This window comes from Acanthaster planci, linkage group LG21 (genome assembly GCF_054643075.1).
Source record: "Acanthaster planci isolate LZ-2023a linkage group LG21, COTS_SCS, whole genome shotgun sequence".
In the NCBI taxonomy this organism is placed as follows: Eukaryota; Metazoa; Echinodermata; class Asteroidea; order Valvatida; family Acanthasteridae; genus Acanthaster; species Acanthaster planci.
Genome location: NC_141797.1, coordinates 1,497,932 through 1,561,857, shown reverse-complemented (window position 1 = coordinate 1,561,857; position 63,926 = coordinate 1,497,932). Strand labels below are relative to the sequence as shown.

The 63,926-nt window shown below is 38.8% G+C and overlaps 3 protein-coding genes across 3 annotated transcripts; all 3 read left to right on the top strand.

Moving 5' to 3' along the window:
- Positions 1-28,777: 28,777 nt before the first annotated feature.
- On the top strand, positions 28,778-36,839 carry LOC110983121 (uncharacterized). The gene is made up of 5 exons (XM_022242088.2): positions 28,778-28,937; positions 33,179-33,299; positions 34,041-34,166; positions 34,829-34,921; positions 35,507-36,839. Exons 1-5 carry the CDS (start codon positions 28,869-28,871, stop codon positions 35,677-35,679), a joined length of 582 nt encoding a protein of 193 aa, XP_022097780.1. The 5' UTR covers positions 28,778-28,868; the 3' UTR covers positions 35,680-36,839.
- A 4,155-nt stretch (positions 36,840-40,994) lies between these two features.
- Positions 40,995-47,593, top strand: LOC147795668 (uncharacterized). Its single transcript, XM_087131066.1, has 5 exons — positions 40,995-41,315; positions 42,995-43,115; positions 43,750-43,859; positions 44,248-44,340; positions 45,842-47,593. The coding sequence occupies exons 1-4, from the start codon at positions 41,247-41,249 to the stop codon at positions 44,299-44,301; spliced, it is 354 nt and encodes a 117-aa protein (XP_086987192.1). The 5' UTR covers positions 40,995-41,246; the 3' UTR covers positions 44,302-44,340; positions 45,842-47,593.
- Positions 47,594-52,381: 4,788 nt separating this feature from the next.
- Positions 52,382-59,295, top strand: LOC110983122 (uncharacterized). The gene is made up of 5 exons (XM_022242089.2): positions 52,382-52,545; positions 55,537-55,657; positions 56,324-56,449; positions 57,070-57,162; positions 57,729-59,295. Exons 1-5 carry the CDS (start codon positions 52,477-52,479, stop codon positions 57,899-57,901), a joined length of 582 nt encoding a protein of 193 aa, XP_022097781.1. The 5' UTR covers positions 52,382-52,476; the 3' UTR covers positions 57,902-59,295.
- Positions 59,296-63,926: the final 4,631 nt, after the last annotated feature.

Here is a 63,926-nt window from a genome sequence, read left to right as displayed (position 1 = left end):
TCTTGCAGATTTGTTATGTAAGATTTAACTGTAGATCATAAAGGTTATTTGAAAAAAAAACCCTTTAATAGATGTAAATTTTGTAGAATTAGAGGTGTTTCTATAGTTCATCGATGACCTGAAACAAGTAGTCCAGGCTAGTGAGCGGACGCTATGTGGGGATACCGTTGTGCACAATGGTAGCATTAACAAAACAGATGTCAAGAATTGCAAACGCGTTTCCACCATTCCAGGGATCTATGATGATGCGTGTAGTACTGACACATTTGTGATGCTTCCGCCCATGTACTTTTTATAATCGTTGACGACGGGAGGTCTTTGGATTTTACGACGTCCGGTGGAACTTATTTTGCAACGAATGTCTTTAGCGTCACTTTTGCAGTCGCCATAATTAATCAGAACTGTTACACTTTTTTGGCATCCTGCCTGTCACAATGTGAGAAGTTTATAAATCATGTTTATATTACATTAACATCACAAGTTGGGAAATGTGTGAAAACCGTGGTTATATAAATATTGGTAGAAAGAAAAATTATTGGGCTAAGAGTTACTTTCAGATTTGAATTTGTCCCCACACACCTACTGCAGAGTGTAGATGGCTATTCAAAACCAAATTTGTCAGAGAATACATAGTGGCAAGGAATGTTATGCAAATTAATCATGCTTGAGTAACTTTAGTCCAAGGCTGTGTGTGTGCTATTAGGCACTACCAATGCAGCCTTAGTGGTGTATGGAAGGGTAGTCCACCTGTGTGGTGAGGTACATGTCCTGCATGTACTGTACATAGGGCGTGGCCCTGAAGAAAAGCCAGTTTGGAAATCAAACTGTAAGTTAATTTTACTTGGTTTCTATTTATGTTTATGCTTATTTTGTATAAGATAATTGTAAGCTCATTTAAAAGATGTGTTTAAATGGCCAAAAATTATTGAAGGTTATTTGGATTCTTTTTCAAAGGGTTTTCCCTGAGGGGAACTTAAAACCTTGCTGGTTCTGAGTGAACCATTTGTTCGGAGTGAACCACCTTCATTCTGAGGGAGTCATTTGTTCTGAGTGAACAACCGTCACTCCGAAGGGATCATTATATTTGTTCTGAGTGAACAAACATCTTTATGAATAAACGAGCACCGGTATCGCTCCACAGTTCTTAGTGAACTAGCCACCCCACCCAGCTCGAGGTGAAACAGTACAGAGAGGTTTAAGGCCGACCATCAGGCCCGCAGGGAGAACCATCCTTCGACCTTCCTGGAAGATCAGCCCAGGCGCTGATGTTCATCCGTGCACCCACCTGGAGACAGCTTTACTCCAAGGAGCTGGCAGACATATTGTAGAGAACTGCATGGTACACGGGCGTGGGCATTCTTCCACCCATGCAAACTGTTGACTGTTATGAAGGTGGCCTGGTGGGGCTTGAATAATTAATTAATTAGTGGTAAAGATTTGTTTATTTATTTTCACGAAATGGCCGTAGGGGGGATATAATTAGGTATTTACACATTTTACTAATTCGATTAGAAACTGGTTTTGGGTACAAGTGTTTTTTATTTGGTAGGGGGGGTTGGTAGAATAAATGTTCCTTGTCTAATGGGAAAAAAAAAAAACAAACGGTTGATCGATTTTGAAGTATGATTGTTTGACCTCCAAAAACTTGTGTACCTACTACCATACTGGTTAGTTATTTTTTGGTCCACTGAGGGGAAAGTCGGACCCCTGGTGTGACACTGCCAAACAACACATAGTTGCCCCGCTTTAGATAAAAACTGGAGTGGATAATGTCGGTTCGTGGGGACTTTCTTAGGGTTTGCACTGTCTGGAATGCCATGCGTGGTATAGCGCACAGTTCCACGGGCTCCAAAGCCTAGCTGGGACAACTTGTGCACAAGGGCGGGGCTAGTGTAGCATTTTTCCATGAAAACAAGATGTCCCTTGTCTTCCAGTCCTTTCAGTAGGTCGATGACAACTTGGCCTGATGCTGTAAGGTTGAGTGGTTGGTTGGCTTCAGCGTACGCAACAGAGTGGGAAATGATTTGGTCTGATGGAGCCTTGGATCCAGTAAACACCTTCCAGTCACTTTCTTCTTATGAGGACGAGTAGGACGTTTCATCGGAGGATATTTTGGAGCCACTATCTGCTAAAATTTCGTCAATGATGTCCGAAGCCGCTTCCATCTCGCCTCTTGTGGTTTTTGTAAGGACGCAAGAAGCGCGTTTCCAAGCCATCTCGTCCAATCAGAGCGCTCGAGACAATGTCAAATGAGTGAGGGCGCTATTTACATTCCCGTTGCCGGCATTTTGGTCTATGTGCCAATGAGGAACGTTGGTAAAAAAGTGACACTGAAATCGTGTACCATAATGGCTCGTTGGTAAAGAAGCTCGTTGGTTTGAAGTCTGCGAAGATTGAAAACATTTCCGACGACCGTTCAGCGTCGATGGGGGAAAAGTTCTGCCTTGAGAGGAGAGTGGCAGCTAACAGGTATGTATTGAAGAGCACTAGTGCCAGGACGCATCCTTGTTTCTGTCCCACAGTCACATCAAACGCAGGAGACTTGTCACCTCCAACGGAGACATCAGCAGTCATACCATCGTGGAAGTTGCGGATCATGGAAAAAAAATTCAGTGGACAGCCGAATTTCTGAAGACCAGCCCAGAGCATGTTGCAACAGGTGCTACTGCTCGTTTTCTTGGCCCATAGATGCCTTTGATCGCATTATAGAGCTCATACATGTTGTTTTCATCAGCGAGTTGCTGAATTTCCTGTGCTTTTCGGAGCCACCAGTCGTCCTTGATTTCTCGAAGCCTTTTCTGTGTAATCGACAGGGCATATCTAAATGTACGAAGCATTGTTCTCGAAGCTGGGCGGTTGACATGGGCTTGAAAAGCATCTCTTTTGGCATCAAGAAGAGGAACAATCTCTGTCTAGCGCTCGTGGAACCAATCAGGATCCCTTCTCGTAGAGTATCCGAACACTTCTTCAGATGCAGTTCGTAGAATTGATAGCATTGAGGACCACAGGTCTACAATATCAAACTTCTGGCCCTTATTCACGTGAGTTGTTTGAGATCAGCATCCTGTTTTTCCTGAAAACGGCGGTGTACACCAGCATCTGAAAGAAGAGCCAAGTTAATCTAAGGCTTTGGGGCCTGCTTGCGGAAAAGTGGGCGAATAACAGCCTTCATTATAATCCGGACGAGCCGGTGGTCTGTCCAGCAGCTGCCACCTCTCATAGCCATAGTGATGTGGACATCTTTGATATCTCGACGACTAACAATGGCATAGTCCAGAAGATGCCAGCTCTTGGAGCGTGAGTGTTGCCATGAACTTTTCCACATGGTGGGCAGCTGGAAAAGGGAGTTATTAACGAACAGCTGATGATCTGCCCAAAAGTTCAAAAGCCGGAGCCCGTTGGCATTCATCTTCCCAGTCCCGTGCTTGCCGATAATTTTGCTCTGGATTCCCTGGTTGGAGCCGACCAGGGAATTGAAAAAACATTAAAAACTGAATTATTACTAATAAGAGAGCACCGTTATTGGAAATCTTTGAGGTCATTTTTGTGTTATTTTCCATGCTTCTGCATGTCATAATGGACAAAGAGTCATCTTCGTAACAAGTCAGTTTACTTGTTTGTTTTTATTAAGCAGAAGTATGGTTTCTCATCTTGCTTCATTGAACCAACCCCGAACCAAGTATTCTCAGGATCGGGGGTTCCATTCAAGTTTTATCGGACATTATTTTGTCAGTAGGTATCGCACCATGGGCGGTTAGTTTGAAGTGAAGCCCAAATTACTTTGTAAGCTCGCCGAAAACGGAAGCTTGGAACAATGACAAAACAAGACAGGAACCAAGGAGGTTCTGTTAGGAAAGGGAAAGGTATTCTTAAATAAGACAACCCTCGTTGGTTCTTCTAAAGGCAAATGTCGGTCCTCCTTAGAGCTCAACCCTCCAGACCAGTGAGGCACTCGTCAGTCCTCAGGATTTAAGGGATAATGAGTTGGACAGGGGTAAAAGTAAGGGGGACTTCTTAAGGGGATTGGATTCCTTAAGGTAAGGGGGTAAAGGTAGGGAATTCCTTCTGGGAAGGAGATTCCAAAGACGACAAAATATCAACAAAACATACAAAGTTAACTAAGCGATTTGGCATGCATAATTTAAAACATAAGCTAGAAACTCACAATTCTGTGGCCTCAGTCACCCCTACTGAAGTGTACCGAAGCGTAGTCGCCCAGCTCTCCCGCCTGCTCCTGGGTCAACACAACGCGCGTGCTTTATATACGAGTCTCCAAAAATAGCACGCACAATAAGACGTATGGCGCGCCAAGTAGAACAGAACTATGGAGTGCCAAAGAATCGTTTCGTTACACTATCTTCAAAGAATTGAGGCATGGTTTGCTCCTCCTCTGATTTAACAGATGTAAGTCCAGGCATCTGCAAGGGAAGGTTTCTCCAAACCCCGACGGTCTCCAGTAACGTAACCAGAATTTAATCCTCAAAGAGTGTTTTTCTGCCATCTCACATTCAAAGCGCAGATTTCACCACCCAACAGAACTCAACGTTGATACCTTTTTTAAACTTAGAATGCACGTTAAGCACTCTTTATTATTACAAGAGTGGTGTTTGAATTCAATCAGACAAAAGGTTTTGCTGTAATGGTTCTTTGAAGTTCAAGGGTACATCAACCCGTGTGCATTGAGCCACGCAGTCCTGGGAAAATTACTTTGGTTGGTTTCAAAATGACCGTTGAGTGTTTTTCCAATATTTCCCACCCAAAGGTTCACCTTTTCCGTGTTGTAAGCACGTCCGTTGCTTTTCCAATAAGGGACAGAAAGAGCGTCATCAGGAATATTTAAAGGCAGGAATTAGCACTTGCCCATGCCAGGAAGTTTGTCGTTTTATACCCAAGAAGTACCAGATAAATGCCAGAAAGCTTTCAATTTTCAAAATGTGAAAATGTTGCTCATCAACGTGGCCAAGGTCGTGCTGTGCTTTTTTGTCTCATGCTAAGGACCTGGGGGCGTTTAACTCCTGTCTTTGATGTCTGTGATGCCGTCATAATCAGGAAAAATGGCTGGCAAAACATGTTGTGACACCACCCTAATAGGAATTTGTGTGGAGAAATGTCACAACTAAATAAGACGAGGGTTACTTAAAAATGATCTGATTTGTTGCAAATTATCATAATTATGTCTTATCTCGCTCGAATTTCAATTTCAGAAGAGGACAATGTACACTGCATCGAAATTGGAACTCAATTTTGTGACCGTGGAGAGAGGGTCTCACCTGCACAGTTAATATATGACCCCACATTGGTCAAAATGTTGTGTAATCTTTTACCAAGTAGATTTGCAGTGTACAGACATAAATCAATACATGGCATAAATGACTTTCAGTTTAGTTTCATATTATATTTAACCTTCTTTTCGAAGTATCTTCTGAACGATATTCCATAATCGTTTTTTTTTCAATAATTTGGGTAGGCAGAGCAAATTTGTATGTTGCCATGAAAATTATACACCATGGTGGCGTAATCAGAAAATGGAGGTTCTATTTGCATTTACTCAGAACCAACCTACATGAAAATTTCTTATAAATAAAAATGTGTACCAGGATATCGTGTCCTTTTGCATCTATTAATACACCGTTAGTCTGTACTCATAATTAGGGCTGAAGATGAAACCGTCTCCAACGCAGCTGCAAGAGCCACCAGCTTGCACATGGTAGTCATTCTCAAAATCTGTGAAGTCAAGTCTTTGAAATAAAAAATAATGGCCAGGTGTAATCGAAAGAGAAATCACTGTGAATGGAAAACTCGTTGTTGAATGACTTTGTATACCTTAGAAAAATTCGAAACCATCATATAGGCTCATGGTAGTCTTACCTGCATAATTTTGTAATCCACGCTCTGTTTAATTTGTTGGTGCACCTTATGGTTTTAATTGCAGGTCCAAACCGTGTAAAAGATTATTCGGTTCTTTAAATTGATGTTACAGGATTGTTTGACTGCGAGGGAAAGCCAACGCAGTATGCATAACACCGCCTTAGTCGCCACTTGAAAAGACTGACAGACGACGCTATAAAAATTGGGGCAGGGTAACAATTTGCACAGTAGTTATACCATACCTGCAGAGACTGGCTAGTAAATGACAACTACTGCCTTCAGTGACTTTACTAATAAGTCTTCTTAGTTAGCATTTGTTAATATTGCCCCTAAATCCCAGGGACGGATGCTCTCGATTGTGGTTCCAGAAGTGCAGTGTACATATTGTCCATTTTTAGATGACATTTTTACCACCCCTTCCGAAAGCACACATTCAGAAATGGTTGTAATCAAACCTGTTGTGAAACTTTGCTGGTACTGGGAATTGAAAAAGCACTTTAACAAAGCATCCACACAGAAGAGACTGTTTTGGAATCTATATTCAGAAATTTGATGGGTAGAAAGTAGAAAAAGCAAAACGAAATCAGACGAGAGAAGACCGTGGTTGTGGACAACCACGGAGCTGCATCGGTTTAAAGGGCTTTCAAAATCTCATAGAACGAACTTACTAAATAATGGCCAAAAATGAAAATAACGCATTGGAAAGTTTGCAATCCATGTCATCTCCAATATAATATGATACGACCATCAGATGAAATCAATTTCAATCTCGAAACCTTCCCTTTCTAGCTATCTGCAAAGTTCAACCCAATGGGACACGTACCTCATTAGACATTGAGCTTTAAAAAATCCACCTTGAAAGTCAGGTGATCTGTAACCCGATCATCACATCAGGTCAATTTGGGTCTAAAACCCTTCCCCGTCGAGCTGTATACAAGGTTTCAATTCAATCGGACGTGTACTTCATGAGATACAGCACTATAAAGCGTGCCCCTCTAATGTCAAGTGACTTGTCACGCTATGACAGTACAATCACATCAGTTCAATTTGTATACACAACGTTTCAGACAAACCGGAGATGCACTTCACGAAACTTGGCACCAGATGACGTCATCATCACACCAGGTCAGTCGTAGTCTAAAACCCTTTCCCTTTGGACTATATACAAAGTTTCAATTCAACTGGACACACTTCATGAGATAAAGCACTATAAAGCGTACCCCTTTGATGTCACGTGACTTGTCACCTTATGATATCATACTCACATAAGGTCAATCTGGGTCAAAAAACCCTTCCCTTTCGAGGTATACACGAAGTTTCAGTCAAATCGGACATGTACTTCTTGAGATATAACACTTAAGAAAGTGTCCCTTTAATATCAGTGGCTTTTCCCAAGATGACGTCATAATTACATGAGGTCCATTCTGGTCTCAAACCCTTCCCCTTTGAGCTATACAAGTTTCAATCAAATCGGGGATGTACTTCAAGAGATATAGCATGTTAAAGAGTGAATTTTTAATGTCACGTGACTTGCCAGCAGTCACATCATTATAAGAACTAGTACAGGAACGATTTCTAGCTTGTAGCTTTATTATGTGCCCCTAACACGAACTCAGTGAAACGATAACAGTGCAAAAGCTGTCTTCCTTTTGAAAAACATGTAAAAGACCTATAAATTGGAAAAAAATCAGTATTCAAAATTTAAAAACAAATCACGTGATTACGTCATCAAGACAATTATGGTGTTGAACTATCCTTATTTAATTGTCAGAAGCTTTGCTAAGTATGTAAACAATAAGATCTTCAAAAATAGCAATATTCAAGTAAGACGATCAATTAGTAGAAAGACGTGTACAAAACCTATGGGAAATATTAAATATTCAAAATTAAGAAAAAGAAATCACGTGATGACGTCATCATAACACTTTTCTTCTAAGACCTACCTGACATGAGGTCTACCAAGTTTGTAATCACTCAGGTAAATATAAATACCAAAGTCCCCGTCACAAAAAGAGTCTGAAAAGGGAAACGCAATAGCTAACGAGAGGTCAGCTGTCTGTTGGCCAACAAAAACAGAGGGATTTTTCGCATCCCTTTCTTAATATCCCTTTCCAATATACTGAACGAACCTGATGGTGAAACCAAGGTTTCAACCCAATCAGGCATGTACTTCAGGAAATAACGTGTCTTAATGATAAAATAAAATGTAATTTGACTCCTCATCTGATGACGTCATCATTACATCCGCTACATTTTTGTCTAGAACACTTCCTTTCCTTGTTGTTTACAACATTTGAAATCAATGGAATATATACGGATATGTACTGCAGGAGATATAGGGTTTTAAACAGTGCACCTTTAATGTCACGTGGCTTGTCTTCTGATGACGTCATCATCACATGAGGTCAAAATTCCTCTAAAGCTTTCCTTTTCAAGATATCTGTAAGATTTGAACCTGCTCAGACATGTACCTCAGTAAATATAGGGCCTTAAAGAGTTTTAAGAGACCTTCAATGTCACCTGATATGATCATCTGATGACGTCATGATCACACGAGGTATATTTTGTCTAAAACACTTACCTTTTTAAATACCGGCCAAGTTTCAACCAAATCGGACATGCACTTCGGGAGCTATAGTACTTTAGAGGATGCACTTTTAATGATTCGTCTGCTGATGACATTGTCATCACGTGAGGTTAATTTCCATTTATAAACCTTCCCTTCCTAACTACCTGCAAGGTTTCAACCCGATCAGACATGTACAATACAAAATACAATAAAAAACATTATCGTTATCGCAGAAAAGGCGTATATTAGACATTTCAAACATCTGTTCGTTTTGACGTTCCATACAATGCGATTTACTCTCCGCACCACGTGCTTGGCAATTTCACAGGTCCCGATTACATGCCCTACGGACTGTGCGCCGTCTATGTTACAGGCAGATATTGGGCGTCCACGCCCACATTAGCGAATGCACAGTATGCAAATGGAATTTTCAAGTTGGCAATTTATACTGTAAGGGGGTTTGTCGGCGGCGGTTCATGTTTGTGAAAATAAACACAAGTTATGCACTTTATGTAGCTGACTCCGATCTTTTAGCTCTCATCTCATGGACAATTCACGCTTATACTTCTTAGGGTTGATTTTTTACCGAGTTTTGAAGAATAAAAGAAGTTTTCATTGTAACTTCTGCTCTGATGACTTCATCAGCCCAAAACCTTACACACATGTTGACTGGGTAAAGATGATGATCTACATCGATTTTCAGGCACGGCCATTTCAAAGCGATTGCCATAACGTTAAAACGATTTTAAGTTCGGTTGTATACGATTTCTGAGCTCCAATCATGACGGAGTCAAAGAATCCAAGATGGCCGATCCCTGTCACGATTTATGTCACGAAAATGCCTCGATAAACTTGATTTCCCTTGACATTAACAATGTTTTTGTGTGAATATTGGCAATTTACTAAAAAAATAATCAGATATCTTTATTCCCGTTGTTCAGTTTTACTATTTAAAAAGCATAACCATTAATTTTAAATTGACATTTAAGCCACCACAATTTTTACAATTGTAAACTTGATGTTGTGGAAAAGTTTCACATGGTTACATATACAAATTTCCGAAGGGTCGTTTCACTGAGGTGAAATGATTTATCCCTCTTTAATTTACAAAACTGTTAAGGCACCGTAGTGCTTGCATCTGGAAATATCTATTTTGGTGTTTAAATACTGCACTACTTTTGCACCCGATCCGACTACCCAGCGTTACTTATAAGTAGGGCTGCACACCAAATATGCCATGCTATGAGAAGGTCGGTATCATAGGATCATATCATGGACTACGTTCGCCGCACTCGTAAACTAGACGAGTTTTAGCGTATGCACCGCAGCAGTAGCTTTCTTTTGTGTTTCAAATGGGGGCGCTTTTCACGCCATGTTTACAAGTGTGGCAAACGTAGTCCTGCTATGATCCTATGATACCAACCTGCTTATAGCATGGCGTATTTGGTGTGCAACCCCACTTAATGGTGGGTAATTGGATCGGGTGACGTTTGCCTGTTGGTTTTGAAAACCACAGCTGATGATTTCCGGTGAGGCAGAAAGTTTGAATTTGAATTTTATGTGGTCATCGTGTGGAAGGATGTTACGCCGGCCTGACTCTTGTATATCTATCGATATGGGACTGAGGTGTACACTACCAGTACATAATTACAACATGATTTACAGATGTCCATGTAGTGGGATTTAATAGTCGAACATGCCCACCAGCGATAGCATGGCAAATAATGAATGCTGCATGCAAGGTCGTGGAACTCGATTAAGCTAGAATTGATATAATGATACGTAAATATTTAGCGTGTCATTTTATATGAGACTGGAAGGTTTAGTACAAAATAAATAAATAAACAAACAAACACCCCAACAAACAAATAAATAAATAAATAAAGTATTGAGAAAAATACTGATTTTGTACGTGTACGGGTATCCATTTTATCCAGTTGCGAGTCGAGTAGACTAATGTAGTTTTCTCCAGTACTGAAAATCACGTATGGGCCAATTATTTACCGGTATTCGAGTTGTACTCGAGTACGAGTACTTCAATACCGCTTGTAGCCTGTAATAACTTGCTGTTAGCATTTCTCTTTTGGTGTTGGTGTCACCTTTTTCTTTAAGAGTATGTTAACCGGTCACCATTGGATTATCTCAGAGAAGCATCCATCTTGTCTGCCTTCACCTGGAAAAGTCACTGCTAGGTGAGGAGAGAAGACTACTGCTTGTCCTTCCACGAAAAAACATTTTTCAATTGATTTAAGCGATTTTTGAGGCAGGACTGTCGGCGCCACCTTTCTGTTCTTAAATTGGTTTACACACCGACATCGGTAACGGTAATACCGCTAGAGTGACTGCAGATACAACACACTGTGGGAAGCAGGGGCGTAATTCCCGGGGGATGGGTTTCTGTCCCACACCTTTTGAGGTGGGGGATGGGCTATTGGATTTTCTGCCCCATTTTGTGTGATGAGCAAACACATTAAAGCAGAGTGTGAAGAATTTTCAGATTTTCCCAACGACTAAAATGTTTGCAATATCATTTAAAAGGGAACACAATTTAGAAAGCTATGAATATAACGTTCAGATATAAGATTTTACCTGAATTTGATTTGAATTTGCCTGATTTAGAAAGCTATGAATATAACGTTCAGATATAAGATTTTGCCTGAATTTGATACCCATTACAAATGCACATTTTTATCCAGAACAATGCCCCCTGTAAAGTTTATATGGTGTGGCCTCCCCCTCCCCGATTTTCAAATTACTATTCCCGGGCAAATCATTCCCCAACCTTTCCCCAATTCCCGATTTCCAACACAGATTTATGCCACTGGTGGGAAGGTAAGTCAAGGGGGCCAGGAAGATAAAGTGATGGTCAGCTTTCTAAACCTGGAAACTCGGGGCGTTCTTTTTGTCTATGCATAAACCTAAAGAAATCCTGATGATTCTTTGACGACCCTCAGAATGCAACACACTGTAAAGCCAACGCCCATTACAAATGCGTCTTTGTGTAAGCTGTAAAAATGTAGCCGTTTTAAATTAAACATCTTTTAATATTAACACCCAAACGCATTTGTTTCAAACGTAAATACCATATTGTTTTTAGCTAACATCACAACACGTTCATAAGGTTTCACCAAAAGGGCGTTTAAAACAAATTTAATACATTCATACTTGTTTTTACAGTGTAATCCTATAAATCGGCGGGATTTCCTTCGACGTCGCCGCTCTCTGCTCTGCCTTGCGTTAGTTTGTGACTGCTTCGCCCTTTTGCATTGTAGAAAACCAGTCATTGCCTCAAATCTACTACTGCCCTTACAAACACTCTACTTCAGGGCATGTACATCCTGTCGACGATTATCCAATAATGCATAGTCGCCGCATAAGCAACTAATTTCGCCACTTCGATGTTACACCATTATGCTAAGACAACACACTTCAAAACCACATAAAGCAATGAAAGAGATTGGGAACAATAAACCGGCTAGTTTGACTGTCATCCGAAACCTTGTATCCCTCTCACATTGATAAATTGTTGGCCCTGGATGAGTAAATAGTAATAATGCTGTCGCCTCCCTGATACCAAGGAAAATGCTACGTACACATATAATGTGGAACAACTGCCTTTGAAGTTGACAGAAAACAATGGAAAACCAGAAATACGAGGTTGAATCTTTGCAAGTTTGATTGCCGTTAATAAAAATAATGATTGTCTGAATTTGGTAAGAATCTCTCAAACTACTCTTCATAATGTATCTCCATTCCATTAAAAGTTCTTCTTTGGTGAAGAGATAGTTGTTTCTTTTTCGTCTTTTGAGGACCATGCTGAAGACGAATGGGTTGAATTATGACGCCAACGACATTTTCCAGCACCCAAAGGTAGGCAAAACAGTGCCATTTTACAGCAGGTGTGTAAAAATACCAATTACGATGGCGAAGTGCTTTGTCTAATTGTATTTAAATCATTAAAGATGTTTATCACTGGGCATTACTAGTTTCCACATGTTTCTGCTTAATCAAATTGCATTGTAGAAACGAAACGAATCTGCACAAATTTCTCACCAAAACTATTTATCCAAGCACGTAATCTGCTCAATAAGCCCTAGGACGGTGCTTCTTCTGTCCATTTTTTTTTTTTTTTTTTTTTTTTTTTGTTTTTGATTTCGTTTCTTTTCTACTTTCTGCCCATCAAATTTCTGATTGTATAGGTTTCTATACAGTCTCTTCTCTGTGGGTGCTTTGTGCGTTTTCAATTCCTAGGACCAGTAATGTTTCACAACGGTTTTGATTACAACCATTTCTGAATGTGTGCTTTCGGAAAGGTTCGTAAAAAGTCATCTAAAGTATGGTTTGACTTTAACAGAAGTCAGAACGCTGCTCAAGTTTGTAAGTTATATAAAGTCACTCAACAACGCTTTTTCCATTCACGGTGATTTCTTTTCTGGGTACAACAAGCCAATTTTTTCCCTTTCAAAGACTTTACTTCCAAGATTTTGAAAATGACTACTGTGTGGAAGCTGGTTGTTCTTGGAGCCACGTTTGTCACGGTTTCATCTTTGGCTTTAACGGTGAGTGCAAACAAAGTATGTGTATTAAATTTTCGTCTCATATTAAAATTGGCTGCTTAGGTTTTGTTTCGAAGCATTGGTCCATTATTTCATAAGTACTGTTAGTAATATATCAGTGTATCAATCATCTCTGATTGATAGAGGTTCCCCGAGCATTTTCTCTTAGTATATGTACACGAAGTAGTGAGTGCAGTGTTCTTTTTTGAGCAAATTGAAATCACCCTTCAAAATCTGTGACTGTTGAAAAAAAATCAAACTCGGATATTTACGCATTCAATCGGGACATGCACCTGTGCCATCCCTTATTCCTTTTAAATTGCAAGCAATCCGTTTCACTTAATACGCAGGCAAATTTGTGTGTCTTTGAAGCTATGCCTGGTCAAAAGTGAAATTTATCTGTGTGTGAACGCGAGTAACATTAACTTATGGAACTCACTCCCGGATCATCTAAGACAAGAACATGACATCAAGCAATTTCAGCATCATCTCAAAACATTCTTCTTCTCACAAGCTTTTTCACTATGAATGCACAATTGAATTTTTCATTTTTCCACCTAGACCGGCGCCTCTGAATGCTTTGCAGATATAGTGCGCCTTATAAATGCTTTATTATTATTATTATTAAGTGTTTAATTGCATTGTCAGATGTGTGAATGTTCATAATGGTTCAGCTAAACCGATTTACGTTTACTGAAATCCAAACATTCTTTGCCATCTCTTAAATAGCGAACTGAATGATACCACTGATCAATTTAAGTGCCATTCAAAGGGATTGTAGGGTCTATAGCTCGCTGTTATGCAGGCCGTCAGTGATTGAAGGTGGTGGGTCCAGCAGATTTAAAAATGGCGCCCGTGCATCCAAAGTGTTTATCGTCGGGACATTAAGCGCCTGTTTAGAGCGGTTTGAAAGGGGAATTCCATTATTTTCTGCAAATAATCTTTAGTACCCATGAATTTAAAACTAAAATGGTTAATTTAAGCTGATAATGTATATTTTGTGGATGAACAGGGTCCTTGGAATATAACTTGATTTTCACACCAGAAACAAGCACCGCGTTTAATCAATACGTGCAGTTGTAGCGCAGGGCGTACATGCGCAGTATGCACACACCTGTGCGCGCGCACTACGATCTTGTTCAACGTCGCTTGTACGCCTGCTGTTTGTTTGTTGTTGCAAATAGAGTTGCAACAATCCGTTTAGGTTGGTGCATAGGCTATAACGTGCGAAGACATTTCAGGATCTCGGATGGGTGATAATTTTCTTTTAAAAAAGGGCTGACAGCAGTATTTCAACCAATTTGTTGTTCCCGTGTAAAGTTGCAGCAGTTGGCTTGCCACTTTTCATGTCACTGCCTTTGATCTGAACACGTGTGTGTCATCTTACCCTCTATAAACGTGTCAAATGTTTCAAATGTGTTACGGGTTGGCGTTAAATTTACCTTTAAAACTTAAACGCTTTGGTTTGACAGTGTACAGGCCTATGATATGTGTATTCCTCTAAAACCCTTGTGAGCGGACACCTGGAGATGAACAGCTCATTGCAACCGTACCTAGATGCCTCGAAAGATTGATGACTCATCGAGGCAATGATACAACAAGAGAAAACTTAATAAACTTGCAGAAAGAAAAATGAAAAAGCAAAAAGGTGTTCAGAGCAAAAATTATGAAATTAATTTCCCCAATATTGAAAATTATTCTGTTAGTATTTTGGTATCACGAACATCGCTATCGGTGGTGTCATGGTGTCACTACCCTGTAAACATTTTAGATGTCCATTTCTGGGAAAAGTCATCCTTTCAAAATCACCCGTCAACCTATGACCGTGTGCACTTTTTGTATGAATCAGGAACCCAATCTTGAAGTTCTTCCATCCAAGGAGCAGCAGCTGCTGAAACTGTACAGTGAGGAATTGGCTGACATGACCCCGCAAGAAATCGCCAAGTTTCTCCTTGACGACTTAAAGTCCGATGAAGTTATTTTTACCCATTTTCTTTTCAACTCGTAAATGATTTCAGACTTTACAAGCTACAAAAGCAAGTTTCTGTTACGCCCCAACTATGCACGTCTCCACCTACACTCGCTTGTCGCCCAGCACTGGCACATTAAGCTTTGTAAGCTAAGCTTGGTCTTAATGCGGTCTTTAAAAATTTCTTCCAGCTTTTAAACAAAGCTGCTTTCTCAGAGATCTCATTTACAAGACATGCATGTAACAGTTTGTCTTGCACTTTACCTTATAATACATTTTAACAAAAGGTTGGTTGACCACTTAAGTAATCTTTCACTTTTCTACTTAACGTTGCTTAAATCGGAGGGGGTTGCGTATTTCTATTAAATAGAGAGGACCGTTAACCCTTTTTGCATTTCTTTTACCCTTAACTGATTTCAGACACAATCTACCTGCTAGTCTTTCTGGTTCTGCTTCACTTTGGGTGCAATCATTTCATACCCGCGGGGCAGCCTGGCGCCCCCTTTTTTGTGAATGCATGGCGAATCGCATCCGAGCTGCAACAGACATATAATAGAAAATCCCAGGCATTGTTATCTTTAAGTTCGCATTCCCACATTGCATATTTGACAGCAGCCATAGACGTTAATTCTCTTCTTGATAATTTCCGGCTGGTGCTTTAGAAGTCATGGACAAAGGAGTTTCAGGTTCATGCAAGTTAGGTCATCACTCAGCCGAGTGCTGCGGTGAAATGTCTTTCAAGGTCCTATTAAGACGCATCAATCTCACAGGTAATGATCGTCTTAAATATTCTACCCAGTTCATCGGAGTAACTTGGTGATGTAAAGAATTGAGAATAGGGAGGCAAAGAGTCTAACGTTTGAAACTCGGTTGAGTCCAAACTAAGAAAAATAAAATGTTTTGTATGTTGAAATCCTCTCCATACGGATGTAGACAATTTAGCGCATACTTGGCCCTTCTTTTGGCTTGACTTGCTATTTAATGTAAACAAAAGACGGTCAGCCAATGCCAGTTTTCATCATAAGAATGTCAGTCTCCTCATACTTTATCTCCATTGGTTGAAATGGTGATGTCCATTATTTTTTTTTCGTATTTTTTAAATTGCTTTGGCCCTGGATACCAGAAGCAAAATAACTTGCCAAATCAGAGGACTCAAATATTTTTGGCCGTTTGCTGTTTTTAATGGGTTCCATATATTTCGTCACGGTTGAAGCTTTTAAAACAAAGATAATTAGTTTGACGCATTAATTAAGTAGCAGGTGGCTATTGCTTCTTTGTTGTTGTTCAAGAGGTAAAGAATTTTTTATCTTCATTTCCATTCAAGCATGCGTTTTTGTCGAGCTTCTTACACAAGATTATGCCCTTCATCTCAAAATAACCGTCCTTGGTAGAACAATTCTCGACAAATCGGTGTCAGGTAAGACTTGGATGAAGGTTGGATTGTTAGATTCCTTGTTCTGGCTTTTTTGTTTGATGAAACAAATTTAACGATTTAACGTCAAGGACGTCATTGCTCAATTAATCAAATTAGACTTGTACCATATTGGGAAAAGCTTTCTTCTTTGGATGACAAAAGTGGCCATCTGTTTTTCTACTATCAGAATAGTAGAAAGGCGTTTAACGTCTTGTGACATGCAATTCTTGACGTTTCTTCTTTTCTGCTACCTCAAAAGCAGAATGACCATTTTATTGTAATTCATTTCTCCACTTTTCTGCTTTTTTCCTATTACTAAAGTAGTTTTACTTTTCCTCTTTTTGATGGCGGTCGAAAAGTGGCCATCTGCTTTTACCTGTCAAACAAGCAGGAAAGTGGATTGAACGTTTTAACGCCAACCGTGAATTCAACTTTTCTGCTTTTGTGATATCGGAAAAGTAGATTTTACATAGGTGGCCGAAAAGTGGCCAACTGCTTTTCTGTCCTCATTGGGCAGTGCATGGGGTCATGAACCTGTAGGTTACCACCATTTCCGTTCTGGGGAGTGAAGACGTATAGAAACCAACGGTTAACTATGTTTTCTGCGGACCAATCCCATACGGCAGTATCAGTGTCCCTGTGAGGCAGAGAAAACAGCATCTCAAAGGAAATACAGTTTTAAAACTTTCATCCAATAGACACACAACCATGCTTAGGCCAAGGAAAACGTGAATCTTTCATCATAAATGATAGGGTGGACTGTAATTATTGGTGTATATGTCCTCAATCCCGAAGAAAGGATATGGTCATAACCTGAGGTTCACGACCTCGATTACCGTCCTTGGAAAGCAGAAAAGCCGATGCCCACTTTTTGGCCGCCTTCGTAAAATTGCTCCACCTGTATGAAAAAAGCAACAAATTAGAATTCACGGTTGTTGTCAGAACGTTCGATCCTCATTTCTGCCTGCTCGAAAGGAGAAAAACAAATTGCCGCTTTTCGGCGGCCTGCAAATGAAGACAAAGTAAAATCTATCTGCTTTTCTTGAAGAAAAAAAGCAGAAAAATAGAAAAATGCACAGTTAGTAGTTTCAGGTTATGCTGGGGAGGTGCAAGTTATCAATTTTTCTCAAAAGCAATCAGAGCTTGTCAATGTTTATCTCAAACTATGACTATACTTTGAATAGTTATCAAAATAGCGCAGTTATTTCAATAGCTGATTTTAGGTACCAACAAAACATACATAAGCTAGACCTCTTCGAGTGTTTAAGACAAAAGCGTTCACCAGGCTCACTGATTTCTGATTTAAAAAAATGATTTGTCTCCAAACTGCAGCTCTTGAACCACCGTCAATCTGTGTAGACGCCCCGAGAGTGAAACTGGCTAAACTCTGCCTGGAGTTCCGTGACGTCCAATTTATAGGCGGCTTTCACGCATGCCTTGCATTGGAAGTCCGTGTCCTTTTTAAGACTGTATTTGAAGTTACCTTGGGATGCATTGACATCTAAAGAGACTGATCCAACTAAGCAGCCGTTTACAAAAATATGTTGATTGCAATTAATCCAGCAGAATTAAATTAGACTTACCTGCATGCTTTCCTGCTAGAAGCTATTAGAGTGCACATGTACATGGCATAAAGCGTGTATGCTATTTAATTATATTAGATTAGTTTATTAGTTTGTTAAATGATACATTGCACAAAGCTAAATCGTTTGGAAGAAAATTGTGGGTTCATGCTAGCGTTTGGATAAATATAATTTTTTTAATCAATGATTTTCAGCACAAAAAACAACTTTAAACAAAGTAGTATTTGGAGCTACGTTTTGGAGATTCATCTTGTGACAATGAAAGAAACGAGTGTTAACCAGCTTTGTGAAAAATACACGTCACTGGCCTGAAAAAACTATATTCAAGCTAAATAAACCTCTCCTGTTCGAAGCAATTCCATCCGGTATCTAAGGTTCATTTAGCAAAGTCAAAGATATTTCACCGCTTGCTATCTTTTTTTAAAATCAGAGTGCAGATTTGTCGCATTCGAGCCTTGTAGCGTAACTAGGGTTAAACGTCAGAGAGCACCAGGGGGCATCATATGAAAGTTAGCTGCTGCCGCATTTGAACAGAGACAATGTACAGATTTCAATTCGGAATGGGGGCACAGGCATCTTCTCAGGGTACGTGTCTCCTGGTAGTTACGCCACTGATTCAAGCCAGTGGGTTAGTGTCACAACTTCCCCAGGCTTAAAGCACATAAATTTAGGATCAGTTATTGTGCCTACAACTTCGTGGACAATTTATAACTTATGTTCAGTTTTCTTCTCAAGCTATTTACGTGTTATTTAATATTTGCATTTTCTTTTTAAAAAATTACAAATACTGCTTATTATTTACAAGATTATTCGATGTTAATTTAGAATGAATGGCCTTAAGGTGGATTAAATTTCCACTGGCTGATTTAAGGAATCATATTGGTCGTTTAATACGTTATTGCCTATAAATTATATTCAAATTGGACCGAGTCACTAATACTGCTATTTATTAATTCAAACCAGATCTCAAGACGAAGTCATACTCTTACCCAAGAAACTTATAAAAAAATAATCTAAAGGTCTCTTAATCGAGTGTATAAGGAAGTAAAGAAGGTAATCCTAATCTATGAGAAATGAATGAATGAATACTTTGGTAATTAGTTAATAGATATACGATAAATAATCCTAATCTTGCTGGCCAAACAAATATGATGGGGCCCATCGTTGTTTGTGTTAAAGTCAGTTTTCGTTTTTGTTTGATGTGCTTGTGATGAAAGCCTCCCTCGTGGCTTTTCAAATGTCCCCGTACCTTATAGAAGACTCACACTAAAATCAAACAAGTAATTTTCATTGTCCAAGGATCATTATGTTGCTTCATTAAGAAGAGTAAGGATGTTTAGATGATAATACATCTGCCATTCAGTGTTCAAAGTAACACAGACTGTACAACAAAATAACCTGACGCCGCGCACCTCCGAGGAAGGCGAGGGCGCCCTCCTCCTCGAGGTGCGACGCGTCGGACGGCACGCCGGAGAGCCCCTGAGCGGCTAGGGATGAGTCCGTTGGGACCGAAGTATACCGTCCCCCAAGAAAGTTGGTCTTCGTCGGGGTGATGGCTAATCTGATTGGTCGAAACTTAGTGACGTAACCCGGACAGACCTGACTTGAAATAAACTTCTCCTGGACACCTGACTTATATATAACAATTACTAAGCGGCTGGTTTATTCATCAATACACTCAACCAATATACCAGCAGAAGGTGCTATTGACAGGGAGACCGACTGATTATACGTGACCGGACTTCGCCCAGAGCAGCAAACACCACAATTAATTGTGGGCATCCAGTGCCGAATCAGGGACTTTAGCAAATCTACGGAGCTTATTGTCGTTGATGTGCTACACTCAATTCACGTCACGAGATAGCAATCCGCCCTTGCATCGACCGCAAACTCCTATCAGGAACTATACCGCACCACCAATTAGCCCCTCTACCTACCGAGCCCCTCAACAACACACGCACCACTCGGGACTTAGGCACAGTCACACTAGGCTAGGTGACTAAACCCTGGCACAGGATTCTTGGCCCTCACCTTAGGATCAGCCCTTGATCAGGACGACTATGCGTTGGCTAAGCGCGCCTTTTATAGCTTTTGCGCTGCTGTGACCGCGCACGCGCTCACGTGACCAAGCAGTGACTTTTGCTGCCCTATCGCACTACGCATAAGGCGGAGCCTATGCACTGCACTCGCTTGACACAGCTATACGCGCCTAACGTCTGCCTCTGTTACAGGGAAGAGCACCATCTACAACTTCGCACCGCGCTAGTGACTAGCGCCCTCTGTCAAGTCACAATAATAATAGTAAGCTCGGTCTGCTGGAAGAGATGTCGGTTATTGCTCCTGGAGCCCACTCTCAGCCCAAAACCTGGTCATCGGTATTTTTATTAATATCTGCAAGCTTGCGAAGGCATATTTTGTGAAGCTTCTGATGGCGATCGATGTTAGAGTGGCGTATTTTTAATTTAAAAAACCACGGGCTTGCATCACATGGCCTCATGGTTTAAACTATGGAAGGGTTAAGGTAAATAAGGCATCTGGCCCCGACGGAATGAGTAACAAAGTCCTCAAGTTCCGTAGTCAACAGCTAGCCCCATCTGTAAGATTTTTCAAATCGGTCTGGATTCTGGCAATATTCCAAGACTATGGAAAACATCAATAATTGTACCAATTCCAAAGGGGATTAACATTCAGGAGCCAAATAATTTACGTCCAGTGGCACTAACATTAAATTTTGTGAAACACTTCGAGAGGTTACTCCTGGATAAAGTGTTGAATGAAACACTTGATAATTATGTTAGATCCAAATAAAATCGTGGTGTCAAAGATGCTACCCTCGTTTATCTACAAAAATTGCTTGAACATCTTGACCACCCGAAGTCTTACACAAGGTTACTTTTGTTGATTTCTCAAGTGCCTCCAATATTACGATGGCTCGTCATTGTTTGGTTCGTGTGTTGTTGGGCATGAATGTTAACCCAAGGTTGATTCTTTGTATCCAACATTTTCTTAGCTACAAGCTGCAATCCTTACCATTGACATAGTGGCGTGTGAAGAGGATCCTGAAAGACAATGTAGCGCACCACTTGTTTAAGTAGCATGCATCTACCTGAAAGTTCTTCACGCGTGACCTGTGAAGCACTAACTAGAAACCATAAAAAGGAGAATATACGTGAAAGTTGGACTGCTGTCAAATTTGGGAATGGGAACTTAAAGATATAAAATGCTTTGAAGTTTGTAATGTACGTCTGTTGGAGCCCAATGCGATTTACCTGCAGGACTAGGTCATGCACACAAAAGGGGCGATAGGTTGCCCAGCATGAATGAGAGCATAGCCCCACAAGTTTAGGTTAATTGTAGAAAGTACTAGGTAAAATTATGTTTTTAATCATTTAAGGGGGAAAACGCAACAACAGTTAAAGGTCCTCTGTAACAAAATGGAAATGTTCAACCCCTCTCCCGGGTTATTCAGTTCTGCTTCTGAACCCGCACTCTAGAACTTTTTCGTATCGAAGCTTTGGAAATTAGAACTCCTGGTCACCAAGATTAATTCAAAAATGAAAGTTTATATTAGTGGTTAGACAAGCCTCTGTAGAATGCTTTATTAGGTACAGTGTAGACTGTTTACAAGCCAGCTATTGCTGATTGAGACTGCAATAAAATTAAGCTTAGTTTGCAAAGTTCAAAGTGTGGGTACTGGGCCACAAGCGAGTGTGGGTGGAACTGTAATCCCTTGGGGCTTACAAAAATCAGCTATTGTAGCTGAGAGAGTCTGAGATCAATTACCAGTTAAAAAGTAACTAGGTAAACATAACTTTACCGGAATTAAAGTCGACAAGGAGAAGTTGGCGATTTTTTGTAGGGTCATTGTTTATAAACTCACCTGAGAGCCAATGGTCACATGAAAAGAATCAATATAGTTTGCTGGATAAATTGGAGATTACGCCATCATAACACATGCTGATTTTGGATCATTGTTTGTATATTTTTGTCAGAAGTGTTGCAAAACATCAGGAACATGGCAGTTATTGCACGCGTTAATGTGAAGTGGGATGCATGACTATTGTAATAATATATAATATAATTTTTAGACAAATGAGGTGCATATCGGGTTGAGGGCATTCATGTTCACATCTTTCAAATTGTCGGAGGAAACAGAGTTGATCGCCACCCTGATGTAAAATACTACTAACAGCAGTAATGAAGTACTGGACCAATGTTTAGAAAAAAGAAATAAACAAACCGCCCCCGCCACCACCCATTTTAAGATGTGACAGTGGTTTAATATGCTTTGTTAGTCAGTACTCACAATTCTGGCCGAAGATGAAACTGGCGCAAACGCAGCTGCAAGAGCCACCAGCCTCCACATGGTAGTCATTCTCAAAATCTGGGAAGTCAAGTCTCTGAATGGAAATGGACCAAATGGCCAGGTATACTCGAAAGAGAAAACCACCGTGAACGAAAATCTCGTTGTTGAGTGACTTTATATGCCTTCCAAACTTTAGAGACATTCTGACTTTTGTTACAGAAAAACTATAGGCTAATGGAATTTATCAATACAATTTGATTAGCTGGTGCAGTTTTGGTTTCAATAGCAGGTCCCAAACATACAAAAGTTTTACTTGGTTCTTTTTAATTGATGTTACAGGATTTGTTTGGACTGCTGGGGAAAGCCGATGCAGTCTGCATTGCTTGGCCTTGGGCAACACTTGAAAAGACAGACAGACAGACAACATCATAAAAGTTGGGGCAGGCTAATAGTTAACGCAGTCATGATACCATACCTGCAGAAACTGGCTAGAAAAGGACGACTACTGCCTTCAATGACTTTATTAATTAATTTTCGTAGTTAGCATTCGTTACGCCTGCCCCAAAATCCCAGGGACAGATGCTCTCAAATATGGTTCCAGAAGAGCAGTGTACATATTGTCTATGTTTATAGCATTTTTTTACGAATCATTCCGAAGGCACACATTCAGAAATAGGTGTAATTAAAACCGTTGGGAACTTGCTGGTACTGGGAATTGAGAGTGCACCTTCACGAAGCACCCACACAGAGGAGACTGTATAGGAACCTATATTCAGAAATCTGAAATCAAAAGAAACAAACAAGTGGAAAGAAGAAACGCCGTCTAACGGCTTATTGAGCAGATTACGTGGTTGGATAATTAGTTTGGGTGAGAAATATGTGCAGATTCGTTTCGTTTGTACAATGCTGTCTGATTTAGTAGAAATCTGTGGAAACCAGTCATGCACAGAGACGAACATCTTTATCATTCCAATTCAAATAGACAATCACTTCACCATTGCGCTTTGTATTTTTATACGCCCGCTGGAAATCACACTGTTTTCCCTACCTTTGAGAGCCAGAAAATGTTGTTGGCGTCAAAAAACCAACTTGCTCTTTTTCAGCATGGTTCTCAAAAGAAAAAAACTAAATAATTGCCTCCACAGAAATGAAGGCTTTGAATGGAATAAAATGACACAGTAAATAGTCGTGTGAGAAAGTCTAAGCAAATTCAGACAAACATTAATTTTCGAAATGAAAATAACACTTTATTAATGATTTAGTGTTATTTTGTAATAACACTAAATTATAAATAATTTTATCTCTAAACGATTGGGACATGTTTTTACCCCTGCTCAGATTTTAACTAATAAACTCAACTCTGTCCAGTGAAGAGACCAGGCATTCTTAAGGAATCGTCTCGCTGAAAAAAGTAAAAATTGTTCCTTTTATTCAAGTGTTTCCAAAGTAGCACGGACAGTATCTACTCGGTGAGGCTTACTTTGTAGCTTACTGGTGAGAAATTAAATTAGTAAGTTGGACACAATTACAAATCAGAAACAAATAGAATTTGAGATCATTCAGAAAAAGTGAGATTTCCATGATTGTATGCTACGTTTTATTTCCTACTTACACGCAGTTTTTAAAGACTCAACCTCATATTTCTGGTTTTTCATCGTTTTTGTCAACGTAAAAGGCAGTTGTTCCACATTGTTGTGTACTTTTGCGTTCCCTTCGGTATCAGGCAGGCGATAGCATTCTTATTATTTATTCACTCAGGGTCAACAATTTACTAACAATAAACCAGCTGGTTTATTGTGGGTTTTTATTTATTTATTTTTTTTTTGTTCTTTGAAGCTCAAGGGTACATGCGTACCACCCTGTGTGCATTGGGCCACACGGTGAAAAAGTACAAATTTCCTGTCTTGGGAAAATTGCTGTTGATTTCAAAATGACGGCTGGGTATTTTTCTAAATTTTCCAACCAAACACTTCATCGTTGCCGTGTTCAAGCACGCCCGCTCGCTTTCCGCAAAGGGACGGATGGCACAACTCAGGAAGAGCTAAAGACAGGAAGAAACGCTCGCCCATGCCAGCCAATTTGTTGCCTGGAAGACTGGAAGCTTAATACCTTGGTTTCTTGGCGCTGTTGTTAACGTATTTCCATGGGCGTTACCACGATGACAATCACGTAGAATTACCACAGATGTATAAGCCACATACCACCATTCTTGCGCGTATAACTAGGATTTTGAAAAGTATGGGCAAATAATAGGCGAGATGATGAATGGCAGCGCACACTCACTGTCTGCATTTATTTACATGAGCTCCAAAATACGTTCACTTTATTGAACTTTGGTACTGTTTTGCCTTCTTGTCAAGTGTCAATCTAGGTCAATCTACATAGGTGAGTTTAAGTAAATACAGGATTTTTTTAACAATCGGAAACAAAATTGCTTCATACAATTTTAAGGTTGGAATTCTTCAACTGTGCGTAAATTCCCTATACCGAGGGGTAAATTTGCCCATGGTTTTTATTTTAGTAGGGCACCGCGCAGATCATAGAGTACCCCTGTAGATTCAAATAGGATCTGGTGGTCTATGCGTGTCTTTGAGAATCACTTATGGGTGATAATACAGTGGGTGGTGCCCCTTGCATTGGTGAGTTAATACGCGCATCAAGAAACAACGTGTTTGTACAACGGAATTCATTTTAAAAAAGAAAAATTGTACCTGCAATTCCCTTAATCAGCGCACAATGGTCACTGAAGCCACCAGTGGCCATTTTACAATTCCAAATACAGAGCAAAAAAAGCGTTCTTGCCACTGTTAACCAAATTTGTTTAGGGAATGACCAGTTGCAGTGCCAGCAAGCCAACCATCGCTTTTGTATTCGGCACGATGAAATTGCCACCTGTGGGTTCAGTCGGCGGAAAGGCACTGCAAGTCCGTATATTTTATTAAGACATCTGCAGTTTGCAACAAACGTTGCAAGTTTTAATTCCAGTGTTTCGTTTGCAATCAGTGGTGATTTTAGAAAATGCAAATTTAAAAACTGATCAATTTCGCTTTTTCTCTTTTGAAGATTTTCCCCGAGTGTGTGGCTGTGGCAGCATGTCACATTTTTTGTGCCTCTGTTTGCAAAGTGCATGGAATGTTTGTTGTAGCTTTTTTGTTCTAAAACCCAATATCCTTAACCCCTATATTGTGTTTAGTCATGTTCAAATTTAAAACAAAACGAAGAGTTCTGGCTTTCAAATAGGAAAATATGCAATTGCCATGTGCTTATTGCCATGTTTTCATAAATGATCCTCTTGCGTTAGCCTAATCCAAATTTACAGTTGTGAGGTTTTCGTCTTAATTGTTAAACTTACATCTTGTTAAGGAGAAACGACAGAAAATCCATTGGATTCAAATAAAATAATCTACTCCTCTCAGTCGTTTTTACTGTTGTCTATTTTACAAAGCGTTGCACTGCTATTTAATCGGCGAGATGAATTTTATCCATTGACCAGCGTTGGCCAGCCAGGTATATCTGCATAGTAACTGATAATTCAAGAGTTTAACACCACATACAAGCAAGTTTGGCGAGTGGCTAACGTAGCAACCACAAACCGCTGTCTCTTTAATTGAAGGCCATGTTTTCAGCCTTGGAATTGCAAACTCACTTTTCGAAATCCCTCTTTCACCGTGGGAAATTATTTTAAATAATTAGTAAGTTTCTAAACAATATATTTGTTCAGTAAAGTTATTCATGAATTTTCTTCTTTTCAGTTATACTAGAAGAATGTTTAATAACGGGAAGATTTAACACTGATATTAAACTGAAAGTAGCCTATATAAGCTAACTCCGAATTTTAAAAAGAAATGAAGACAGAAGAGTAAAAGAAAAACTTTAATGGAGGTGTCTACTTGTCTCTAAATTCGTTTCTCTGGTCGTGTTCATGAGTGGATAATGTATTTAATGAATATACGACAAAACTTATATAAAACGGACGAAACTAGTTCATGGTGTCGCCCCCGTCCCTGCTTTTCGAATTCCCATGGCAGGGCAAGTCTTCCTACATCCTTTCCCAATCCCATCAATTTCCAACACAGATTTACGCCACTCGTGGGAAAGCAAGTCAAGGGAGCAAGGGAGATGAAGTGATTGACAGCTTTTGCTAACAAACTGGAAACTCGGAACGTTCTGTTTGTCTCTACATAAACCAAAGCAAATCCTGATGTTTCTTTGACCACCCTCAGAATGCGACACCGTGTACAACCAACGCCCAATATAAACGCGTCTTTGCCTTGGTTGTAAATCTGTAAACGTTTGAAATTAAACAACTTTGATATTAATAACTAAACGTGTTTGTTTTAAAACATAACACCTAACACTGCAAAGCGTTCATAATGTTTGAACAAGAGGGCATTTAAAACGGCGTTAAAAAACATTTATACATTTTTCGTTTTACAGTGTAGTCCCAGAACTCGCTAGGATTTCCTTCCACGTCATCGGTCTCTTTTTTGCCTCGCTATAGTTTGTGACTGCTTCACCCTTTCGCATATGTACAACCATTTACTGCCAGAAATCCACTGTTGCCCCTACAGACACTCTACTTTAGGGCAAGTACCTCTCGACTACATTTAACAAATGGTTCAGTGCCTCGACCCTGTCATGTGCTGACCACATTCTAGTTCGATCAGTAAAGTGGTTCGGAACACACTTCTGGTCTGGTCCAGCTGTTGATCCCATAGCATTGCCCTTGTGCTGTGTTCACTCTTTCCGACTGCAACCTGCATGCCGCATAAGTAACTAATTTCGCCACTTCAGTGTTACACCATTTTGCTAAGACAACACACTTCTCCTTGTTTCACAACCAAAATAAAGCAATGAGAGAGATTGGGAACAATAAACCAGCCAGTTTGACTGTCATCCAAAACCTTGTATCCAGCTCACTTTAATAAATGATTGACCCTGACTGAAACAATAGTAGTAATGCTATCGCCTGGCTGATACCAAACTTTAAAGTTGACAAAAAACAATGGAAACCAGAAATACAAGGTTGAATCTTTACAAGCTGCGTATAAAGTAGGAAATAAAATGTAGCATATAATGATGGAAATCGCACTTTTCTGAATTATCTAAAATGTTATTTGTTTCAGATTTGTATTTGTGTCCAATTTACTTATTTCATTTCTGGTCAGTAAACTACAAATTAAGCCTCACCGAGTAGATACTGTCCGTACTACTTCATTGTTCCCTTTTAAGACCAAAGTGCAAGCACTTGAATAAAAAGAACAATAATGTTTACAGCAAGACGATTCCTTAAAAGAATTAATTGGTTAAAATTGTGGAAGGGGTAAAAACATGTCCCAATCCTTTAGTGTTAAAATTAAAATTTAGAACAAGTGTTATTTTCATTTTTAAAGTTAATGATTGTCCGAATTGGCGTAGACTCTCTCAAACTACTATTTACTATATATTTTCATTCCATTCCAAGCCTTCTCTGGTGAGGAGATAGTTATTTCGTTTTAGTCTTTTGAGAACCATGCTGAAAAGGAGAAAATTGTATTTTTGACGCCAACGACACTTTCTGGCTCCCAAAGGTACGGAAAAGAGTGCTGATTTCCAGCGGGTGTATAAAAATACCTAGTGCAATGGTGAAGTGCTTTGTCTATTTGCACTGAAATCATTAAAGATGTTCGTCTCTGTGCATGACTAGTTTCCACATATTTCTACTAAATCAGACAGCATTGTACAAACGAAACGAATCTGCACATATTTCTCACCCAAACTAATTATCCAACCACGTAATCTGCTCAATAAGCCACTAGACGGTGTTTCTTCTTTCCACTTGTTTGTTTCTTTTGATTTCAATTTTCTACTTTGTGCCCATCAGATTTCTGAATATAGGTTCCTATACAGTCTCTTCTGTGTGGGTGCTTCGTGAAGGTGCACTCTCAATTTCCAGTACCAGCAGGTTCCCAACGATTTTGATTACAACCGTTTCTGAATGTGTGCTTTCGGAAGGGTTCGTAAAAATGCCATCTAAAAACAAAGACGATATGTACATTGCACTTCTGGAACCACATTCGAGAGCATCCGTCCCTGGGATCTCGGGACAGCATTAACGAATGCTAACTAAGAAGATTTATTAATAAAGTTATTGAAGGCAGTAGTTGTCATTTTCTAGCCAGTTTCTGCAGGTATGGTATAACTACTGCGTTAATTATTACCCTGCCCCAACTTTTATAGCGTCTGTCTGTCTTTTCAAGTGCTGACCAAGGCCTTGCTGTGCAGACTGCATTGGATTTCCCCTGCAGTCCAAAAACAATCCTGTAACATAAACTGTAACTGTAACTCAAAAAACCGAATAAAGTTTTGTATGTTTTGGACTTGCAATTGAAACCATTAAAGAGCACCATCAAATCAAACAGAGCGTCGATGACAAAATTATGCAGATATGACTTTCTTGGGCCTGTAGTTTAGCTGTAACAAAAGTCAGAAGGTTTCTAAATGTTGTAAGGTATATAAAGTCACTCAACAACGAGTTCTCCATTCACGGTGATTTTCTCGTTCGAGTACACCTGGCCATTTTGTCCATTTCCATTCAAAGACTTGACTTCACAGATTTTGAGAATGACTACCATGTGGAAGCTGATGGCTCTTGCAGCCACGTTGGTGACGGTTTCAGCTTCGGCCCTAATGGTGAGTAGACTAACAACGTTTATTAAGCCACTGTTACATCTTACAATGGGGGTTGGTGGAGAGTGTTAGTTTCTGTTGGTTGGGCATTGGTCCATTACTTCATAACTGGCTTTACTAATAAGAATCCGTGTTTCCTCCTCATTTGTTTTAAATTGGAATCAACCCATTTCGCTAAATGTGAACGCAAATTCGCACAAATCTGTGTTTTTAAGGTATGTTAGGTACAGAATTGGCATTCATCTGAGTATTATCAAAAGTTACATTCCTTGAAATTAATTAATGTTTACATATTTAAATATTCATGATGATTGAGCTGAACCAGTCATTTGAAACATTGCTAAGGTGACAGCTGGGAAAGGAACAGCTGGGAAATGATCAGCTGGAAAGTGAACAGTTTAATGCACCCGTACCTAGGTGCCTTGGAAGACAGTATGAAGAAATTTTAATAATCCCCCGACAACAACGTATTTGCCCCATACTGTAAGATACATTTATTTCATGTTGGTGACGAAAGAGGTCCCAAATATATGAACTGCCTATATGCAATGAATGTTTTTACAATTAATGAGAACTGGTGTGATAAATGGACATAGTTTGACTTATTACCAACATTTAGAAAAAAAGAATACTTGTGCTTCTAGGTTTCCTTTTGCACCAACAATAATTCAGACCAGACCATAAACCTAAGATAGGAGATATTGGACAATACAACATGATACGCTGCAGGGACACACAACAGTAAGACAGTAAAAGTAGACTGACATGATTACATGAACCAATTTTCATTATGCAAACTGACAAGGTAGGTTTATAAGTGAAAATATGTCGAGTTGAGAGTCTTGCCAGATCCGTATCGGTTTGTCTAAAAGGACCCAAATTTTGGGATAAGACTGTAATTGGAAACAGGAATTCAAATAGCGCAGTAAAAAACCATGTTTGTATACACACATAAATTTACCCAAGTTTAAATGTTAAAAAGAAATTTATATTTAGTATTCCTTACTTTGCAAATAATGGAGTTGTATAAGTTAAGTGGTCTGTGTTTGATATTTTTGGATAACTTTCGTCTGTGAAATAAGCAGCTTGTTGCATTAAGAGGTTGGGCTACCCTAGGTCAGAATGGATTAATTTAGTAGAACAGAATAAGTGTTTTAAATAAAGTTAAATGTACAGTTTTCGACAACAATTTCGAAGAATTTACCACACGACACGTAAATATGTTTACTCCAAGAGAGAGATTCTTATCCAGTTAAATACCTGGGACTTTTGACCCGATTAAGAGGAGCACAACGCCAACTGGGAAAAAGTATTTTGTGTTTAAGTTTTTTTGTCCGGTGCCAAAATTATCATGCAATTTTTGTTAATTAAATTAAATGAGAATTCTTTTAGACAGGAGCCATTCATTCCCTTTACAAGCTCTGTGTTTGGATTGCTAAAGTATTTACAATATGATGCTTATGTAAGAGACTCACTGCATAAGTAAAAAGACTATAGGAAATTCTAGGGAAAACATTCATGTATGAAATGTAGCCTGTGGTTCACATTTCAAAATAGCAGGGACCAAATTTCACACAATTCAGCATTCACGATACCAAAGAGATTTTGCTTTATTGGAGTGAAAGAGCTAAGCCAATCAATACGAGAAACACAAAGTAAATGTAGAGAACACCAGTGGCCATAAATGGAAATATGAGGTTTACAGAGAATGCAGGATCCTGCTAAGTTAAAACACACTTTGTGCTCAAGAAAAAATTTGGCGCCAATGTTGCGACGAGTCGTTCCAAGGTGGGATGACACGAGTCCGTTGTGTTGTGTAGGCAGTCGGCAAAAGTAACGGGCAAAGTTCAGCAGAAGAAATGTAACGTAAAAGAATACTTAAGGATCTTGCAAGGTTGATGCTGGTGATTAGTGCCGCAGATGCCTTGGTGTATTTGTGCTGTGTCTGCAAGTCACAATATATATAGCTTGGTTAAGTTAAATTAACATGTGAAGTTGAAATATCTGAGGCATTGACCTAGAAAAATCTTAAAACTAGACAAGGATTTTCCTGGAAATACATTTCCCAGTCCCACACATCGTGAGGTAGGAATCAATCCAGGAAAGCGCAAACTCTTAATCAGAATGGTTATATACAATGTATGTATATATAAAAACAAAATCTAAACCTTGACCAAGAGACAATTCATATCTCTAACTTCTGATGAATTCAACGCATATCAGAATCTACCAAGTATACACAAACCCTGTTCGAATAAACCATAGTCGTCGGAAAAGTATTTCAACATCATTGGTCCAAACTGTAGGACTGCGGTCAGTGTATCACTTACACATGGATGTGATGGGTGATAAGTCCTGACTTACACATATATTCAAAATCTGCTCATATGTCTCAATGCAGTGACAAGCACAACCTATTCCCAGTCTCCGTTAAGTTATTAGTCAAGGTGATTGAAAAGTGCACTCAAACTGCCCTACTTAATTCAGGCAAAGCTTTCTGAGGGAACATCTCTTTTAGATCTAGTCTCAGAAATGTACTGGCTTGTGGAAACTACGAGATACATATATCAAAACTTTCAACATCTGCTTGGACTTCTAAAAAATATCCCAAAGTCCAGACTTCATGTAATCGATCGGTAAACTTCTTTTCCCAATTTAGAACAAGAGTCACAGTGAAAAATACATTAACTAAATTCCAGAAAAGTTACACAATAGTATGAAAGTATATAAATTGGAACTCAAACTTACCTAAGATAGAGAGCCAACACTGGTGAACATAAGCGGAATACTTGGATTTTGAAGTCTGCCAGTCCAAAGAAAAGTAGTGCAGAGTGCAGACAGAGTTCGGCAGGCATGTAGACAGCACGATGGCAAAGCTTGGAATGCCCAGTTTGCCAAAACTCTCGGGCAAACTGCTCCCCACAACATGTCTTTGCCACATGACTAGCTCAAGCTCTCATTGGACAACTTAAAAAGTTCCACACACGACTCCAATACTGATTGGTCATCTAGTATCTAGGCAGATGAGCACTCAGCAGAAGTTTATGGCTTTCACAGCTTGGAGTAAGGTATGAACAACAACTAGGGATTAAGTGTCCCAACATCCTGCTGATCTCCTGAAAATTTACAGGGAGTGTACATACTGCTGTACTAGTCAGAGATTAAAGGAAGTGGATACAAAGAGCATACTGTGATCTTCTAGAAGAGCAGGAACATTAAAGATAAACTGAAGAAAGAGCAGGCTATTTGATGAAAGGAACAGGCAATAAATCTGAAGATTAATCATTGGAACACTGCTTACCAGTAGAAAAGTCAAAGCTCAGGAAAGAACAATTTAAGTACGCAAAAGGAAAACATAGTCATGAAGAAATAACATTTTAAATTGTAACCCAAGACCTCTCAGGCGATTCCACGTATGCAAAACTGCTCTAATGTGTGAATACGAATGGCTTGATTTGCAGTATCATGAGCCTGAGACAGGTACAGGCATACGCCAAGGATAACTGTCTGTTTTCAGTTTATTATTTTAAGACACTAATAATTGCTGACACTGTTAAACCTTTTTTTTTTAATGCCCAAAATGAGATTTCTGATAATAGATCTTGCTGGCTTATCAAATACATCGAGCGGTTCTGCAGTTTAATTGTTTTTTATTTCTGCCAGAAAATAGAAAAACATGGTTATTGATCTGTGTATCATATTTGATGATAGTTACTACTATTAATTTAAACACTTCAGGAAAATACCAGTGACGAACGAGGGCTCCAAAAGGACATAACCAGATTACTTAATGACACGAATAGTTATACCAGAGTAACCTGTGGCATTTCCATTATGCACTTTGGAAACTCGGTAACAGGGGCAAAACTAAATTGTGCACACTTTTACCAAAAAAATGTTCAAATGAGTTGCTTGATTGAGGAAGTTCTCTCGCTATTTTCTTGCTAAAATCAATAAATTAATCATATTAATTTTAGAGCAAATGGTAGCATAATTCTGCCTAAAATAGGACGAAATCTAATAGAGCAAAGAATAGATGAGCTTCCTTCTTCCTTTAGTATTTTTCTCTTAATTGCCATTGTTGTTACGTATGTTAACTTTTTTGTAAACTATAGGTTGCCAGATTTATTTTGAATTATTTTCTCTGATTGAACTATAGATTCCTTCTCTTATCCACGGTGCTTTTGACATAAAACGACTTTGGAGCTCACACTGTGGAAAACGTTTTTCTGTTTGTGAATCAGGAGTCCGATCTCAAAGTCCTGCCGTCCAAGGAGGAGCAGCTGTTGGAACTGTTCAGAGAGGACTTGGCTGAGATGACCCCAGACGAAATCGCCAAGTTTCTCCTTATCGACTCTCAGTTTGGTGAAGTTATTTTAACCTACTTACCTTTTAATTTGTAAATGATGTGAGACTCTACCATCTACAGAAGGTAGTTTCTGTTACGCCCCAAGTATGCACAGGTCTACCTAAACTCGCTTGTCGCCCCGTACCCCCACTTTGAACTTTGCAAACTAAGCTTGGTTTGAGTGCAGTCTCAACCAACAATAGTCGCCTGTAAACAATATTCTTCCAGCTGAACACGCCTCTTTCTCAAAACCCCAAACAAAAGACAGACTTGTAACAGTTTGTCTTACACTGTAAATCATTTTACAAAGGCGTGATTGACAACTAACATAAACTTTCAGTATGCTAATTAATCTTGGTTATAAGGAGTTATGATTTCTAAAGGTTCGATACGAGAAAGTTCAAGAGTGCGGGCTCAGAAGCAAAAGTGAATAAACCGGGAGAGCGGTTGAACATGTCCAAAATACAGAAGACCTTTAACTTTTTTGCCTTTTTTTTTCCTGATCTCATTAAATACATAATATCCCTGGTGGTTTCTAAAGTTAACCTACAGTTGTGGTGCAATGCTTTCATTAATGCTGGGCAACATATCGCCCCTTTTGTGCACATGACCTGGCCCTGCAATTTGAATTGCATGGGGCTCCAACAGACGTACATTACAAACCTCCAGGCATGTTTTATCTGTAAGTTCCAATTCCCAAATTGTACATTTGACAGCAGTCCAACTTTCACGTAAATTCTTCTTGTTATGATTTGTAGTTAGTGCGTCAGAAGTCAGGGGTGAAGGAGTTACAGGTAAATGCACGCTATCTAGAGAAGCACTCTCAGCTGAGTGCTGCACCACACTCTCTTTCAAGGTATTCTGGAAACGCCACACTGTCAGTGGTAAGGCTTGCTTGGAATATTTTACCCATAACTTGGTGCTATAAAGAAATGAGAATATTGAGCCAACGATTTCATAACATAAAGTTTAAAAACTAGTCGTTTCCGTGCTAAGCAAACCGTCTTATATGCTGAAATCCTTTTTGCATGGATATGGACGTCTTGGTTCACATTCCTCCTTTTGGCTTGGTTTGCTGTTTAATATATACAAAAGACGGTGAGCCAAATCCAATTCTTACAATCAGTTCTAATGTCAATTGTGTCTGTGAGACTAACTTTCGTTTGTAGTGATACTTTATCTCGATTGGTCATAAGGTCGATCTGCATTTCTCGTTATATTGGTCATGCTTTAGCCTGAATACCCAAAATTCTATGGACATCGCTGACCTTAGAGGAACCGTCTGGAAAGCAAAATCCGCTGACTGTAAAAGACATGGTTTATTGGATGTTTGCTTCATTTTTGTAACGGTTGTTTTTTATGAAAAAAATTAAGTTTGACCTATTATATGTAAGTGGTTCGAGTGTATTGCCCAGTTGCTATAATCAAAGTGTAATCTCTTTTTTATCCTTCACCATTCTGAATAAAGATTTGCCCCTTGGGTTTCTTATGTCTTATTTGCGGTTCATGGGGTGAAGAGGGTTTTTTATCTTCAATTTCATTCAAGCTTGCGCTTTCGTCCAGGTTCTTAAGAAGGTATATGGTCTTCACCTCAAAATAACTGCAGCCCGTAGAATAATTTACGACAAAGAGGTGTCAGGTAAGACTTGGATAAATCTTGGATTGTTAGATGCCTTGTGCTGGATTTTTTTTCAATGAAACAAAGTAAACGATTAAATGTCAGGGATGCCACTACTGTAGCTCTTCCTATCAATACCCACACAGGTTCAAGCGGGGGTTATTGAAGGTAGAATTTTACCGTTTAGGGATTTTTATCTTTCTTGAATAAAATTTACAATACAATGTATCTGGGAGGTGCAAGTTGTCATTCTTACTGTCATGGCAATCACTGTCAAAATTCAAATATTTGATCCCCGGTTGGCATACATACCAGTGCTGGAAAAAACGAGCCCCCTTTCATGAAAGACAGTGCAATGTAGTAAAGAACACAGAGAGACAAATTTTAACCCGACTTTTTGACATTATTATCTCGTCCTGACTTATAATCTCGTCATCAAACAATGTTTATGTCAAAAATAATGTACTTAAGATTGTTTTTCAATTTGCTCAGTTATTTTAATAGCTGATTTTAGGTACTGACAAATATGTACATAATTAAACTTGTTTGCATTAACTGGGTTCATCGATTTATGACTAAACTAAATTAATTTAACTTCAATTTCAGCCCGTGAACCACCGGCCATTTGCATAGGCGTCCCTAAGATAAGAGTGGCTAAAGTCTGCCTTGACTTCCATGAAGTCCAATGGAGAAACGGCTTCCATGCATGCGTTAATTTCGAAGTCCGTATCCCTTTTAAGACTCTATTGGATGTTCGTCTGGGATGCATTGACTTCTAAAGAGGTTGACCTAACTAACCAACCGTTAGAGAAAACACTTCAATTTTAATTATTCCATCAAAATTGTTTTAGACTAACCTGCATGTTTTGCTTCTCAAGTCTGTTAAAGTATAACCGACACAAAGCTTGTATGCTATAGTTAAAGTATTTCTATAAAACTTGCACAAAGCAAAATCTTTCTAAAGAAAATGTTGATTCAGACTATCGTTAGCTGAATATTATGCACTGTAGTTTTCAAAATTAATGATTGTCAGCACGATAAACAATATCTGGAGCAACCCTTCACATATATGCCAATTTGAATTCCAGCAAAACTTTCCCGGTGAGGGTAACAAAAAATAAATTTCATAAAGAGTTTTAAGTAGTCTTTACAGCTACTCAGCAGAGAGTTAACTTGTACCTAAGAAACTACGCCTAAATTAACCATCCCTGCTATAAATACACGTCAGTAGCCGTTAAACAGCAAAACTTTCAAGTTTAATTAATCCCCTTGTTCAAAAAATCTTTTCCAATTTGTATGAAGTGTCAAAGTTATCAATATTTCACCACTGGCAACTATTTCTGAATCAAATGCACAAAGTGATAGCGAACGTTAGGAAAAATCACAAATTTCTTATGGGGGACTGGGGCACAAGCATCCGGTGGGGGCACCCGTTCCCAGTAGGTACGCCACAGACTCAAGCCAGAGGGTTGGACATTTTTAATTGATGTTTGACACCATTTATTATTTAGTGTAACAACTCTGACCATGATTACTATTTATTTTGAAAAAGACTGCCAATCATAGTTTTTCAACTACTGACAGGCTGCCATTAACAGTCTCCAAGTTTATCCTAGCCTAACAGTCGTAACAATTTTCATTTCTTTGCACTCCTGTCACCTTCCCCTTTGCTACAATAGCATCAAAACAGGAATATAACAGATATTTCAGACTCAAGTCGTGTATTTCCACAATATCTTCAATCAGTTTGCTGTGGGAAACGAGCACATTAAGCCTTAAGTCAGTATGCAATTATATATATAGTATAGTATATTGTTTGGGTATGGCTGTTAACAGCAAGAGAGCAAGAAGTTGTCGGGTGCAATTTAAGAGACACATTGGATCCTTTGAGAAGTAGATAAAGAATATTAATAAAACAATAAATACAACGAGATGCAAATCAGAAGTGCACTTTCTTCTGTTCCATATTGTTGTCATTTTGAATTCATCCAGCAAACACTTCGCAGCAACATATCATCGCCGTTTACTTAATTAGGGTACAGGAGAAAGGCACCGACTAGGGTGTGGTGAAGGCTTCGATGACTATACCTAAAACCGTACATGGTCAAAACGTGAAGTCTCTTCGCTGCAGCAACAGCACTGCGCTCCCAGATACCTGCTTGTAGGTGACTGGCACATTACATGTGAACTCGCCAGTCGTCAAATCAAACTTGTTTCCTGGCAAAAGCGTCTCGGCCTGCTCGAATGGGATAGGGATGTTTTGACTAGTACGGATATCCAATATGCTCATTGGCATCGCTGTGAATGCTACCAAAAGGCCCTTTCGACCTTTGTCCGCACTTCCCAGGTGGTACCAACGAAACCAGTTGGTCCTCTAGGACCTATATTATCAGGCAAACCCATTCCAACGCCCAGGGTTCCAAGGAGCTCCCTACTCATCCACAGCACCAATCGGAACAATATTGCCTTTTGACCCTTGAAACCAGCATCACCCTCTGACCGCACAGGACCATTGGTCCAGAGTACTAGCAGCCCAGGTATTCCAGGCATTGCAGCAGGTCCTTGACATTACATTGGACACACGAGTCCCAGAATCATTGGCGTCCTGGGGAACGGTCCCAGTAATAGCTTCTTGGAGCTCAATAGAGTTTCATGAATGTGGACTACTGTGGTCAACAATATAAAAAGGGCTGTAAATAATTAAATCACTCCCAAAATGAATATGTTAAATAGCCCAAGAAAATGGGAAAAGCCAAGAAGGTGAGTCTAGTCTATTCTGCAGATTTTCTTCCGCGTAAGGACAGTTTTGCTCCACGCGAGTTTGGTAAAGTGATGGAACGAACTTGGGCCTTCATTTGTGGTCTTATATGTAGAAGCCTCCGACCCTGCTTCAGGTGAAAATGGAAGTGCCTTGTTACTTATATTAACATCTAAAAAATCAATCTTGCTTCCAACGGTATTAACCTGCAGGACAGTACTGCACAAAACATGTACCGGTAACGTCAATAAATAATTGAGTGCCGCCTTAACCGAAGGTGGAAAAAGTTTTTAAAAAATTAATTAATTAATTAAAAAAAAACACTTTTTGTTCGGCGGTATTTACTATAATTGATTAAAAACTGGTTGGTACAGGGACCTTTGGGACCTTTCTGCAGACAAGTGTGTAAGAATTGATGCTGAGGACGTCATCAAATCAAAAGTCCTATTTAAGAGAGCTGTAATGTTTTCAAAATTGGAACAAATTCCATATGGAAAGAGGCCATCTGAAAACTCCCTTCACAAAATAGTAACAATAAAAATATGGGCGTTAACCATGGCGTTTGGACTCTTTTTATCATTCATTTGTTCGACCCACGAGTTTTTTATTTTTCAAATCCTCAACAGTGCAAAATATTACACAAGAACTTTGGTTCCTTGATTCACAAGGTCATGTAGCAAGGGCAGCCCGTGGTTGAAAGAGGTCCACTGTAAACGAAAATAAGTTTACCGACACAAAATTCTGATTTTTCTGTTCCAGAACGATAAACAGTACTCAAGTCACCCTGTGAAACATCTGGGGAAAGTGTACCCACCCGTTGGACCTCATATTTGTTTTAATAGAGATAAAATTTGTTCTGTTTTTCTTCTGAGATTTGACATCTCATTATTGAATGTTCTATTACAACCAGAGAAATAACAAGACACAGTATTTTTAAATCAATTTTATTCCTTTAAGTATTAGTCCAAAACAAAAATTAGCAGCTTGAACTAATCCACAGACGGCAGCAAATCCTATAATTAGACCTGTGATAACCAATTTGGGTTTTATGTCATTCGTAGGTTTGGACACGTTAATATAACCGCCCAATCATGACAATTTTCAATGAGATATACGTGTAAGGTGTGATTTGCATATAAATAAACAGGTGAAAATGACTTCAAATGACGTAAAGATGAAGGTGGCATTTTTATTTATTCCCAAAATTTGATTTATAAAGAGTAGGTTTCAACGTTGAGTAGAATGCGACAGTCTACTCATAATTTCAACTACCTTGCGGCTTACATTTGACGTATGCAATGACGCCATAATGACATTGTCAGGAATTCTAAATTGTTTTTTTCAATATATCAATGTCTGAAATCACTTGTATCTCGCACCTATATAAAGAGATACTGAAATACCTTGTATTCCTGTGGAAGCAAATAGAACTGATCTGGTTTCTACTTTTGATATGGAGGTATTCGCAACTTAAATGGAATTGTCTAATAAAATGCACGCATGCCCGATCACTCAAACGCCAATCTCTGTTTGGGTTAATTTTCCTTACAGGTGCACCTTTTACCAGTTGTTTTATATGTATCAGTTAGTGATGCATTTGCAGAAATCACACTTCACTTTTATTTACTTACATCCCCTAAAATCTGACCAAAACCTGATGGGTGACGTGCTTGACCAAGGATACCTCAGGGCTATTCGCATGGGAGCATGGTTAATTAAAAAGTATCAACTACAGATGACTAAGACTCAAACAGAAACTAATCGTGGTATCTCTGTGAATTTCTGGTAGATAAAAAAGACGAAGTCTAGATTTTGTGGTTGCAGTATAGGCTGAAAATAATCTCATTTTGAACAGTGACATTTGAATGTCCCAAGTTATAAAACAACGTGAAATTTATAGTCTGTCTTTAAAAATAAACAATTCCTGTTACATTCATCAATGACAAAGAAGAAAGGGCGAAGAAGACGGATAGGAAAACGCAGAAAGGGACGTTGTTTGTTGGAAATTGTTTAGCAATGTCTGTGATAATTGGTGCTCGAGCCAATGGTTACGGAAAATTGAACACCGGAATATCTCTGTGCATGACTAGTTTCCACAAGTTTCTACTCGATGAAACTGTTTTGTATCAACGAAAAGCATTTCCCCTTTCGCACACATTTTCCACAAAAACCAATTATCCAACCCCGTTATCTGCTCAATAAACCATTAACCGTGCTTTCTATCCACTTGTTTTGTTTTTTATTTCATTTTACTTTTTCTACCTCTCCATTTCTGAGGGTTTGCTTTCACAGGAGGCCATAAACCTATCATCTAAGGACATCGACGGACAATATTTATGCTCCACTTCTGGAACTGTATCGATAAACATCGGTCCCTGGGATTTGGGGATTAGTACATGTGACAAGACAAATGATGTATTTAAGTCGACTTCCTAACTATAGTTAATCGACATCGCGAGATATTCAATTAAAGCAAGCCTGCTTCCAGAGTTCCCTGTATCGACTTGGCCAGATAATATATGTTATTAAGTCGACTTCATAATTCAAGTAAGTCGACTTGGCAAGATGATTTATGTCATCAAATCTACTTCCAGAACTCACTATGTCGACTCGCCGAAATAAATTTGCTGTCAAGTAGATTTCCCAATTCCAGCAAGTCGACTTGGCGAGAAAATACGCTGCAGTTCACGTTCACTTGTGAGTAGTCAGTTAATGACTGCATGTGTACAACATGGCATGAATCATCTCGCCAAGTTGACTTACTAGAATTATGAAGTCAACTTGCAACATAATTTATATCGCCAAGTCCACACAGTGACTTTTAGAATCAGACTTGATGACATAAATTATCTCGCCAAGTCGACATACGACAATTAGGAAGTCGACTCACTAACATAGATTATCTTTTCAAGTCAACCTACCAGAATTAGGAAGTCGGATGGACTGCATATTTTGTCGCCAAGTCGTCTTCCCAAAATTGTAAAGTCGACTTGACAACATAAATTGTCTCGCAAGTTTACATCGCAAGTTTACATCGTAAAATTCCAAAAGCAGACTTGATGACATAAGTTATCCCGGCAAGCCATTTGATCAAATAAGGGAGTCGACGTTACTATATAAATAATCTCGCTAAGTTTACATAGGGAATTCCAACTGGAATTAGGAAGTCGACTTGACTACATCATTTATCTCGTTAAATCGACTTGATACGCTTTATAAGTCGACTTAATAAGAAAAATTATCTCGGTATCTGAACAAGTCTGATGGCACTTCAAGAGCTCCGTACAAGCTGTATTGGCTTTCCACTGAAGTCAAAACAAATCATATAACCTGCATTACAATGATTTTAAAAAGCTTCTGAAACCAAACTTGTACCAACAACATCAAACAGTGCATCGATGGCAAAAATTATGCGGGTATTACTTCCTTGGGCTTATGGTTTGACTTTAATAGAAGGCAGAACGCTGCTCAAGTTTGTAAGTTATATAAAGTCACTCAACAACGCTTTTTCCATTCACGGTGATTTCTCTTCTGAGTACAACAAGCCAATTTTTTCCCTTCAAAGACTTTACTTCCAAGGTTTTGAAAATGACTACTGTGTGGAAGCTCGTTGTTCTTGGAGCCACTTTTGTCACGGTTTCATCTTTTGCTGTAACGGTGAGTGTAGACAAGTAAGTGTATTAAACCTTCGTATCATATTAAAATTGGCTGCTTAGGTTTTGTTTCGAAGCATTAGTCCATTACTTCATAAGTACTGTTGGTAATATTTCACATCAGTGTATCAATCATCTCTGATTGATAGAAGTTCCCCAAGCATTTTCTCTTAGTATATGTACATGAAGTAATGAGTGCAGTGTTCGTTTTTGAGCAAATTGAAATCACCCTTCAACATATGTAATTGCTGAATAAATCAAACTCGCGTATTTACGCATTCAATCGGGACATACACCTCTGCCATCCCTTATTCCTTTTAAATTGCAAACAATCCTTTTCACTTACATTTGCGTGCCTTTTAAGCTACGATTGATCAAAGGTGAAATTTTTCTGTGTGTGAACGCAAGTTACATTAACTTAAGTGTTTAATTGCATTGTCAGATGTTTGAATGTCCATGATGGTTCAGCTAAACCGATTTACGTTTACTGAAATCCAAACGTTCTTTGCCATCCCTTAAATAACGAACTGAATGACACCCACTGATCAATTTAAATGCCATTCAAAGGGACTGTGGGGTCTATAGCACGCTATTATGCAGGCCGTTAGTGATTGAAGGTGGTGGGGCCGGCATATTCAATTAAAAAATGGAGCCCTTGCATCCAAAGTGTTTATCGTTGGGACACGAAGTGCCTGTTTAGATTGGTTTAAAAGGGGAATTCCATTATTGTCCGTAAATAATCTTTAGTGCCCATGAAATTAAACTAAAATGGTTGATTTAAGCTGATAATGTATATTTTGTGGATGCACAGGGTCCTGGGATTATAACTTAATTTTCACACCAGACACAAGCACCGAGTTTAATCAATACGTTCAGTTGTAGCGCAGGGCGTACATGCGCAGTATGTACACACCAGTGCGCGCGCACTTTGATCTTGTTCAACGTCGCTTGTACGCCTGCTGGTTGTTTGTTGTTGCAAATAGAGAGACATCCGAGTGTTCGGAGTTGCAACAATCCGTTTAGGTTTGTGCATAGGCTGTAACCTGCATAGACATTTCAGGATCTCGGATGGGTGATAATTTTCTTTTAAAAAAAGGGCTGACAGCAGTATTTCAACCATTTTGTTGTTCCCGTGTAAAGACGCAGCAGTTGGCTTGCCACTTTTCATGTCACTGCCTTTAATCTGAACACGTGTGTGTCATCTTACCCTCTATAAACGTGTCAAATGTTTAAAATTTGTCAGAGATTTGCGTTAAATTTACCTTTAAAACGTAAATGCTTTGGTTTTACAGTGTACAGGCCTATGATATTCTTCTAAAATTCTTCTAAATATTGTATTCTTCTAAACCCTTGTGAGCGGACACCTGGAAAGCTCATTGCAATCGTACTTAGATGCCTTGAAAGACCGATAACTCATCGAGGAAATGATACAATAAGAGAAAACTTAACAAACTTGCAGAAAGAAAAATGAAGAAGCAAAACGGTGTTCAGAGCAAAAAATATGAAATTAATTTCCCCAATATTGAAAATTTTTCTGTTGGTATTTTGGTATTATGAACATCGCTATCGATGGTGTCATGGTGTCACTACCCTGTAAACATTTCAGATGTCCATTGCTGGGCAAAGTCATCCTTTCAAAATTACCCGTCAACCTATGACCGTGTCCACTTTTTTATGAATCAGGAACCCAATCTCGAAGTTCTTCCATCCAAGGAGGAGCAGCTGCTGCAACTATACAGTGAGGACTTGGCTGACATGACCCCACAAGAAATCGCCAAGTTTCTCTTTGACGACTTAAAGTCCGGTGAAGTTATTTTTACCCGTTTTCTTTCTAACTCGTAAATGATTTCAGACTTTACAAGCTACAAAAGCAAGTTTCTGTTACACCCCAATTATGCTCGTTTCTACCAACACTCGCTTGTCGCCCAGCACTGGCACATTAAGCTTTGTAAACTAAGTTTGGTCTTAGTGCGGTCTTTAAAAAATTCTTCCAGCTTTTAAACAACGCTGCTTTCTCAGAGATCCCATTTACAAGACAGACACGTAACAGTTCGTCTTACACTGTACCTGATAAGGTTGGTTGACCACTTACGTAATCTTTCACTTTTCTACTTAACGTTGCTTAAATCGGAGGGGGTTGCGTATTTCTATTAAATAGAGAGGACCGTTAACCCTTTTTGCATTTCTTTTACCCTTAACTGATTTAAGACACAATCTACCTGCTAGTCTTTCCGGTTCAGCTTTACTTTGGGTGCAATCATTTCATACCCGCGGGGCAGCCTGGCGCCCCCTTTTTTGTGAATGCATGGCGAATCGCATCCAAGCTGCAACAGACATATAATACAAAATCTCAGGCATTGTTAACTTTAAATTCCCATTCCCACATTGCATATCTGACAGCAGCCATTGACGTTTATTCTCTTCTTGATAATTTCTAGCTGGTTCTTTAGAAGTCATGGACAAAGGAGTTTCAGGTTCATGCAAGTTAGGTCATCACTCAGCCGAGTGCTGCGGTGAAAGGTCCTCTTCAAACGCATCAATCTCACTGGTAATGATCGTTTTGAATATTCTACCCAGTTCTTTGGAGTAACTTGGTGATGTAAAAAAAACGTGAATAGGGAGGCAAAAAGTCTAACGTTTGAAACTCGGTTGTGTCCCAACTAAGAAAAATAAAATATTTTGTATGTTGAAATCCTCTTTTGTCTTATTGCTTTGGCCATGGATACCACAAGCAAAACAATTTGCCAAATCTGAGGACTCAAAGAGGCATGACATTTTTGGCCGTTTGCTATTTTTAATGGGTTCCACATATTTCGTTAAGGTTGCGGCTTTTAAAACAAAGATAACTAGTTTGACTCATTAATTAAATAGCAGGTGGTTGTTGCTTCTTTGTTGTTGCTAAAGAGGTAAAGACTTTATCTTCATTTCCATTCAAGCATGCGTTTTTGTCGAGCTTCTTACACAAGATTATGCCCTTCATCTCAAAATAACCGTCCTTGGTAGAACAATTCTCGACAAATCGGTGTCAGGTAAGACTTTGATGAAGGAGGGATTTTTAGATTCCTTGTTCTGGCTTTTTTGTTTGATGAAACAAATTTAACGATTAAACGTCAAGGACGTCATTGCTATAGCTTATTCTGTCAACACGAAAGAATTCAACTCTGGGCTAATCAAATTAGACTTATATCATATTGAGAAAAGCTTTCTTCTCTGGAGGACAAAAAGTGGCTATCTGCTTTTCTACTATCAAAATAGTAGAAAGGCATTTTAAGTCTTGGGACATGCAATACTTGACGTTTCTACTTTTCTGCTACCTCAAAAGCAGAATGACCATTTTATTGTAATCCATTTCTCCACCTTTCTGCTTTTTTGCTACGACAAAAGTAGTTTTACTTTTCCTCTTTTTGATTGCGGCCGAAAAGTTGCCATCTGCTTTTACCTGTCAAACAAGCAGGAAAGTGGATTGAACGTTTTGACGACAACCGTGAATTCAACTTTTCTGCTTTTGTGAAATCCGAAAAGTAGATTTTACATAGGTGGCCGAAAAATGGCCATCTGCCTTTCTGTCCTCAATAGGCAGTGCATGGGGTCGTGAGCCGGTAGGTCACGACCATTTCCGTTCTGGGGAGTGAAGACATATAGAAACCAACTCTTAACCATGTTTTCTGCGGACAAATCCCATACGGCAGTATCAGTGTCCCCGTGAGGCAGAGAAAACAGCATCTCAAAGGAAATACAATTTTACGACTTTCATCCAATAGACACACAAGCTTGCTAACGCCAAGGAGAAAATGTGAATCTTTCATCATAAATGATAGGATGGACTGTAATTATTGGTGTATATGTCCTCAATCCCGAAGAAAGGATATGGCAATAACCTCAGGTTAACGACCCCGTTTACGGTCCTTGGAAAACAGAAAAGCCGATGCCCACTTTTCGGCCGCCTATGTAAAATTGCTCCTCCAGTATGAAAAAGCAAAGCAACAAATTAGAATTCACGGTTGTTGTCAAAACGTTCGATCCTCATTTCTGCCTGCTCGAAAGGAGAAAAACAGATTGCCGCTTTTCTGCAAATGAAGAAAAAGTAAAATCTATCTGCTTTTCTTGAAGTAAAAAAGCAGAAAAATAGAAAAATGCATGACCCGGCAGAAAAGTACAAAAAGTCGAAATTCCATGTGACAAGAACATATAATCTGCTTTTCTACCATTCTGACAGCAGAAAAGGAGATGGCCACTTTTCGTCCTTCATATTCTTCCTAAAATAAAATAGACATCATTTCGTAGAATGAGATGAAAGTTAGTAGGTGCAAGTTATCAATTTTTCTCAAAAGCAATCAGAGTTTGTCAATGTTTATCTCAAACTATGACTATACTTTGAATAGTTATCAAAATAGCGCAGTTATTTCAATAGCTGATTTTAGGTACCAACAAAACATACATAAGCTAGACCTCTTCGAGTGTTTAAGACAAAAGCGTTCACCAGGCTCACTGATTTCTGATTTAAAAAAATGATTCGTCTCCAAACTGCAGCTCTTGAACCACCGTCAATCTGTGTAGACGCCCCGAGAGTGAAACTGGCTAAACTCTGCCTGGAGTTCCGTGACGTCCAATTTATAGGCGGCTGTCACGCATGCCTTGCATTGGAAGTCCGTGTCCTTTTTAAGACTGTATTTGAAGTTACCTTGGGATGCATTGACATCTAAACAGACTCTGTTGGAAAGGAAATTGCCAATTTGGTCAGAAAAAAAGCTAGTCAGAGGATGTTCTTCCTCCGAAAGCTTGAGAAATTTCATGTGAACAGCACTCTCATACCCTGTTTTATCAATCAGTTATTCAGAGTGTGGTAACGTTAACTTTCATTTGCGCCTTTGGTAGTCTGACCAAAGAACAAAAGGACAGACTAGATCATACTAGGAAATGGCACAAAGATTAATAGGCCAAGAACTTGCCCTTGTCCAAGTCATTTATGATAATTGTCTTTGTAAAATTGTAAAACGATAATGTGAGACATAACCCATTCACTCAGCGAATGTTACATGTTTAATAGTTCTGGGATTCATCTTAACCCCCCCCCCCCGCTGACGTCAGCCTCGATACAGTCATTTATTCCAAATTCAATCCACAGTTATAATGCAAGTGTGAGACGGTAACTATTTATTTGGATATCCCCCTGACACACTTTTATTGGTAATTGTCACACCATGGGTCTGTCCTTCCCCTGGAGGACGACAGTGAAGATGGAAGAAATAAATGGATAAATTGATCAAACACTGGACCATTAATTTATGTTGACCGTACTGATACACATATTTAATTCTACATAAAAATCATGAAAATTATTACTACAAAAAATTAAAGGAACAAAATGACACTGGGTTAGGTAGAGGGATTAACTCTAGCGCCAAGAGGCACTACACTGGAATTTCTACACCCAGTCTACTCGCTGGAACTGAGTGTCACTGGCCAGATGTAATTCTGAAGAGAGGTTCCCTGCCCTATCACTGTTGGCTCCATGGGCAAACCTGAAGTCAGAATGATGTAGCAATCTGGACACACATACCTGTTTTTTATACAAAGTGTGGACATTCCTTTGCTTTCCTGTGGTTAAGGAAGCTTGAGGAAAATGCTCCTTTTCTCTAACTAGGATAATTCCGTCGAGCTGGATTTTTGAAGATGATTTCCTGGACTGTTCGTCTTCATTTTGCCACAGCTATACTTGTGCGGTATTTCCTTTGTTCTCGTGTACAAAACTCCCACACAACACGTACAAATTTCAAATCACTTCAATTTAAACCAAATTCACTTTCCTGGGTTGAAATTTCGACCGTATGTCCCTTACATAAAACACTTCAATTTGCGACGGATGTTTACCCATCAAACATTTACCCTTTTTGAGCTATTTCCAAATATTGCTCGTTTGTGTCACAACTCATCCTAACCTTTTGCGTGTAGCCAATCAATGACCTCACACATGAGGGCTTGCGCTTGAGGGTGGAAAACGTGCTGTAACTGTAAAACTTTATATAAAACACCGTATGGGGACGTTTTTGTGCACTCTAGTTTCTTTCAGCTGCAACGTCACAGGACTGTGTTTTGAAGTCTGCAAGTCACTGTGTTAATCGTTTTAATTCTTGCAAGGCAGTTGCATTAAAATCTTCTTCCAAGGGGATGAAGGAATCCATGTGATATTCTTACCAATTTGGAAGGGTTCTGTGCGGAATGGGTAGAAAATAATACTTGAGATCACAAACAAATAAAAAAATAAAAGTCATGCTAGATTAACATGGATCTAATTATGTAATTAAATGCTGATAAAAAGCAAAGCCTAATATGTCAAAGTTTAATAAGGGTAAGTTTATTCATGCAGATAAAAAGAAACTCTTAACAGCAAATTGAAATTGTTGTTACTCAGGCTTCTTTTCTTTCTCACTGCCAAAATAAAAATGAAATATACATTCCTATTCATGCAACTTTATTGTCACGAAGAAACAAATCTTTCGCACAGAACCAGAAAGCTAGTATACATACAGAATGCTCTCTAACAGCAATACGTAGTCTATATCTGTAGAACATGTGTATACTATACGGAGACTGTAGAAATGCAGCCAGGCACAAAATGATGCCCAATATTGGATTCTTTGCCGACACTAATATAATAAAATACCCAACTATCATTTTTGAATGCTAAATCTCCTACCTTCAATTAGGTCGCAATATCAAGACTTATTGAGAGTTCAAGATGGCTTTGAAGCTTGGTCTGCGCAGCTGCCAGCGCAAAAATACATGAAATAAAATGATGAGACTTGATGAATTTGTTTGGAGTTTAGTGACGCTATCACAAAGCGTCCATCGAACACCGTACACTCCATTCGTATTTGATTTGGAAGTAAAGTTTTGTCCAACTGCTAAATCAGGTCTTACTTAGATTTAGAGTTTGTTAGTTTTAGCAGTTTTGTACCACCACTCTAAAAGACAAATGCCATCTCTTTGCAAGTTGGAACACCGATTGCTCTCTGGCGTTTCATTATTGATTTTTAGCTTGAATTGTGCAGAATCTGGAGTGTACGAATATACGAAGTGTTAAATAAACAAATATTGACTGTTTTTATCTGTTGGTAAGTAAACCTTGTAACCTTCGGTGATCCATATTCAGCAGTCTATTTTCATTAACAGCCGTTAATGCGTCTTCCCTAAACAATCCAGCGGAAGTATGGGTCATAGAACGCTATTAGATCTTGAATTGAATTTTGGCACGTAAAAGGCACTTTTACGATCTTTGTGGCCATTTCCTTCGTAAAACGTTGTTAGAAAGAAAATTATGATAATATCTTTTCCATTTGCAATGTTTCTACAGACCCAACAGACACGCCATTGTACTGTTCTATGTACTTATGCCAATTGATGTCAGTTATGCCGTTAAAAACAAACACCAGCAATAACATGATATTCACCTGTGAATTCATAGCCAGCTAAATTCAACAATTATTCAAGATATACAGAGCACTGATGACGAAACAAATAATTAATGGAACTTACAAGGTCAGCACCAATGAATAGTATGCAAAATTTATTTTGGAAAAGGAATAAACAAACAACATACTGTTACTGAAATTTGCATTAACTGCGTTTTTTACTTTTTGGGGTTTTTTTTGGCTGACAATTATATAGTCTTCACCAATAAGCTGTGGTTACTGTTCAACCACACATATTGATATTTCAATGACAAGATATCTTTTTTATATCCAATTCTGATTATTAAGTTATTCACACGGAGGGCAACGACACTAAAGTGTGATCAGAATGTTAAAACATTGTGAATCTTCCGAATACGTTCCATGTCAATTATGTGCTTCGGGTCCAGATCATTTATTTTCAAGCTCGATCAAGGTCAATTTACTGTATATGTGCTATGCTATATATGCTATGTCTGGTCTAGTACAGCATATACCATAGTTGCAAAGGAGTAGTACTAGCTTTCGGTATCTTGACAACACAGTATCTTGGACGTCTTGTGGCACAGAATACACAATGTGTCATGAAGACTGTCCAGATATTGTGGGATACATCGAACACGTAAAGCTGTATGCATGTGAAAATTCGTAACATGTACATGTATATCCCAACCACATGTAAATTGTCTAGACAGTCCGAAATATTTTGGCAAAATTTAACAGTCTAGGTCTAGGTACGAATTAGGGCTGGCTGACCCTCTTTGATCTAATCAAAAACGAGGAATGCGCACCAATATGTCCATATCCATGCAAAGGGGATTACAACATTTAAGACGGTTTCCTTAGCACGGAAAAATGGTTTTCAAACATTCCACATTCTCGTTTCTTTATACCACTAAGTTACCTCAGTAAATTGGGTAGAGTATTCAAGGCAATCCTTACCATTGACACAGTGGCGTGTGAAGAGGATCCTGAAAGACAATGTAGCGCACCACTTGTTTAAATAACGTGCGTCTACCTGAAAGTCCTTTACGCGTGACCTCTGAAGCACTAACTAGAAACCATAAAAAGGAGAATATACGTGAAAGTTGGTCTGCTGTCAAATTTGGGAATGGGAACTTAAAGATATAAAATGCTTTGAAGTTTGTAATGTACGTCTGTTGGAGCCCAATGCAATTTACCTGCAGGACCAGGTCATGCACACAAAAGGGGCGATAGGTTGCCCAGTATGAATGAGAGCATAGCACCACAAATTGGAAACTCGGAACGTTCTGTTTGTCTCTACATAAACCAAAGCAAATCCTCATGTTTCTTTGACCACCCTCAGAATGCGACACCGTGTACAACCAACGCCCAATACAAACGCGTCTTTGCCTTGGTTGTAAATCTGTAAACGTTTGAAAATTAAACAACTTTGATATTAATAACTAAACGTGTTTGTTTTAAAACATAACACCTAACACTGCAAAGCGTTCATAATGTTTGAACAAGAGGGCATTTAAAACGGCGTTAAAACATTTATACATTTTTCGTTTTACAGTGTGGTCCCAGAACTCGCTAGGATTTCCTTCCACGTCGTCGCTCTCTTTTCTGCCTCGCTATAGTTTGTGACTGCTTCACCCTTTCGCATATGTAAAACCATTTACTGCCAGAAATCCACTGTTGCCCCTACAGACACTCTACTTTAGGGCAAGTACCTCTCGACTACATTTAACAAATGGTTCAGTGCCTCGACCCTGTCATGTGCTGACCACATTCTAGTTCGATCAGTACAGTGGTTGGGAACACACTGCTGGTCTGGTCCAGCTGTTGATCCCATAGCATTGCCCTTGTGCTGTGTTCACTCTTTCTGACCGCAACCTGCAGAGCTGCATGCCGCATAAGTAACTAATTTCGCCACTTCAGTGTTACACCATTTTGCTAAGACAACACACTTCTCCTTGTTTCACAACCAAACTAAGCAACGAAAGAGATTGGGAACAATAAACCAGCCAGTTTGACTGTTATCCAAAACCTTGTATCCAGTTCACTTTGATAAATGATTGACCCTGACTGAAACAATAGTAGTAATGCTATCGCCTGCCTGATACCAGGGGGAACACAAGAACATACAAGTAATGTGGAAAAACTGCCTTAGAAGTTGACAAAAATAATGGAAACCAGAAATACGAGGTTGAATCTTTACAAGCTGCGTATAAAGTAGGAAATAAAACGTAGCACATAATGATGGATATCCCACTTTTTCTGAATTATCTAAAATGTTATTTGTTTCAGATTTGTAATTGTGTCCAATTTACTTATTTCATATCTGGTCAGTAAACTACAAAGTAAGCCTCACCGAGTAGATACTGTCCGTACTACTTCAGTGTTCCCTTTTAAGACCAAAGTGCAAGCACTTGAATAAAAAGAACAATAATTTTTACAGCGAGACGATTCCTTGAAAGAATGGTCACTTCACTGGACAAAGTTGAGTTTATTGGTTAAAATTGTAGAAGGGGTAAAAAAAATGTCCCAATCCTTTAGTGTTAAAATTAAAATTTAGAACAAGTGTTATTTTCATTTCTAAAATTAATGATTGTTTGAATTGGCTTAGACTCTCTCAAACTGCTATTTACTATGTATTTTCATTCCATTCAAAGCCTTCTCTGTTGAGGAGATAGTTATTTCGTTTTAGTCTTTTGAGACCCATGCTGAAAAGGAGAACATTGTATTTTTGACGCCACGACACTTTCTGGCCCCCAAAGCTAGGGAAAACAGTGCTGATATCAAGCGCGTGTATAACAATACCTAGTGCAATGGTGAAGTGCTTTGTCTATTTGAACTGAAATCATTACAGATGTTCGTCTCTGTGCATGAATAGTTTCCACAGATTTCTACTAAATCAGACAGCACCGTCTAACGGCTGAATAAGCCGTTAGACGGTGTTTCTTCTTTCCACTTGTTTGTTTCTTTTGATTACATTTTTTTTTACTTTCTGCCTATCAGATTTCTGAATATAGGTTCCTATACAGTCTCCTCTGTGTGGGTGCTCCGTTAAGGTGCACTCTCAATTCCCAGTACCAGCAAGTTCCCAACGATTTTGATTACAACTATTTCTGAATGTGTGTTTCTGGAAGGGTTCATAAAAATGCCATCTAAAAACAAAGACGATATGTGCACTGCACTTCTGGAACCACATTCGAGAGCAACCGTCCTTCGGATTTCAGTGCAGCATTAACGAATGCTAACTACGAAAATTAATCAATAAAGTCATTGAAGGCAGTAGTTGTTCTTTTCTAGCCAGTTTCTGCAGGTATGGTATAACGACTGTGTTAACTATTAGCCTGCCCTAACGTTTATGGTGTTGTCTGTCTGTCTTTTCAAGTGTTGCCAAGGCCGAACAATGCAGACTGCATTGGCTTTCCCCTGCAGTCCAAACAAATCCTGTAACATCAATTAAAAGGAACGAAACAAAGTTTGTGCATGTTTTACATTTGCAACTGAAAGCAAAAGTACACAAACAAATCAAATAGAGCGTCGATGACACAATTATGCAGGTATGAATTCCATGGGACTATAGCCTTACTGTAACAAAAGTCAGAAGGTTTCTAAAGTTTGTAAGGTATATAAAGTGACTCAACAACAAGTTTTCCATTCACAGTGATTTTCTCTTTCGAGTACACCTGGCCATTTGGTCCATTTCCATTCAAAGACTTGGCTTCCCAGATTTTGAGAATGACTGCCATGTTGAAGCTGGTGGCTCTTGCAGCTGCGTTTGTGACGGTTTCATCTTCGGCCATAATGGTGAGTACCGACTAACAAAGCGTGCTAATAAACAATTGGCACATCTTAAAATGGGTGGTGGTGGCGTGCTTATGTTTTGTTTCTAAACATTGGTCCATTATTTCATAACTGCTGTTAGTTATATTTTACATCAGGGTGTCAATCATCTCTGTTTTTTCCGACAATTTGGAAGATGTGTATCTCAATCCCGATATGCTCATTTGTTTTAAATTGGAATCAACCTATTTTGCTAAGTATTAATTCTTTAAAATGTTGAATTAAATGGATATTTGATTCATGACGATTCAGCCAAACCGATATGTATAGTTTTTTTAAAGCATTGGTGAAGTGACAGCTGGAAAATGGAGAGCTTAGTATACCGTTCTTAGATGCCTTAGAAGACAGATCATTGATCGAAAGAAAGAAAGAGATAGACAAAAAATTATTGTTTGAAACGCAGACAGAACTATAGAAAAACAATACAGTGCGTAGATCCATTTACGACCAAAATTTGTCAACTTATTTTTGTTTAAATCCAATAAGATTAGTTGGTAGGTATTTTGGTAGATTTTCATTACACAATTTCATTAACCCTACACTATCAGATAAGTCTTTATTCGTAAACAGGCATGTGATAACTGTCTACTCATGTCCCGCTTGCATTCACTACCAAAGCTGTGTCATGATTTGTGTAAGCCTGTGTGTGTAACTTAAATTGAATGCTAAATGCTCCACTTGGCATCACAGCAAATGTAACTCAATACTAAAATACCGAGAAAAAAACGGTAAAGGACAAGTTTTCACCTTGTAAGATTGCACATTTGTTATAACTGGCAGCAAATACGTCAAAATGAAATCCAAATCAAGATTTTGTAATCCCTTAAAATGATGAATGAAGGTGATGCATGATGCAAAAGAAAGTCAGGTCAGTGTTACTGCGGAAAATATTACCATGTTATGCGTTGTTTTCAAAATGTGCGCCAAATTCAATTTTATTTTTTTATATGCAATAGCACATTTTCTGAGAAAATCTGTTATCGTTTAATTGACCTTGTCTGTGCCACTTTAATTAATGCTTGATCAGTCAGCTACAAGTTGATTTGCCCAAAAAACGCATTTATTTCATGTTGGCGACAAAAGATGTCCCGAATATTTAAATAAATATAAAAAATATAAATTCTTTGTATGTAACAAAGAAATTAGTTACAAAAAATAATGAGAACTGGCGTATTATCAAGTTTGGCTGCTGTACATAGTTTGTTTATTTTCAGCATTAAGGGAAAAAATGAAGCAGTTTACTTTTGGGTTTCTCCATCATACCACATCATACCAATAGTAATTGAGACCAGACCAGAAACCTAAGATAGGAGGTAGGAGACAGTACAATATGATACACTGCAAGGACAGGCAACAGTAAGACAGATATGCTACCAGTTGAAACCAGACCATTTGAAGCATTGAAGTAGGCTGACATGATTACATGAACTAAGTTTTATTAATACAAACTATGCAGGTTTTTGGTTTCTAAGTAAATGCATTTAGGGTTGAGAGTCTTGTAAGATCCATGTTAAGGTTGGTTTAAAAGGACGAAAATCTTTTGGATAAGACTGTTTTCTGAAAAGGAATACGGTTATAATTAACACTATAGTCATCCAACGTTACTTCTGGTTGCATAGGAATGTAACGAGGAGATGGTTTTATATCATAGTCATTAAAGGTGTGAAGTAAAATACCATGTTTGTAGATACACAAATTTACCGAAATTCTAATGTTAAAAATGTAGTTTATATTTAGTATTCCTTACTCCACAAATAATTGAGTTGCGTGAGTTAAGTAGTCCGTTTTTGATATTGTTGGACAACTTTCTTCTGCAAAATAAACAGCTTGTTCCGTTGACACGTCGAGCTACCTGAGGTAAGAATAATTTAAGTTTCTTAAAATTAGTGTTTTTATACAAAAATTAAAGGTATAATGTTTAACAGGACATTACTTTTTACTCTTAACGCCAACGAATTCGGAGATTTTAGTTCACGACACGTCGATGTGTTTACTCCAAGAGAGATTCTGATCCAGTTAAAGACCCAGGACTTTCGACCTGGTTCTGAGGAGTACTACACCGACTGAGAAAAAGTAGTTTATGTTGAATTTTTTGGGTTCGAGCTAATAATCATGCAATTTGTCTTGAGTAAATTAACTGGGAATTCTTTTAGACAAGAGCCATTCATTCACCTTCAAAGTTCTGTATTTAGACTGCTAATGGCTGTATTAACATTACGGTGGTTATGAAACAGACTCGTTTTATCAGCAAAAAGACGATAGCAAATTTTATTGAAAACATTAACATATATGATAAATATCATGACACCCGATAAGTCCTGTGGAACACCACAGGCAATAGTCCGATGTGTTGAAATAGCGGATTTAGCAGAAACAAACTGCTTCCTAATTTGACAAGTAACTCCCAAACCTGTCTCAGGCAATTCCACGTATGCAAAAGTGATCCGATTTGTGAACTTGATTTACAGTATCAAACGCCCTACACAGGTGAGTACAGGAATACGCCAACGGAGAACTGTCTGTGTTCAGTTTTCAGCAGTTTATAGAACACATCGACAGGCGTAGATCCTGATGGATGGGGTATATATCCCCCAAGCGTTTTTACACAAGGATTAGCTATCTAACCGACTCACCCGTCAGGTGTTCGTGCTGCAATAAAGTTTACAGCCATCTTTAGCGAATTCTGAGGACCAACATGCATTCAATAGCACTCAAAACATTTTTAAAAGACCTTAAATGTCGTATTGACACAAGGATCTGCAGGAATGAAACATACTTTAAACTATATGTACATTGGTATAATGAAGATTGCTTTTCAATGGCTTGTGTCTTTACCCCGCTAACGTTTTAGATTTCCATTGCTGGGCTAGTCATAACCTTACTACATGTCATCCCCATCCTCCCTGTTCCCATCACAAATTTATTCTATGACCATGTGCGCTTTTTGTGAATCAGGAATCCGGTCTCGAAGTCCTGTCATCCAAGGAGGAGCAACTACTGCAACTGTACAGCGAGGACTTGGCTGAAATGACCCCGCAAGAAATAGCCAAGTTTCTGCTTGTCGACCTTAAGTCCGGTGAAGTTATTTTTACCTATTTACTTTTCAAGTTGGAAATGATTTCAGAGTTTACAAGCTACAAAAGCTAGTTTTTGTTACGCCCAAACGATGCACAGTCCCACCTACACTCGCTTGTCGCCCAGTACCCACACTTTGAACTTTGCAAACTAAGCTTAATTTTATTGCAGTCTCGATCAACAATAGATGGCTGTGAACAATCTACACTGTACCTAATAACACATTTTACAAAGGCTTGGATGACCACTAATATAAACTTCCATTTTTCGAATTAATCTTTGCGACGAGGAGTTCTAATTTCCAAAGGTTTGATGCGAAAAAGTTCTAAAGTGCGTGTTCAAAAGCAGAAGTGAATCACCCCTGGAGAGGGAATGAACATTTCCACTTCGATACAGAAGACCTTTAACTTAAATGTTTAAACAAATAATGTTACCTGGTAGTTTCTACAGCTAACCTAAACTTGTGGTGCAATGCTTTCATTCATGCTTGGCAACCTATCGCCCCTTTTTGTGTGCATGACCTGGCCCCGCAAGGTGAATTGCATGGGGCTCCAACAGATGCACATTACAAACTTCCAGGCTTTTTTATCTTTAAATTCCCATTCCCAAATAACACATTTGACAGAATTCCACCATTAACTTATATGTTCCTTTTTATGATTTCTAGTTAGTGTTTCAGAAGTCACGGGTGAAGGACTTTCAGGTAAATGCACGATATCTAAACAAGATCTATCAGCTGAGTGCTGCGCCACATTGTCTTTCAAGGTCCTCTTTAAACACCACGTTGTTGAAGGTAAGGATTGCTTTGAATATTCTACCCAGTTACCGAGGTAACGTAGTGGTATAAAGAAACTAGGATGTGGAACCTAAGATTTCAAGACAAAAAGTTTGAAAACCAGTTTTTTTTTCTGTGCAAAGGAAACCGTCTTAGATGTTGAGATCCCCTTCCCATGGATCTGTTCTAATGTCAATCGCGTCATTTGGACCTGATTTCGTTTGTAGTGATACTTTCTGTCAATTGGTGTCAAAAAGGTTGATGTGCACAATTTATTATATTTTGAACAGCTTTAGCCATGGATAGCAAAAATAAAATACCATGCAACTTAATTGTTGATCTTAGAAGGAACTTCTTGGATGCCAAATCATCTGACTCAAAAGAAACGGTATTTTGTCTATTTGCTTCGTTTTTTGTGTGATATATATTTTTTAAGGGTTGTTATTTTAATTAAAAGTAAAACATAAGTTTGACCTATTCCGTAGTACGAGCTTTATGCCTAGAAGCTATAGTCAAAGTTTGATCTCGTTAATATACTGTACCATTCTGACTACAGATTCTTCCCCTCGGGTTGCTCGAGTCTTGTTTTGCGGTTCACAGGGTGACGATTTTTTTTCTTACTTTCAATATCATTCAAGCATGCGCTTCCGTCAAGGTTCTTACACAAGCATATGGTCTTCATATCAAAATAACCGCAGGTACTTTTACAATTTACAACAAAGAGATATCAGGTAAGACTTGGATAAAGATTGGATTGTTAGATGGCTTGGGCTGGATTTGTTTTTATGAAACAAAGTTTACGATTAAATGTCAGGGACGTCATTGTTATAGCTCTTCCTATCAATACACACAAAAATTCAAGTGGGGGCTAATCAGTGTAGAGTTATTTAGTTAATTGACATTATATCGTCAAGGTTGAGTAACAGGATTGTTCGAAGTTGCACTTTTAGCTTGGGAAGTGAAAGTTGTCATTCTTACTCCAAAGCAATGAGCGCCAAAAATATACACATACCTATTTTTCACTGGTGGCATTCATACCAGTCCTGGAAAGAACAGCCCCCCCCCCCCTTCAAAAACAGAGAGGCATTATAAACGCATCAGAATCCAACTTTTTGACATTCTTTTTTTATTATTATCAAAAATGTTTATGTCAAAAATAATGTATTTTTATTGTTTTTCAAATTTGCTCAGCTATTTTAGAAACATAGCTTAGACCTCTTCCAGTTTTTAAGAAAAAGTGTTTTATCGGACTCACTGATTTCTGCGTTAACTAGACTGATTTGTCTTGAAATTGCAGCCCGTGAACCACCGGCGATTTGCGTGGGTGTCCCTAAAATAAAAGTGGCGAAAGTTTGCCTGGACCTCCGTAACGTCCAATGGAGTAACGGCTTCAGTGCATGCATTGCATTTGAAGTCCATGCCTTGTTTATGACTCTGTTGGATGTTCAACTGGGATGCGTTCACTTCTAGAAAGGTTGACCTAACTAACCAGCCGCTACAGAAAACACTCCAATCGTAGTTATTCCAGCAGGATTAGATTATACTAACCTTTATGCTCTGTTCTTAAGGCTATTAGAGTATAACTGACACAAAGCGTGTATGCTATATAATTAAAGTATTTCCCAAAACATAGCACAAAGCTGAATCTTTTGAAGAAAACTGTTCATTCAGACTTGCGTTTAGATGAACATTATGTTTGTTATTAAAGTTGATACAATAAACATTCGGAGCAACCATACAAATTGATGACAATTTAACTTTCAGCAAGCTTTCCCTTTGAGAGTTACAAAAAAGTAGTTTTAGTTTCTTTATAGAAAGTACTCTTTGCAGCGACTCAAGGGAGTCAACTTGTATCAAAGAAACTACACATACAATAAGCATCCCTGTTGCAAATACACATCAGTGGCTGTTAATTGAACAAGGAAAACCTTCAGTAAATAAACCTTTCCTTTTCAAAACAATGCCTTCCATTATGTATGAATTGTCAAAGTCATAAATATTTCACCACTGGCTAACTTTTGGCGCACAGAGGGAAAAGTGAACATTAGCTGCAGCCACATTTCAAAGGAAGAAATTCACAGATATCAAATCGGAGACTTGGGGCACAGGCATTCTCTAGGGGCACCTGCCCCCGGTAGTTACGCTACTGACTCAAGCCAGAGGTTTAGACAGCATTCATTGCATAGTATAGCAAATCTGAATATGATTGGTTGGCTGAAGAAGGCGAGTCATAGTTTTTCAAGCAACTGGTAGGCAGATATCACAACTTCCAATGGCAGTCCATCCTAGTTTAAAATCAGTTAAAATTTTAATTTCTTTGCACTCCTTTAATTTTGATTTCTTTGCACTTTGTCCCTATTCACATTGCTAGAGTCGCGCCAAACGTGAACGTAATGGGCATTTCAGACTCTATTCGTGTATTTTCATCATATATTCTTGATTTATAAGATGATGCTGTCTGTGAGCCATTCAATTCTTTGCTTACTGTTTAGACTCTCTGATTTGCCAATTACTCCCCCCTGACTCATGTTATAAGGTTACAACTGCATGGCTTATCTCATTCCTGAAGATGTTCTGAATAAAGAACAAAATATTGAATCAAACATGGCTTTCATTAGTCTTTATGGAGTCTGCATAATATTGAGTTATCTGAATATTATCAGTGGATGACCTACTGGTATTCTTGATTTGTTGTGGGAAATGAGCACGATTAGCCTGAAGTTAGTACGCACAAAACAAAGTATAACGGTGTTAACAGCAAGAGAACAAGAATTTGTCAGGTGCAATTTAAGAGAAAAATTAGATTCTTTTGGGAGTAGATAAAGAATATGAATAATGAAATAAATACAACGAGCTGCAAACGAGATGTGAACTCTCTTTTGTTCCATATATTGTTCCCATTTTGAATTCATCCTAAATCGCTTCGTAGACTTTGCAGCAACACGTCATCGCTGTTTACTTTTTGAGGGTACAGGGGAAAGAGGTGTAGTGAAGGCTTAGATGACTATACCTCAAACTAAACATGGTCGAAACGCGAAGTCCCCTCACTGCAGAATCAGCACTGCGGCACCAGATGCCTGTTCAGTGTGGCCGGACGAATGAGTGCTACCAGAAAAGACCATTTGGTTGTTGTTTTGTTGAGATGAACGTAGATGTTGCTGCTTGAGCGCTGAAAACATGAACACGCAGGTGCACATTACATGTGCATGCACCAGTCGTCATCTCGAACCCAGTACCCGGAGTAGTAGAGAACTGACAGTTCTGGACCACACGCCCTTTTCCGCCGTTTTTAGCAAAAACCCCTGGGTAGTACATCGACTCAAAAAATCGGGGGAATCCCCTAAAAATCTGGAATTCCAGATTTCCCTCGGTACCTCATCGACCCAAAAAATCTGGCTCTAAAATACCGGGCGAATATATACATTCTGAGCCAAAATCTCTTTTACCCATCACACGCAGTATTCCCTCCGGTCGTACTCCCTCCGGTCGTGCTCGCTACGCTCGCTCACCTTTTGACCCCGGCTGACTAAACAACTCGTGACTGGCACCGGCCTGCACAAACAAAAAAGGGATTTCCCCTTGCGAACAAGTCTCGACTTGCCCGATCTGAACTCTGGACTGGCTTATACAAAATTGGATTAATTATTAAATATGACGCTGACGTTGAAATCCCGTCTGAATAAAAATGAAAAAATTTTTAGAAACCTAATTATAAATAGAACATGTCAACTCAAATGTATATCGTCTCAAATGACCACGAACGTCTAAATGCCGGCAACAAAAACCCAAAAATTACTTATGGCCCCTTTGACTCTGAAAACTTAGTCATTTTAAGACCTGCAAAGAATTCTTCTAAGATTCTCTATTCTCACGAGGGGCAACACAAGCGATTGTTGATTAGACTCGAAGACCCTTGTTACGGTATCAACTCGGTTTACAAATATGGCACTAAGGAACCTACTGGCCAAGATCAAATTTGTTATCAACTGTCTCCCAATACCGAATCGCTGCTATTACGTATAAATGATTCAGTTTACAGACATTTTGAAAAATTAACAGATGAGGCCCTGGAAGACCTCCCCGTGATTACGCGCAACTCTTTTAAGGTGTCTCAGAGATTAGACGACATACCCGACCAAATTAATTACTTAGTTAAGCCGGCTTATACCGATAAAAGTAGGATGTACGTTAAGACAGCCTATGACGCCTCTTTGGTAGATAAATCGTTTAAAGAAATTGATCGCGCTCTTTTTGCAAATAAGAAATGCCACGCGATCTCTTTGATCTCTCCTAAAGATATTTACTACGGCGCCCACGGTTCACTTTCTTGTGGAGCGAGCGTTAGATATCGAGTCATATCGGCTATGCTAACGGTTGAAGAAAAACCTTACCTTTTGGACGCGTTTGATTAAAAGCGAGCAGAGCGAGCGAGTACGACCGAAGGGAGTTAAATAAAAGTTAGTGAAAGTCAATTTAACCTCGGTTAGTTAACCGGGGTTAAATTTTTTTTGCTTTAAATAAATAATCTCTTTATATAAAATGACTGATGCGGAACTTTGCCACTTGCTGAATCTAAAGGAAGTACACATAATTGGGGCAACGAGAAATGTTCAACCGAGGCCACCTTGCGATCACCAAATACTTGAAACGGGTGAAAGATACACGTGTAAACATTGCGGTCAAATTTTTGGGTGGGTTTCTTCGTTTGACGCTGCAGAAGTGGGAGATCGGTATTACAAGCATCACGTTTAGAAAAAACCCAAGCTGCCAAAATCGAGAAAAACGTTGCAGAAGTATAATCTTTCTTTTCAAAACGGCGAAGCGGGTGAAATAGAATATCGATTGAACCAAGTTTTAAATGGTAATATCTCTCGAGGTAAACCGTTGAAGGCTTTAATTGCAGTCTGTTATCAAGACGTCACTGGGGAAACCGAATCTAAAGTGAAAGAACTTTTTGATGTCTCGGATAAGCACTGGGAAAACGCTATGGAGAAGTTTAAAAATAGTTTAATTTAAAAATGGAAACGCATACGTTTTACTTGACTGAAAATCCTCAAACGTTTGAATTAAAAAACGAGATTAACAACATTAAAGGCGATAAAGTAGTCCGAGTCAAAAACATTCAGTTTGAAGCTGAATATTTATACGTGGCGCAAGACACCGACATTCAATGGGATACAAATTTGGACAGAAACGAAAAAAGAAGAAAAGAGACGGCTCTAAAACTTATTTTGACGGGAATGAAAGAACCTATATATGCTTTGCTAGCTCCAAGTTTGGCTCAACCGTTGCCCGAGTCGCAAAGAGGAAGCATCGTGGTGTCTACCGGGTACTACGGAATCGACTGGTTTGATTTTATTTTAAACGCCATTCCGGGCGTGAGTTTTAAGGTGCACTCGGAATCAAAAAGGGTAACCTTAACCATTACGGATCCCAATCTCAAATTGCGGCTCAATAGAGAGGTGGCTAACTTGTTAAACTTACCCGAAAACAAACTTTCGCCCAACGTTATTTATATAGGTGAGTATAACTCAACTCCTATGTTTATTCACTGCCAGCAATTGGAGCACTCTGTAAATTTTTATAACGGAAAGTCTTCTAACCTGCTCGGCGTTATCCCTTATGAATCAACGAATAAAACACCCAAAAAGCTATTATCTCGGAACATAGACGAACTCACCTTTTCTTTGAGAAACGAGCGAGATGAACTCTTAAACAACGTCGGTAAAATTTTGATTGAATTAGATATCTATTAATAAAATGGAGAAAGATATTGAGACGCATACATTTCACTTGACTAATAATCCACAGACATTTAAACTAAAAAACGAGATTAAAAACGAAAAAGGGAGCAAACGTATCTGCGCCAAAAACATTCAGCTAGAAAAAAAGTTTTTTAACATTATGAGAGAGACAGAGATTGAGTGGGGGGTAAAAGAATTATCTAACGAACCCGGTGATGATGGATCAATCAATCAAGCCTTGGTGCAAAAATATAGTGATCTATATATAGGTGAAAAATATGAAATTGAAAAACCAAGTTTACAATTAATAGATGTTTTTTTTGGATTTTATTTTGCGACTCAAAATTTTTTAAGAAACATACAAAAATACACTTTAAATTGGGAATATAATGTTAGACGAATAAAAGTATATAAAGCACACATGTTATCTATAATAAGTGTAATAAAAGACAAATTTACTGATTTTTCTTCTTTTTATTTTGGTGTACATTATAAGCCTTTATATTTTAATCTATTATCTAATGATACTTTACGACAAGAAATGGAAAAAAAGTTAAACCTTCTTGACAGCGGTTCTTATGAAGACGAGCTTTTTGTAATACAAATGCTAGATGACTTTTTTTACCCAAGAATGATTACTGAAATAGATGTAAGTTTGATCATTTCTTTGTCTTTTCAAACGACACTAGCGGGCATTATACACGCCCTCAATCAAATTTTTGATAGATTAGACTATGCAAACCATCTAAAGGGCAGGCCACCACCGACAACTGAAGAGAAACAATTGTTCATTTGGGATACTACGTCTTCTACTGTACAATCTATTTTAAAAGGCCAAGCAAAACCCATATTTAACCAACTTTACACAAAGCAAGCGTTTGAGTCTATAAGTATCTCTGGATTGACTGGCAGCATCACCTTAGAACCCGGGTATTACGGAATTGACTGGTTTGATTTTATTTTAAACGCCATTCCGGGCGTGAGTTTTAAAGTATATGAAAAGTCAAAATCGGTGACTTTAGTCATTTTTGACCCTTATTTAAAACTAAAACTAAACACGCACGTGGGTCAATTGCTCGGCCTGCCTTCTGTTGAATTACAAAACTTTTTTATATACAAAGGTAAATATAACATCGATAGTATCAAATATCTGTTTATACACTGCGAGCAGCTCGATCCAAATTATAACTTTTATGACGGGAAGTCTTCAACTGTACTCAGCACCAGAGACACAGCTCTGTGCAATTTAGAGGTAAACCCAACCTGTAAAAGACTCGTAGATCGGAACATAGACGAACTCACCTTTTCTTTAAAAAACGACAAAGGTAGGTTGGTAAGCGGTGAAGGAGATGGAATTTTGCTCGAGGTGAATATCGTTTAAACACTTTTAATTATAAGATGACGACTAACATATATCCTGATTTAAACTCGGTGGAAGCGAGTGAGTATAACGAGCGAGCTTCAACCGAACAAGCGGAGACAAAGGTTTACAGGCTAAGAAAGATCGAAGAAATTAAATCTCAAATCCAAAGAGAACGCGACGCGCGCGAAGCTAGTTACAAAAAGATCAAACGACTCTTAACCGCGCTTGGATACGTAGAGTACGGCGTAGAAGCACTGGGTGCCACATCGGCGGCCGTAGGCATTCCCGCTATTTTGGGAGTGATCACTGGTCCCGTCGGGCTCGTGATGGAAGGCGTCGCTATCGGTGCGTTTGGCGCTTATGCGGTTCTAAAGTACGCATCTCGTAG

Excerpts from the sequence above, each read along its gene's own strand:
- LOC110983121 (XM_022242088.2), top strand. The coding sequence starts at position 28,869 with ATGACTACCATGTGGAAGCTGATGGCTCTTGCAGCCACGTTGGTGACG. Across the intron at positions 33,300-34,040 it reads CCTTATCGACTCTCAGTTTG|TTAGTGCGTCAGAAGTCAGG; the intron begins GTGAAGTTATTT and ends TATGATTTGTAG. Across the intron at positions 34,167-34,828 it reads GAAACGCCACACTGTCAGTG|CTTGCGCTTTCGTCCAGGTT; the intron begins GTAAGGCTTGCT and ends ATTTCATTCAAG.
- LOC147795668 (XM_087131066.1), top strand. The coding sequence starts at position 41,247 with ATGACTACTGTGTGGAAGCTCGTTGTTCTTGGAGCCACTTTTGTCACG. Across the intron at positions 41,316-42,994 it reads TTTCATCTTTTGCTGTAACG|GAACCCAATCTCGAAGTTCT; the intron begins GTGAGTGTAGAC and ends TTTATGAATCAG. Across the intron at positions 43,116-43,749 it reads CTTTGACGACTTAAAGTCCG|CTGGTTCTTTAGAAGTCATG; the intron begins GTGAAGTTATTT and ends GATAATTTCTAG.
- LOC110983122 (XM_022242089.2), top strand. The coding sequence starts at position 52,477 with ATGACTGCCATGTTGAAGCTGGTGGCTCTTGCAGCTGCGTTTGTGACG. Across the intron at positions 52,546-55,536 it reads TTTCATCTTCGGCCATAATG|GAATCCGGTCTCGAAGTCCT; the intron begins GTGAGTACCGAC and ends TTTGTGAATCAG. Across the intron at positions 57,163-57,728 it reads TTACAACAAAGAGATATCAG|CCCGTGAACCACCGGCGATT; the intron begins GTAAGACTTGGA and ends TTGAAATTGCAG.